The sequence below is a fragment of the Anas acuta genome, chromosome Z (genome assembly GCF_963932015.1).
Source record: "Anas acuta chromosome Z, bAnaAcu1.1, whole genome shotgun sequence".
NCBI lineage: Eukaryota > Metazoa > Chordata > Aves > Anseriformes > Anatidae > Anas > Anas acuta.
This window is the reverse complement of record NC_089017.1, coordinates 58,671,763-58,743,851: the sequence shown is the minus strand read 5'-3', so window position 1 is coordinate 58,743,851 and position 72,089 is coordinate 58,671,763. Positions and strand designations below refer to the sequence as shown.

General features: G+C 36.4%; 1 long non-coding RNA gene across 1 annotated transcript; it reads left to right on the top strand.

Moving 5' to 3' along the window:
* The first annotated feature begins 36,539 nt into the window (after positions 1–36,539).
* Positions 36,540–60,827, top strand: LOC137848071 (uncharacterized). Its single transcript, XR_011091168.1, has 3 exons — positions 36,540–36,624; positions 37,816–37,938; positions 54,951–60,827. It is a non-coding gene; the product is annotated as an uncharacterized lncRNA (long non-coding RNA).
* Positions 60,828–72,089: the final 11,262 nt, after the last annotated feature.

Genomic DNA, 72,089 nt, shown 5'->3' with positions numbered 1-72,089 from the left:
AATCCCACAGAGATTTAGTGTTCGGGCCATAGAGCAACTCAGAAACTTCTGTAAATTAAATTTACAGAGAGGCAGTAGCCCTCTCTGGTAATAGTTTTGACACAGAACCACTCAGAAGTATAAAAAGAATAAGTCAAAGTGAAAAAAGTGATTGGGATCTCCAGTCACTGCTGCAAGAAAGCTTGTTCACTATACATAAGAAAAGCGTACAACTAAAATCCTGTATAAAACTGTTCCAAAATCCTTTAATTTTATCAGTGTGCTTGGGTGGTCATGATCAGTGTTACTTATTCTAGCCAATAAGCCAAAACAGTCAAAAATGTTGGTTCTGAATCAGTCAATTTAATCTATGAAAACCAAGAAGGAACAAAAGTCATGTCTTCACATGGTAGCAGCATGTGAATGCATGTGAACTGCCCTTTTGTAGCTGTCTCCATCAGTATACTGCCTTCAATGGGAAATGCGTAAAGAAGAGTACAAGAAGAGCATACATTACTATTACCTAGATTACTTTCCCACCCTTCAACAGTTTGTAGCTTAGGCACCTTCTGAATCACAGAAACATAAAAAATAATAAATAATAGTATTAAGTAATATTTGTTATGAATTATTCAGCACATAATATATATATAAACAGTCTTTCTCTCATGCATACACAAGCACACAAACATCTATAAAGGCGAATCTAAGTTGTGATGTTTAAACGCTTTCACAATCAGCAAAAGAAGGATCTATGCTCCCCTATGTGTGAAAGAAAATGAAAAATCAGACAGAAAAAAATATGTTATTTGTAGTATTTTGTAAAGTCTAAATTTGGAAAGCTGTTTCTGTAAGACAGGAACTTGATATATCTCTGATGTAAATCTTGTCATTTGCAGACAAGATTTAGTCTTGCTTCCTCTAACATATGAGGAATCTAATAAGATGTGGCCTCACTCAGCCAACATCCTGTCCAAAAGGTATCTCCTTCTGGACTTTTGCTTTTGGGACGTCTGTCACCATTTATTATGATTTCCTCATCTTTCTTTCTGTCCCCAAGACCAGTAGAAAAATGCAGCTTCACCACTTGGAGCTCTCTTCATTTATTTGCTTTATCAGTCTCCAGGACCCTTGGACCATTCCTTGTGATTCCATTTTTGCTCACAATACTGTTGTTTTTCAGCTACCCGAATACAGAAAAGGATTTAGCCATCTTAAGTAATTGTTATTTGACTGTTGTTTTCAAAAATGTTACTTCATCTCTAACAGTGCTGTGTCTTGATCACATTGCATGTCTGAAACTTCTTTCTTTAAGAGAAAAATTGAAAATGTAAAAACCATGGAAAAAATTAGAAATCTCTAATTTATATCATTGATTTTGAGCCACGTACAAAACATTAAATAAATATGGAAAAAATGAGTGTTTCTTTAGCTGTTACTTTATTTGCTAAGTTAAATGCTGCATGGCAGAAAGCATTAAGGTAGCAAAGAGAAGACACTATCAGTACAAATGTTGTGATTACTTTTTCAGAATTTTTTTTTTTTTTTTTTTTTTTCTTTAGAGGAATTAATTATAAACTGAGGTGAATAGTTCTTGTCTGAGCTGTGCATCTGGAGGTAATCCTGTTAAGGGCATAGTTTCCTGTAGATCTTACATAGTATCATTAGTAAAACAATTGTGACCGTTTCCTTCTGGTGGTCTCCACCGGCTCAGTAGGTTTCTCAGGCATACCATTTGCTTAGCTCTGTCAATGACAAAACACAGAAGAAATGTCAAGAAGAAATATAGTGATATGGAGGCTTTCCAAGTATAGTGCCTTGCATGTTTGTGCTTTGTGCAGACAATGAAATAAATAATGATCAAATGAGCATCAGGACTGCAGTTTAGGTGAGAACTATTGATCTGTGTAATTTATCTCCTTGATAATTGCCATGAATTTGAGACAAATTCAGCTGTGTGAGTCTATTCAGCTCAGCCACATGTGTACATTTTAACACATGAATAAAGCTAACACATGAGTAGTCCTATAAAGTTCTGTCTCTCCCTTAAGTATCTTGCCAAAGCAGGATCCTATTCCCATAGAAAAGATATTTACTAATATCTTAATTTAAATATGCCTGTGTGATAGACTTCATTATATTTATTGAAGCCCTTGCTTTGATTAATTTAGATAATGAGTAGAAATAACAGTAGAAGAAAACTTTCTGCACCTTGTTTGACTCATGTTGAAGAAACACCTTTTTATGTTGAAGATATACTTTCTTTGCCACAGTCTTGATTGCAATGCCTGTTCCCAGGTCCTTAGTAACCAGCAGCAAACTCTGGGGTGGGAGATGTTACCAGCAGCAGAGGAGAACTGCATTAGGGACTGCATAACTTATTCAAACGTAGGTTCACAACCTAGAAGGATATGTCTAAGGATGTTGGAATTGCTGAGCTTGTTTTCTGTGAAAGGTTGTAGAGATTGGGAGAGGAGCTTGGTGACTAGAAGGCAACAGTTTGTCATATCTTCAAAAGAGGTATGAAGATGGATCTGGAAGTATGATCTGGTCAGTCTCACTTCAATCTCTGGTCAGAGTGAACATAAAATTCATGACAGTTAGTGGGAAAAGAAGATGCACCAAAAAAAAAAAAAAAAATGGCTGGGCTGGGTTGACTAAATAGTAGTCAGCGGTCTGAAGTCAGGCATCCAGCTCTGAGTGGCATACTTTGGGGTCAAAACTATCACAGAAAATGTTTAACTTCTTTATCAACAACCCAGCCAGTGGGGTGAAATGGACCTTCAGCAAGCCTGAACAACACCAAGCTGAAGGAAGGGTGAGCAGCTGATACACTGGAGGACAAGACTGCCATGCAGGGCGATCTGGGCAGGCAGGAAAACAGGCCCAGCAGGTGCTCTTACAGGCAGGCTGCCTGCCTAACCTAACAGCCTACTAAAAAGGCTCAAAGGGTCCCACTAAACAATCTGAGCAAGTTGAACAGAACTGTCATCTCACATGCAAGTATGTGAGTCTGAAATGTTTTCATTGATTTCAGTGGTTATTCTAAATGACCTCAGTAAAGTTGCTATATATATATTATATCAGCATAACTGACATCAAAAGAGAGCAGTATTTCCTTTTCTTGTGAAAATTGCTATGATTGATTAGGGCCTTTTAAGATTCCCTCTGCATATCAGTAACAGCTATGTCAGTTCTCACCTCTAACCATCACACATAGACACACACATAAACCAACGTGAAGATTATTTTTAACACTGAAAAAATAAGTCAGAGTGTTCAAATGGTTTAGTCAGGCTAAATTAAAACTGCTAATGCAAAAAAAATGTATATATATATATATATATACATTTTTTTTGCATCTATATATATATATATATATATATGTATATAATCCTACAGGCTATTTTTGAAAATTGTGTTCTGTTTCCTTCACAACAAACTAGGACCTGAGATTCTCAAATATTCAAAACTCTGAAGATGTATGGTATTCCAAAATGCTCTGCTTCACTTAAACTTAGATGGAAAGTGAGCACTTCGGAAATCATGTACAAAAAAGACAAAAATGAAACAAAGAAGAATTATGACTGACCAGCACAGCAGAACTGATAAAATAATTATCATATGTACAAATGCAATTAACCTTAACTTCACCCTGCGCTACTGTTACTGTCCTGTTTACTCTTTAATTGCTTGCCTCTTACTTAGATCATCTGTAAAGATGAGGAAAAAAGAAGGCTGGGCAGGAACACAAAGATCTTATCAACATAATATTTTGTCACAAATATGCAATTAATTGTGTATTAAGGAAAAATAAGTGAATTTATGGCTTCGTGGCTTTCTTTAAATTGACACTGCAGAAAATAACTATATATCTAAGACACAGATGAACCTTTTCAGTTACTTATTTAAAAACAAAGCATACAAACAAAAAGCATTCAAATTTATTGCAAACAAGGGCAGCCTAGCTGTCTGTGGATACCAATTTCAGCATTAATTCTAGTGGTTTGCCATCTAATAGGTAAGCAAGTTGTGTTTCTTACATGTTCCTCCGTTTAGTTTCCTTTTGTTTTCACTCACAACTAGCAAAGTCTTTATTTAGACTACTGTGCACAGCAAACTGTTCCTTTTGCCTTCTATAGAACTGAAGATCTTTACATCTTTGTTTTGCATTTACATTGTTTCATTCAGAAGGGTGAATTGAGTGTTAACTGACTTGTACTTCTCCTGTCCCCAGGCTATTGTGACTTTACATTTCCCATCCATGTGTGATTAATCATATTAAAAATTTCCAAGAAGCAACTTTGATCCCGTGTCAAATAAGACAAATGATATCTTTACAAAAATACCAACCTTGTAAAATGGAATATATTTGCCTTTTTTTTTTTTTTTTAAGTTTAGTAACCTATTCCTCTCTATCCCATAACAACCAGAATTTACACTTAGTTTTAAAAGTATTTTTCAGAGGTTTAACACAACTAGTAGGACACAGCAGAGCAGTCTTGCTGAACTGAAACAGCCTCAAAGAAGTACAAAAATAAAAAGATAGCCAAATTCTTTACACATGACAATATTTTGTGAGATCATCACAGCTGGGAGACCAACTAACAGAGATTTGCCAGTGTTTGGCATCACAATATGTTGCCTTCCTCATCTTTGTGCCAAATTTAATTTGTACTGGAGAAAGGGACCAAGCAAGAGAGTGCTGGGTTTAAAGCGCATGTTAAAAATTCCACTGAGAGACTTTATCCTTCTTGAATATTTAATCTCCTTCACAGATGCCATCTGCATGTCACAATACCCTAACAGATAGGTGTGGATTTTTTAAACATCACTTTAATTGCAAAGATGTCCTGAAAAAAAAAAAATGTTTAACTTTTTTTGTCTGTTTTTATTTAGTACAGTATGAAAACTTAAGATAAAATTACATAAAACACAGCAAGAGCAGGACAGGAATTCTGTGCATCCTAGCTCACATTTCACTGACATCTTGAATACCTTTTTGTGCATGTGTGTGTGTGTGTGTTTTGAGGTTTTTCTTTTTCTTTTTATTTAGTGTTGTATCTGACTATAAAGCCAACATTTTTTAAGCACTGATAGGCATCTTACTTTGTATTGTGATATCCTTTGCCCTGTCACACTGGAGAAGCTTGCAGCTGTCTAAAGCTTAATTATGCATGAATGCAAAGCCCAGATGCTTGGCCAATAGTGCCGCAGCAGAGTACAGTTTCTCACTTGTTTTTGTTTGAATTATAATTGGGTAGATTTATATTTCCCAAACCATTTTGCCCCTTGTGCATGTTCTTCCTTGCTTCTGTTTCCTTTGTTTGAACCTGCTTCTGAACAAGCCTTTTTGAATGTTGAAGTGTCTATTAGATCTAAGATAGGTCGTTAATGGATTTGACAAATCCTTTCACCTTTAAGACAGTTAAAAAAGGTACAGAAACGAGTCGCCTCCCCTATCAGTTCTACTCCAGATGGTTGTGTGTGTTTTTTTTTTCTTTCCTTTTTTTCTCCTTCCCCCCCCCCTTTTTTTTTTTTTAATGAATAGTTAAATAGAGGCTGGCATCTGGGTTGAAACAAAGGAGGCTTGGAGCCAGACTTCTAAAAGGGAGAGTAGTATCAAGCAATAGTGTTACACCTGCTGAAGGAAAGGTAATAGAGGCACTGAAAGCACATTTGTAGCCACAATCACCCTGTATAGAAAGGCTTTTGTCAATTGCAGACATAGGTGGTCATTCTACAAAGTCAACAAATAATGTTGTTGAGGTGTTAAAATATATAGCTCTATCATTTTATATGAATAGCACAAATCAGTGACAGCAATAGCACCTATTTTCTGAGAGCCCTGCATATTTATTCAAACTTGTTCTCAGCAAGGTTTCTGTTCTGCCTTTGGTTAGATTTATGGTGTCAACTCCTGCACATTGCAAAATACACTTGAAGTCAACATCTGCATACACATCCATTAGAGTAGATAGCCTTTAACATGGCAAGATTCAAAGGGAACCCAGAGGCAGGTGACTGAATCCTTCTGCTGGCTGTGCCAATTCTAGGAAAACAAATCCCATTTGGGATGTGAAGAACTACTGCTAGCAGAATGCAAGCCTAGAAGAAAGCACTTCTCCAGTGAAATAGCACTTACCCCAGTGCCACTTTAAGGGCAAAGAGGCTGGTTATTTCCCCACCAATGTCTCTTCAGACTGGAATGCTCCACAGAGGATTATTGCCGTTCAGCTGCTGTGAAAATACAGTTATGTAGCTCCTTTCTATCATGATCCCAGTACAGTTACCAGTGAGATACTCCAAAGCAGAGCTGCCTTACACCCCATACCATTTTGTACAGCAGTCCTGAAGCCACCAGTGGATATTGGCTGAAATTATACACATCTCTGTCTCCCTGACACCACCTTTCTCAGAAATCATCCTGCTGTGCTGCCCACCTGCCTCTCTTCCCTTGCCCACTCAGACAGCCCATTTCTGGGAGGAGGGCAGGGGCTATGAAATGCATGTCCTTTGCCAGTCCCAGTCCTGCCTCCTGCTCCTGTTCAGAGCAGTGAAGTGCTTGGGTATGGTTTAGGAGCCCTAGCCCTCGTTAAAGGTTCAGCACAGGGGAAATCTGACTTGCTGCTAATAAATGGCCACTGTGCCAAATGGCTCTGTGTTTTGACATTTGATTCTCCGTGGATTTAGCGTTGCTTTAACATTGTTTTAATGTGATTTTAACACTGACCTCAATGTGAACAGGATCAGGAGTTTCTTTTATGTCTCTTTCCTAGATTCTAGCACATCACGTCAAGCAGGCTTCTGGCAAGTGCTTCTTATACCTGCAGGTGTTTCTAAATATGTATTTTAATGGAGTATAAAGGAATCCATTTTTTTTGTTCATAATGTATTATCCCCTGCTGGCCCTGACACATACCATTCAACATATGTCTTACAAGGTACTGCAGGGTAACAAAGAAAAATAATATCCACAATAGATAAGGGCTGTTTTCCCCAGTGGATGATGGGAAAATGATTGGGTGTGTAGAGGGCAATTCCTCGCCCTCTTGAAATTTGAGGCCCAGAAAGATGGAGCTTTTGTGTGTCTGTTTAAAAGGACTGAAATCCATTTACACATCAATGTCAGCTCCTGCTAAAGAAAGCCAACATTGTTGATGTTATGCTTGTCAAATACAAACAATTTGTTTTCAAGGAAAGACAAGCACAAAGCTTCTTGTCCACTAAACAGAGCACATTAAATATGACCCTTTCTCTGGGCACATGTACGTTAGCACAAGAAAGCACAGAAGATATATAATTAATATTAGCTAACACACAGTAAGGTTAATTGTTGCTTCTCTGAACACTTAATCTGCAAGCAGTTGATAAATCCCACAATGAATAAAAGCAGCTCGTATTTAGGTCACACAAAGTCATTGCTGTTTTTTAATTTAAACTGTGCACTAGATTAAAACACAAGAGTATTTCAGGAGGACAATTCAGTAGCAGTAGCAATAGGCTGTCATTTGGCGTAAAAAGTTTCCCCAGCACACCCCAGGGACATGTTAATCAAAGCTTTTTAATGGATTCAGTCTGATCTGTGACAGGCTTTGTTCCAGAGATGGCATTTGCAGGATAGAGCTGCAAGTTATCAATAAGACACAGTAATTGCTGGGAGTGATTGAGCCTTGTTCCTTAGGCTTCATACCACTCACTCCTTTTTATTATCAGTCAAGGCCAGAGATGTCTTGCAATAGGCAGTCAAGTGATGACTTGTTTCTTTCTTTAATCCTAAACCATATAATGAAAGAAAATGAAACAACATGGAAAATTTGCATTAATTAAAAATCATGTACATCTCATTCTTGTTTTTCCCTTGTTATGTTTATACATATATATTTTTTTTTCAAGGATTTAATGGTAATTATTCAACCTCTATCTTGTACTGATAAATCCTTTTTAAGCAGTGAAAAGCTTTCACTGCTTAGTTAAAGGCTTCAGTTCTTCCATTGACAGTTCTTTATTAAGTTATTCATTATCTTTTGGAAATCAAAGTGTTGGTACAATCAGTAATGACTGGGGATAACACTTATCAACTACATGGATAGTTAGCCCTACATCCATTTAGAAAAGATAACTCCCAACACTGCAATGAAAATGCTTCAGTTCTATTCAGGAAGGTAATGGAAACCTAACATTTTTATATAGTGAAAGGTCATAATCCTTCCTTTGTAACATCATGGTCATTCCCATAGCAACAGATTATACCTAAGGCCGCTAGGGATTATGACCTCTCAGTGTGAACAAACAGGAGGAAAAGTTGTTTAACAAAGAAGGAATCCCTTTGATTAGTAAAAGGCAACACCAGCCAGCATTCTGTGTATGCACTCATAACACAGACGCGTACATAGCAGCCAAATTGATTTTAGTTTAAAGCACAAATGGACAATGGAAAGATTGTTAAAACTAGCTTTGCTATTTCTAATCACAGTTTGTTTTCTGCAGCAACCAAATAAACTGTAACAAATTCTGCTTGCTGCATTTTTTTTCTTTTACTTTGTGTTGGAAATCAAGTCAAGGTTAAATTTTTCTGGTAACTTTATCCTTAACAATGTTTAGCCATGTTAGCTACATGGCTGTGGATGTTAGGTAAAAGCTACAGCCTGGAGAAGAGCAGAGATGGAGAAAGTCCAATCTTTGTGCTTTTACTGTCCAGTAAATAATTGTCCAGTGTAATAAATAAAAATAATTATAGAATATTTATTGAAGCACCTCTGATTCTGTTGTATGAAAAACTGCTTTTATTGAAACTTTTAAAGTGTCACTTTCAAATAAAGTTTAGGAACAAGGAGATGAATCATTCCATAGCTTTCAGATGGGTAATGCTCGTGATAAAATCCTTTTTTTACTTCTAACTTACATACCTTCTTATTTTAAACACTGAAACTTGGACAAGATTATTTCCCTTTTATTGAAACAAATAATAAGATATCATAGTATGAGTAATTTTTATTTTTCTTTCTTGATTATAAAAAAGTATTTGTATAGGAGAGGGAAGGGGGGAAGGGAGAAGAGGGAAGTGTCACAGAATTTCCCATGAAAAAGCAAGTGTGGTAGCCATCCTGCCTATTAATTATGGCTTCACCTCATAAGGCCTTGTGTATATTTTTGAAATATTCTAAGATTATTGGCTTGAAAACACTAGAAGTACTGTTTTCATGTTCTAGTAGGTGTCAGGCATATCTATGCTGAAATTTTAAAAGTTACTTGAAATGTTTGGAGATCTAAACATTCATAAGTGCTAATCATATGTGAAATTATAAAATTTCCTCTTTTTATCATCTTTAAAAGCTGCTCAGTTTTCTTGTTTTGCTAATTTATTGCCTTTATTTTTTTTCAGTGAAAAGCAAAGCAAGACATCTTGTCTTAGACACAGGAGCAGCCTGTGTTGTATTCTGTCATATCACAATCTACACATGTTCATGGTTTTTGTCTTAAAGACATGAGTTTTACATGAACTAATCTACATTTAGCATGCAAAAACTGAGGCACTTCCTCTCAGGACCAGAATGTTCCTGATGATATGTAGTACATCATTATTTTCTGCTCTCTCTTTAAGCCATTTATACAGAGGCATCTGGACAAGAGCATGATACATGAGCTATATTGTACTGGGACACTGGGGACATAACACACAATCAGGCTGTGCACCTTCCTCTTGCATGTGTGAGTTAAGAACATAAGGTAAAGCACAATACCGTACTTCAATCTTTACTCTCAGAAATGTAGTTTACTCCTTAGATTGATCATTAAAGTAAGATTGGGGGTATCTAAATGCTTAGATTTATTTTTAGTAGAGAGTTTTTCGTTAACCTACATCAAATCTTGATATTTTAGAAGAAGGTCATGTGGTATTTCACTGACACTTGTACAGAAAGCTGGACAGTTAAGCAGTAATTTTCTTGACTTCACAATTTGTTTATACAATGTAATAAGCATTTGTTGCCTAAGCAAAGCAAGATAAGTATTTTCATAACCAACTTCCAAGCAAAGCCATTGTTAATTTGCCTTTGACATCGTTCAGTTTTTCAGTTGTAACAAAAGATGAAGATTTTGTCCCATAAATGTCAATCTAGGAGGATTGTGATCACTACAGTACAGATCCAAAAGTGAAGTTTCTCTTGTTCTTAATATCCGTATTAACTCTGTGTGATTGTTGCATATTCATCTGACACGACTGCCTCAAATTTGTATTTTTAATGTGAAATATTTATTGGAATGGATACTGAATATAGTTCAATACCTGGTCACAGAAATGGGCCCTTCTTACTTGCCCTGAAAACTGAGAAGATGGGAAAAAAAAAGAAAAAAAAAAGAAATAAAGAAAAATAAAAAAGGACCATTAAGATCAAAGTTGAAATATCTTATGCAGAAAACTTTTTGTAAAAGTTTATTTGGTCTTGTTTCCAAAACAAGTTGTTAGATCCTATATCTTAGAAGAAAACAGGTGATCATTTCATTTATTGATTTATTTGAACAGGAGAGGAATGATAGGGGAGTATTTTCTACTTGATTTAGAGTGCAAAGCTGTTTCTCTGAATCGTTAACTCTAAGGATGCTTGGAAAAAAAAATGAAGTATTTAAAATTGCTTATAGTTTTCACTTTTCTAAGAATAAGTGGATTTGGGAATATTATGATGATAATGCTTCCTTTACCTCAATAAAGTTTAAGGTGACTAATTCTACATGAAATTGTCACTTGTGAAAGAACATGCTTTCACAAGATGAGGGTCAGGGGGGCCAGTTTCTGATCTTACTGCAGTCTAATTCCAAAATAAACTAGATCCTTTTGGTGGACTTTACTTCAGATTTCTATGGCTGTAACTGATTCAACCTTAGCCCAAGTATTTTATTGAAAAGAAATTAAATAAAATGCTTAAGCAACACATGCAAATATTCAAGGGGAGCTAACATGAGTCTGGGAGGGAGAAGTTAAAATAAGCTGCCAAACCACAAGGTGATTTTTCTCCAGTGACACAATACACATGTTCGGTTTCCTTTCTCTCCACTCCTAGTACATTTATATTTGCTTTATTGTTTCTTGTTCTGCCTGCCTTTAGTACCAAGCTCTGTACCTCTGTAGAAAGACATTTATTTCACTGAACTACTGAAGAGGTGCAGACTGGCAAACTTGTGAATTTTCCCACAGGACAGAGAATTATAACTTTAATATTGTCAACCAAAACCTCCCTAACTCTGCTGGTAGTCATCAGTCATGACTTTAAAAATTATTTTTAACTGGTTCTGGGACAGGCCAACACTTTTTACTGCTCTTTTCTATTCCCTGAGACATTTCCTATGGAGATCACCAGCAGATCTTTTTCAAATGGTCTGTTAGCCATTCAGTTTTCTGTAGAAGACTAATAGAATAAAAGAAATAATAATAGCAATAATAATAATAGTAATAATAATGCTATGTAAAATAAAAGTGAGAAGAAATTAGGACTAAAAGACTTCTGACCATAAAAATGAAAGTGTTACATAAATATGTATTATATATGTATATATATATATATGTATATATATGTGTATATGTATATGTATGTATGTATATATTATATATATAATACTTTAAAAGGCCTGGCCTTGCTGAGGATTGAACTTCTCATATCCCAGTAATTTCAGTAAGAGATGAGTCTACTCTGTGCTAGAGAAGAATTCAACACCTTTTGGTGAGATGGTGAGATATCTGTACTGGGTTGGAAAAACTATGGAGGGGAAATGCTCTGTGTGCTTGGGGAATGCAGACTCATAAAAGAGGTATGAAGTGTGATGCCTCAGGAATTCAGGAGAAACCACTGGAGAAAGGAAGCATGGCTTGATGTTATGTAAACTTTTGAATGAAACACAGCCTTGGAGTCTGCCAAAAATAGAGGGATTTATTGCCCTGTTTCTCCAATAAAATCTTGACTTTATATTGACTCTTCCATGTAGCATTTGAGCACTTTATGTATTTACAAATGTGTTATCAGTACTTCTGGCTCTCACAGTAAGACAGAAAAGCTTGTAGTAATCCTTTTTTACTAATAAGTAGTTGAAGAATGAAGAACCCAATACAGCTGATTTTCAAAATAGCTCTGTACTTGCATGTTTTCTACCACCAGTAATGTGGCCCTAAATCCCTTATGTTCAATGCTGTCCAGTTCTAAAAATCAGCTCCTGTAAGATATGTCAAATAACTCCAACTGCTTTACCTGGAATCAGATAAAGTAACTGAGCCAGGAAAATAAAGTAGCCCACTAAAACTGACTGCAGAAAGTCATCAAGAACAGATATTTACCATACAGATATACTAAGGATACAGTCTCCTACTCCTGTGTTACAACTGAGCAGGGGCTGTTTGCCTTCACAGTCAATTAAGCAGTGGCTGCATCTGTCTCAATGGAAAACAAAAGAGAACATCTATAGGAAAAAAAAAAAAAAAAAAGTATCTCCAGAAATTCAGAATAATTCCATATAAAATACCAATGCTGAACTAAGGCAGATATATGGTTTGTCTTCAATGGAGATGAGAAGAAAGGAGATTTAGTTCAGGAATAGTACACACTAACAAAAGCAAAACATCAGCAAACCTAGAAGTTTAAATATAAATATAGGCATATATTTTAAATGGGTCCTTGAATAAAACTAGTAAAGGCTTTTTTTTTTTTTTTAGCTGCGTTAACACTCAGAAAAAAGATGACTGTTAGAGAAGACAGTATTATCACTGCCATGCTACATAAGTAACAGCTTGCAGTACAGATTTTTACCTTCACAAGTCTACCAAATTCTACTAATTTTTCCAGTACTAGAAAATAATTATTTGATGTCAAAAGTGATTTTATGAGATATAATAGTCAGATATAGTTGTATGGTTCTGTTTTAGAAAGGAACCAATTACAAGTATAGATGGATATTAAGTTTCTGAGATATCCTATCCTAGAGTCTCATTTGATGTGGTCTTAGATCTGAAACTTTAATGATCCAAGCACAAGGTTTAACTGCAGTAAGACTTGAAATAAAATCCCTCTAGAGTGGGAATATTGTTTTAAAGGTCAAAAGCATAAGACGAAGAAAGTTTTATAAAGAATAGTGAGATAGAGTAAAAAATTAAAGTAATGGTAAAATAATAATCTTTGCTATCATTCCATATTTGGTTAAATTTGCTTCATACAAATATTTACCAAGCACTTTCTCATTCCAGGACATTTTTTTTCCATCAACTTAAGGAAAGAAATGTAACAAAAAAAAGTGATCACTCCTGAGATTTTCTCATGCACCGTAGTAGGGTAAATGCTGGCATATTTGGCTTTCTGGAATATCATCAAGGAAAGCAAGTAATATGTCTTTTATGATATTTATTTAAAATGTAAATGATGATAGCAAGTATGTACTTTAAACTCACTTGGGAGAACAAAACAATAAGTATTAACAAATGCAGCCAATATGTTTCCTCCAAAAATTACTCTGCTTTACTGAGTTGTTTGAGAAGAAAATAAAAGCCCCTGCAAGAAAAGTAGTACATCCTTAGCTAAAATAAAAATCAGTGTGTGCCGGAAGATGAAAAACTCTTCCTTCTTATTTCAGGCATTAAAACACATTTTGGTGGTTAATGCAGCATTACGGTGAGATTTCTACACTCAAATATCATTCATATCAATGTTTTGCAAATCTTCTTAAGGCTTTGGGTTTTACTATGGTGATGAAGAAGAAAGTTATTGGATCCGAATAAACTTTATTTTTTAATTTATTTTTTTTTTTTTGCTATCCTGAAGTGTTAAAAGATAAGACACCCATCATGAACAGCATTTTCTGTCTCATTCCATTTTGTTTAAATTCTTAGGGAGGTGAAGTTGATCTCTTCTTGTGCATCACGCTGGTGAAAACATCTTCAGAGCACTAGGGTCCAGATTTTTAATTCCTCCAGTTTCCTATTTTCTCTGTTGCCTGTCACTCACTTCCTTGCATTTCATTTTAAATATATATATATATATTTTCTTATTTTTAGACTCTATTCCACTGGAATGAGGTCTCCCTGAGCCTTCTCTTCTCCAGGCTGAACATCTCTAGCTCTTTCAGTCTTTTCTGTCAGGAGAGGTGTTCCAGCCTTCAAATCATCTTCACTACCCTCCTCTGGACCTGCTCTAACAGCCCCACATCCTTTCAGGGCTGGGGGCCCCAGACCTGGACACAACACTACAGGTGGGGCCTCACAAGGGCAGAGAAGAGGGAGACAATCCTCTTCCTTGATCTGCTGGTCCCTTCTCTGTTGATGCAGCCTAGGATGCAGTTGGCTTCCTGGGCATCAAAAGCATACCTTCCCTATGATTTATCAACTGCATCAGTCAGCTTGGTGATTATCAACAACTTGTGATTTATCAACAGTGTCAGTCATTCTCTGCAAACTTACTGAGGATGCACTCAATCCCACTGTCTATGTCATTGATAAAGATATTAAACATCACCAGTTCCAAGAGAGATCCCCAAAGGACACCACTAGTCACTGACCTCCACCAGGATGTAGAGCCATTGACTCTCTGGATGCAAACTTCAAGTCAATTCCTTATCCACTGAATGGTCCACAATTCCAATTCATCTCTCTCCATTTTGGATATCAGGATGTCTTGTGGTACTGTGTTAAATGCCTTGCAGAAGTTCAGGTAAATGATGACATTGATAGGTCTTCCCCTGTCAACCAATGCAATCACACCACCACAGAAGCCCACCAGATTGGTGAGGCACAATTTGCCTTTGGTGAAGTCATGCTGGCTGTCCCGGATCACCTCTTTGTCCTGCATATGCTTTGACAATGCTTTCTAGAGGATCTGTTCCATTTTATTCCCAGGCACAGAGGTGAGGCTCACTGGTCTGTAGTCACCCGTGTTCTCCTTTCTACCCTTTTTAAAAATGGGAGTGATATTTCCCTTTTTCCAGTCACCAGGGACTTCATCTGACTGCCAGAACTTTTCAAATATGATGGAAAGAGGCTTGGCAACTCCATCAGCCAGTTCCTTCAGGCCCCTGGGATGCATGGCCTCAGGCATCATAAACTTGTACCTGTTTGGTTTCATCAGGTGGTCTCAAACCTGCTCTTCATATACAGTGTGAGGGAGTTTGTTCCCCCTGCACCTGCCTAGAGGTTCAGGGACCCAAGAGGCACGGGAGGCTTGACTGGCAAAGTAGTTTGCCTCAACCTTCTCCATGTCTGTTGTTACCAGTTCACCCTTCTCATCCATCAGAGGGGGAACACTCTCCTTGACTTTTCTTTTCTGGCCAATGTATCCCTAGAATCTCTTCTTGTTATTCTTTGCATCCCTTGCCAAAAGCTCAGTTCTATGGCTTTCCTCATCACATCCCTGCACATCTGGACAGCATCCCCCTACTCTTCACAGGCCACATGTCCCTGCTTCCACTGCCTGTGCCTTTCCTTTCTGTACCTCAGTTTGACCAGCAGGTCCTTGCTCAGCCATGCTTCCCTGCCAGATTTTTAACACATGGTGTTGGAGAGCTCTTGCGCTCTAAGAAAAGTATCCTTGAAGAGTTGCCAGCTCTGATCAGTTCCTCTGTTCCTATGGACAGTGTTTCAGGGGATCTCTTACACCAGGTCTTTAAACAGCTGGAAGCTCAGTTTTTGAAAGTTCAGGGTGCTGACTTGGTCTTTTTGCCAGGCCCGTATTCCTTGAGATCAGGAACTCAATCAGGGTATGGTTGGTGCAGCCCAGACTGCCTTTGATCTTGACCTCTTTAATGAGTTCATCCACACTGCAGAGTACCAGCTCCAGTAATGCTTCTCCTCTAGTTGGTTTGTCTAATACCTGGACCAGGAAATTATCCTCCATATATTCCAGGAATATCCTGGATTGCTTACAGCCTGCAGTGTAGCTTTTCCAACAGACATCTGAGTGGTTAAAGTCCCCCATCAAGATAAGAGCCTACGAGTGTGATGGCTCTTGTAGCTGAAGCAAGAAGGCCTCATCGACATGTTCTCTTTAGTCAGGGGGCCTGTAGTAGACTCCAAACACAAGGTTCTCTTTATCGGTCTGGTCCTTAACTTTTACCCACAATCTGATCTATCGCTGATTCTCAGCGGCATCTCTTTGCAACCTATCAATTTCTTTACATAAAGATCAACACCCTCACCATTTGCACAGAAAGACAGTAGTTGTAGAATTTATCTACACTGACTTCTGATATATCCTGAAGACTGGTTCAAGCACAGGTCCTGAAATTGCACTGAGTATGAGCTGGTCCCTCTTACCCTTACAGAGAAAAAAACGTTCTTGCATGTCACATCTACTTTCACCATTGCTGACACCTTCTGACAGTACTTATTCAGGAGAATCTGAGATGCCTTAGAATAAAAATAAGCAGTAGGGTTTGAGATCATCTAGCAACTCAGTGCTGTTAATGGAGGAGTGCTTGCTTCCTCTCTCAGTCATGGGCTCCAACCCACTCACCACTGCCATCTCAAGAGTCCTTAACTTATCTTATGCTGATTCAGCAGAAAATTAACTGAAGAAAAAGGTAAAATATTTCTGCAGTTTGTTCTGTAATAGGTTTAAAATATATGTCTAATACAAAATCATAGTTCATAAGAAAGGAGTGTACACGTGAAGAAAGACGTCGAAAAGCATCTTGAAAAGATGTCTAAAATATTTCTTCTCTCCTTAACAAGGGTACTGCTTAACATTTTTCTCTTAATTATTTCCATCTGTGCATACATCATTTGAAACTTTAATAGCTGCCATACAAAACTCTATAAGTAAGCTTAAATTCAACTTTAAACAGTCCCCTGTTCCTAAATCCCACTTATGTGCTTATTACTGGTTTATCCAGCAGGATCTTATTAATGCCAAAACAGGAAGAACAAGAACTCTTGTATTAGAAAGGGGTTTGAAATTTTGAAATCCTCACTTCAACATTGATGTCCTAAGGTGAAAAATATAAAATGTACTGATGTCTTGCAGTCCTTGTAAGAACTGAGAATGTGCTTTTTTTTTTTTTTTTTTTTTTTTTCTGGTAGAGACTTCTTAGCTACTGACAGGAAACTCTCTTCCTCAGTTAAAAATTTAATGGAGTAGAATCTGTGGAGTTGATAGAGGACATAGAAGGGTACACACAAAGCTTTCTCCATTTCCGGAAAAAAAAAATTAAAACAAAAATAAATCTACTTCAGTCCTAAGTGAAGATGCTGCTAAGGTTATACTAATTATTTGTCCTGTTATTCCTGAGGTATCCTTCATGTGATGACTCCATGTTCAAAATGCTAATTCTGAATTATTGGGCTAGTCGTTGTGATGGTTAATATCCAGATGGACATAACTACTTTATGTGAACTATATTACATATTTTCCTCCAAGGCACTGCAATCTGTAAGACTGCCAAGTCTTTGCACAAGGTTTCCACAAATCATCAGAGATACATTTGCAATCTCTATAAAGTTTCAAGAAATCAGATGGTGATAAAATTACCATCCAGTATACACATGCACAAACCACATAAGTCTAGCTTGACTTATAGATACCCTTAAACTAAAAATAAATTTAGCTGTGCTTTTGCCTGAAGAAAACAGGAACTTCTCACAGATGGTGTGCATTATTTTCCAGGCTACACCATGTCTATATACCCAGCATCTTTAACCAAAGAGAATAAAAAATGAGAGTCATCCTTTTCATCTGAGAATAACTCACAATACTTCATGTTTTGTAAATATGGACATAAATTTGAATTTCAAAAATTTTAACAGTATATCTCCTACAGTGCAATATTCAGGATATATGAAGATAAAAACTCAAGATTTTTTACTATATAAAAGTAACCTTTAAAAAAAAAATAAAAACAACTTTTTTTTTTTTTTTTTTCAGTTGACTGTTATAAAAAGAGATGTTATAGCACCTAGAATTTCGTGAAGCCTTGAATTGCTCTCAGCATGTTGGTTGCAGCCCAAGAACAAGCATTTACATGCAAGTGAGCAGAAGTACAATTTTGTATAAAACAATCACCATTTTTGCAAGTGTCCAGGTGAAGACAGGACTAAAAGTGACTGGAATGTATGTTGCATTCACACTGTGAATGCATATGCATGAAAGAAATATTGAGTCTTTTTTTTTTCCATTTGTTATTCTGTAGCTCTGCAGAGCTTGCTTGTTCCTACCCTATGTGCACAAAGCCCCCATGAACAGAGACAGACTTGTCTGAATGCAACATGCCATACGTCCTTTACTGTAAACACCAGTAACTTTATTATAGGTAATCAGAATTGACAATGCCAAGTATTTAGTCACAGACTGACTTCATTCTATGCTTATTTATTTCATGTACTTGCCTGAAACATTTACTTGAGAAATGTTTGGAGAATATTCACCTTCTTTGTTAGACTAATTTTAGGATTAGACTTTTCAGGATCTCCATATGACTGCCTAAAAAAGTCACTGTCCATGTGAGACTAATATGGAGCAAGAACTACATTTAGCTTCTCTGAACTATACTCAGAAGGAACTCATCTTTTGACTTTGAAGACAAGGAAATACAACTAGACTTAATTACAGAAACTGGAAGAATTTACATGATATTCTTTGTTTCTCACTTGCAAAATTCAAGTGATAATATGCCTCACAGAGCGGGTAATCACTATGATTAATTATTTTATTTTTGTTTTGAAACAATTTAAGAATGTCAAGTGCAATGTGCTAAAGATTATGTGTATTGGTATTATTCATCATTATATGATTCTTAAATTAGTATCTGTAACTAGTGGCAGAGGTGTAAATGCCAACCACGTAATCATTTATTTTATGTACTATTTCTCAGTTTCCTCTTAATCTCTCCCCTCCTCTTCTCTTGATCACCTATCACTTAGGTTGCAGATAAAATGGCTAGTTACCTGGCTTAGAAATGTACTTCCTCTGATTTTTTTTCCCTTACAAAGTTTCTCTAAAATCTTGTCTTATCTTTGCAGAGCTGCTCATTCCAAAAGCACAAGGAGAATGATCAGCTGTGATGTGGCTAGACTGTGTGAAGAATGAAGAAGGGTATGAAACTTTTCCTAGATGAAAAATAGGTCTCCAACATGAAACAGGGACAAATATGGCCACAAGATTTGAAAATTGTAGAGATTTATTAAATTATGTGTGGCATATAAAAAGTGATTAGTTTCTGTTTCTAGTAATATGTTCTTCTAATACTATGGGCATTAAAGGAAAAAATTAGATTCAAAACAAATGAAAAGTGTTCCTTCACACAGTACAAAATTATATTGTAGAATTGCTCTTTTCTGTATCTCAAAACCAGTTGATCAAATTGATATTCCAAGGAAAGTTTTATTAAGTCATCAAATGGTTTAATTTTTTTTTTCAAAGCTGTTAACACCTTAAGGTAAAAAGTAAATCTCAAATGTTTATATAAAGTAGCAAGAAAGGTAGAGCTGGACAAAAAAAATATACCAAAACACCACCAAAGATTTAATCATACACTTCTGACCTCCCAGTTTTTTATGAAAAAAGAGTTATGGCAAAACTTGATTGGGCGCACTTGGTTGTCAATATCTGGAAGTAGTAGGGAAAGTGAAATTCAGAGCTACTGGCCTCCTGCTTTAACCAATTTCCTATACCATGTATCAAGAATTCAAGTCCTCATTCTGAGCACTATAGAGTCTTTCTAACCAACTTCCAAGTCTTTCTAACCAACTGTCAGCATCACACCACCTTCTTAAGACAGTTAATATTTGTAAAAGCACTTGATACCTAACTTGAAATCTGTGTAGCCTGTGCTGTCTGAGCCTATGCAGTGGTATGTGTTCCTTACTACTAGTACAGTCTGCAGAGGCTGATGGGACAGGTCCTAGACAGCAACCATGACTATCCAGTAGGAGATAAGAAAGGAATTCTATGCCTCCAATAGATCCCTGAGTACCTGAGAGTTTTAGGGGCAGTAATTTCTGTTTGCAGATGTTTCAACAAAAAAGTGATAGCAGAAATTTGTGGATTTATGGATGAATGGGACAGAAAACATCCTCGGAATTAACTAATTCAGAACCTAGTAGAGTTTCCCTGCCATTTCTTCCTTGTTTATCCTTTGTTTGGAGGTAATTTCTTCTTTGGGTTATCAGTTACTCTAGTTTTTTCACTAGACTTAAAGTTTTTCAAGCAGTTGTCTTGTCTTGTGAAAGTGAGAGCAATAATGAAGTTAAAAATGTCCAGACACAAGCAGAAAACTCAAACAGATGTTTGTTTCACTACATAACCCTTTCCAGTTCCTCAACCAACTTTCTGAAACACTTTCTGAGAGGAACTGTGGGAGATAGCCAAACTGTTTTAACTTAAAATGCATAAATAGGAAGAGGTCTTTGAGGACAGCTGGACACAGATGTTGTTTATCTTGAGAAGAAACAGAGAAAACATTCTCAGGCCTCTGCATGTCATTACTAGATTCTTAGGACTTTATTGTTGTCAGTAATCCAGAACTGAGTATTGGTAGTGATATGGTATCGAATATAATCTCTTAAATATTTCTTGCCACTCCCAATACCGTACAGGAAAGTATCTGAAGCTAATGGACAAGTGCCAAGAAATTCAGTCATGAATACTCTTTAGCTATCTTACTGGTTTTTAATCCATCTAGGATCTCGCATGTGCATTAGGTCCATGCAATTCCTTTTCTCTGATTTGTTTTTGACTTCCTTTTTACTTTGATCCCATTATCCTTATTGTACTCCGATGGAAAAGAGAGAATCTGGCTCACACTAAATGAAATCTGCATTCCTTACATGACTCTTCAGCTGTACTTTGCATTAACAATATATGTTCCAGTCACTAGAGTTGCTCCAAGAATTTTGTGTATTTCTGATGGAGAAAGAGGGGAGAGATCTCATAAACAAAGTATCAACATTTTCCTGGATTTTTTTTTTTTTTTTTTTTTAGTCTTTAACAAAAAGAAAATCAAAATTGTCTTTCTGCTTTTGATCATTCACTTCTTGGTCTGTCTGCTTTTCCAGTTGTGTAACAAAGGCAGTGAGAGACAGAAAAAGATGAGAAAACCTGAATACTCAAATATTTGAGGTATTATTTCTAACAACTCTGACTATTAGGTTGGTATTAAACTTTTTAACCTTAAGGTCAAAAGCTTATCTTTCAGAAGTTAAAAATCTATTTTTGATTAGGAAAAAAGCGTGTGGGCAGAAATATTCACGGCAATTTCTAACAATTAAATACACTTAGGAAAAGTGAGTTCTGTTTTAATTTAAGTGAATAACTGATCCAGAAGGGAAAAAAAAAAAAAAAAAGCCACTGAATTCTGTCAAAGCACAAAGGTGGAAGGGAAACTTCATGCCAGCTAACTTTATAGTTAATGCAGAAAAATAGGTCCTTCTAGGGTACTATTCATCTTAACCTAAAATAGACATCTAAAATAACTGCTTTTAGGATGCAATGTATCTAACCTGTTTCTCTCAATTGACAGTGAGGGGGCATAGAGTGACTTAGATAAATGAATATTGTAGGTCTCTGCAGGTAAGAATCCCACCCAAAGGAACTAATGCAAATCCCATTACAGAATGAAATGTATCAGCAGTGGTGTATACCTTGGAAGTCAGCATAGACTCTGTGCTTGAATAAATAAATAAATACTTTAATAAGACAGAATCACTTCAAAGTGTTCATAGTGTTTTAAAGCCTTTAGTTTCTAAAACCAGTATTTTCTGAATATGAGCCAAAGAAAAAAAAAAGTGTCTGCATCTACCAACACAAGACAAAAAAAATGTAGACACTAAGGTGTTTACTGATGGGGAAGGGGAGGGGGAGAGGCATGGGATGTTTGTTTTGATAAAATTATCCATATGACAATTGTGAATACCATAGAGTTGAGGTGCCTGGCAGTCCACTTACAGATCCAGGACCCTTCTTTGTTTTGTGGACTTCTAACTAGCTCTGTTACAAGGTGCACTATATTATATAGTACTAAGATTTTTTTTTGTAATATGTGTTTCTACATAGCCTAGCACAATAAAGCCCTGATTTTGATCTATGCATGGCCACACTATTGGAATAATAATAATTAATCTTATTATTATAATGCAGCTTATGAAGCTTATGCAGTTTCATATATATTATGCAATCAAGTTTATATGGAAGTTAATTTTAAGAGAAAGACATTTGTTCAACATTCATCATACCAAAAAGTTTTGAATGACATAGATATTGAATTGTCATGAGTACATAAAACATTATGAACATTGCTATACTTAGATAACCACATTTGAAACAAGCTATCCATAAAATAATGAATTAGCAGCATGGAAAGTCATCATGATACCAGCTGTAAAGCCCAAACATAATTAATTATTTCAGCCTTAAAATGGTCCTGCCAAATAATTTTTAATGAGACATTATATTGAAAAACACCCCTGCTTCTCTTCTGCTTCTGCATGCAACCTGTGACATAGCAGTCATTCTATTTTCAGATACTGTCTGTATTAGTGGATACCAATTTGAACATAAACTAAAATGAAACTAATCTTACATTTTCAATGTTTTCTTGCTGTTTTGTGATTGTTGTGGAAAATGGAGGCAGATTCTTTTGTTGCTGACATCAGAAGTGGGGGTCACTCTGGGCCTGCTAAATACATTCTAAGCTCAAGCAAAAATTGATTTCCTTTTTTTTAAAGCAGCTGGCATTACAATGAATAGCTTTCTTTCGATTTTTCTTTTCTACTGAAGCATTCAGTGAATGTAGCAGGCATAATAGGCTGAAGTAAACAGTGTCAGGTTCTGTTATATCAAGAGCTCTTTTAAACTAAGCAGACAAGCTATCATCAGTGCCTGAAACCCTGTAAATGGCAGTAGAGACTGAAAATGAGTTTGTTTCCTGACAAGTGTTTTGACGACATTTTGAAGAATGGAAGGAGATGCTTTGCTAATTACTGTGGCTGCCACACGTTCAGTCATGATACTGTTTCATTAATGAGCAAATACAAACAGCCTGTGTAAGGCAGTAATAGAATTAGAGATTAAATGAAATATATGCCAGCAACTCAGACTGTCATAAACAAGAAAAATATAAGCAGAACCCTTCAGCTTGCCCATGTTCACCTTTATTCACTGAAATAATCTCTCTCTCTCAAATGTTTTTGTAAACTAAGACATCTCTCTGGTAGGGCGAGCTAAAAGCAAGTATAAAAAGGTATTTTTATTTATTTATTTGTTTGTTTGTTTGCTTATTTATTTATTTATTTTTGGTAAACTCACTAGTATGGGGGACTATCATTTGACTGGAGTGTAAATTAAAAGCAAGAGGAGTACTTATGGCAATAGGTGAAGTCTCTGAATGTGGTCTAACTTCAGCCTCAATGAGAAATTGTATTAGAAGACATACAAAGCCATAGGTAATTAGGATTGGATACATTCAGTAGTAGCAACAAGGCAAAGACTGAATAAGTCATGACAACTGGAAAACAGTTTTGCAGTTGACATTTACGGTATTAGGTTTCAACAAGGGAATTTCAGTTTTGTCTGAATTCAGAGTTGGCCCCAGTAGGACAGAATTTTTTTACTCATTAAGAAAAAGACTTTGAAAAATCTTTTGTAACTCTTCAAGAAGTAAAGCCTGGTTAAAATATATAAATAAATAACAAATATATATATATAAAATAAAAACTTATATTTAGCTTTAAGCTATCAAGAACTTTTTACTTGAGAAGTTCTAGGCAAGTCTTTTGGGTTGCCAAGAACTACCTGTCAGTATTGTCTAAGGTGGACACTGCCTTTCCCCACTGTAGGATGCAGACTAATAGTGTTACTGAACTCTGGAAATCTGAAAAGAAAATGTATTTTGGTGCATATATCTGTCCTCTTACGACACCTGTACAAATGGGCATGTTGGATTCTACCTTTTTCAAGATGATATTAGGGAAAGGAGGCATATGCTTTGTGCAATTTCTGGATTTTATTTATGTAAACTCTCTTGCAGTATTTAAGAATAGTTTATATCCAAAGGCTACATAGTGAAGAACGTTTCTTGCAGCTTCTCTGGTAACTTGCAACTTCCAGTTCCAGCCTTCCACCCTCTATTCTCTTCTTCATTTTATTCCAAAGTATATGTGATATGTGACAAGATCGATCAATTCTTATTAAAATAAATAAATAAAACAATCAATAATATTAATTAAAATAATTAAAAGCTCCTACATATTTTGCTTGCAGAAAGGCATGTGAATATTGATGCTTTCAAAATGTTTCTATTAACATGACCAGCAGTAGGAAGTGTAACATGAATGACTGATAATCAAAAATAGCTCACGAGAAGAGCTATTGAAGTTGAATATTACAGAAAGAGTTAAGAATTTGAATAGAAAAATAATGAAGGGAAAAAGTAGTGGGGGAAAAAAAATAAAGTAGAAAGTTAATGGTGAAGATGTTAAGATATTAAGGTGAAAATGTCAAAGTGATAAAATGGTTGGTAAAGCAAACAGACTTTCAGAGCACTCAAACTCTGCTAGTCACATCAAACTGAGCACTAAATGTAAAAATAAGTGTAGTCTGTGATGGAAATATATTGAAGTTGTATGTATCAAAGGCCAAATCTGAGTGTCTGAATTAATTTTTTTCTGATATTGCTTTCGAGCCTTGTCCTCCAACACATTGTTAAATTGCTCTGTTTGTTACTATATAAAATCAGCAAAAAGCATAACTGATTATAGCTGTTATGTTGTATAACCATGTGGATAGCAGTGTAAGCTGACATGAACGTCAATGAAAAATAAATATTGCAAGTGTAACTGTAAACTGCGTGGAGAGATTCAGCTTTTTTTTTTTTTTTTTTTTAATTGAAATTATAGGTGGGGCAAGAGACAGAAAAGGACCTCTTGACAGAGGATAACTTTCTTTTGGCTTGCTGTGAGATGTGGCCGCTGCTTTTTCATTCTGTGCATAGACAAGGACAGACCCCCTCCTTGATTGCTAAGTAGCTAATATGTTACTTAGTAAATTTGTTATGTAGATTTATGACACAGATGTTAGAGCTGGAATCTAGCCTTAGGACCACTGCATTGCTGGAAACTCTAGAGAGCCTTTGGACAACCAGTTTAAAAGACAGATTCTCTTTTGATGTTAATGCTGGGCTACAGGGCATTTCCTCACTGCCAGGGCATACAAGAAGACAGGTCGGCATTTTCAAACAGAACATCAAGGGTTTCCATAATTTTTATGAATTTTCTCATGTTTTTACCACAAGCTATAGGAAATCAGATATTAATTATTTGTATAGAGGATTTTAATTTTTATTTATTTATTTTTAATAGAAGTGGGCCATCTGAGAAATCACACAATTTTTTATTGTTTGTAGTGGGTTTTCATACAGGTTGAACTATAGCATTTGTACTAAAATGCTCTATTTTTCAAATATATTTGTTCAAATAATAGTCACTATAACTAGTGGGCAATATTGAGAATTTGTTCTTCCTCAAGCAGAAATTTTTAAACATCCATGAAAATGTATTCTTTTGTTGTTGGTGGTGGTTAGTTTTTTTGGGTTTGTTTGTTTGGCTTTTGTTGTTGTTGTTTTTTGTTTGCTTGCTTTCTCCCTTTTACTAAAACTGTACTCACATAGTGTGTTAGGTGTGTGCTTACGCTGAAAATTACATCTGAGACTCAACGTTGTGATCCACATCTTGTGCATCCAGCTAAATAGAAATTTAAACAGCACAAGAGACATAACATACATGTAATTACATTCCCTTTCAGTTCTGTCAAGGTAAAAATGAACTTGTACAGGAAAAATCAGAAGGCCATTTGAGTCCTTCCAGGATGACCTTCCAGTTGTGAGGATGTCACTGACAGCTGCTGAGAACAGTTCTGTCTGGACATATTGCAGTAAAGAAAACCACTCAATTTATGTGGTCTGGACAGCATGGGTATACAGTCTAGGATCCTTAAAAGGGACAACAAGAGATCTTGTTCTATTCTCTGCAATTCTGCTGTGGCTATGATGATCTTTTTGCCATTCCTTGGGGAAGCCATACCAAGCGGGTGTTTTTGAATGCTTGCACTTCTAAACAGAATGCAATTATTGAGGAAATTAACTTCACAGCTAAAGATTGCAGTGTCATGATAATTTAGAGGAGTGGGAAGGATGTTTTCTGAGCAATCACTAATCTTTTTTCCTCTTTCTTTTTGGTTATCACTTAATAGCATTCATTAAAACCGATAACAGGAATTGTCTCTCTTTAAATTTCCTACTGAGTCTCAGTTTATTTGAGTTAAACTTTTCTTGGAACAATATATTACTGTCATGCTCAATTGACTTTCTTTATAAAAGTAATAAATCTTTTCTACAGGTTTATTCTTAGCAGCACTAGAAACTGCAAAAAAATACACATGCTGCTGGTGTCTTGTTAAAATAATTGTGAGTGCCAACTATAGTTGTCAGGCTCAACCTTTCTACCTTGATGAGTAGCAGCTTATTGAGGTTCTTTCTTGCAGGAAAGCAGTCATTGCCTTTGGAATACAGGAGGTTAGCAGACAGAAAAGATGTAAGTTCCCATTGTTACCCAGTCCTCATCTTCTAATTTTTTTCTCCTTTTCCCATTTCAGCTTGCAGGCAGAAAACATGCTGACTTCCAGGGCAATTGTTTTTCCTCTGTTTGAGTGCAGTGTTATTATTCTGGTATTAGTCATACCAGAACAAATACTTCAGTGATCATTCAGGCAAAACCCCACTCTTTGGGTTAATCCATAATAAGAAAAGGAAATTCTGTGAATTTCAATTTATAGTGTATTTTTTGTAGTTCTGCCTCTTTAAGATGGCATGAAGGGAGCTCTTTTTCAAGACTCACTACCATTTTGGAAAGTAAGAGAATGAAGTGTGTAATAGAGGAAAGCCTTAAACTGTTTAGACTCTATTGCCCTAACTAAACTATTAAAAATACAGCAATATTTTACTTACTCAAGATGTAAAAGTAGTAAGCACCATCACCAGTTATACCTGGTATGTGCACAAATAAAACCAAAAAAGCACAAGTAGAGATGATCTGCTATTTCCTTATCATGGGCTTGCAAAATACTGGGTAGTCTATAAAAAAAAAAAAAAAAATTGCTTTCCCAGAACAATGTCTTCTAAAACAATCATAGAAGAGGAAGAAATCTAAAAATATACCACTGTTTACTCCACCAAGCTTTTACCCATTTTGCTGAAAGAACATTTAATCAAGAGCAAAGCCTCTGTCAGTTGCAAGAAATGGCATAAAAATAATTTTGCAGAAAAGAAAGATATGCTCAATATGTATCATGTGAACAATTTCATTCACCCAAATAGCATTATATGAATACACGAGAATAAAATGAATGCAGCATTTTACATTATAAGTTCATTTTTATTGAAGCAGTAAAGAGTCACATGATGTAGCATCTAGCCCTTAGGATAGCAATAGAACTCGTTGTGACAGCCAGGCTGAAAAATATTGCAGTTTCACAGAAGAGGAAGAATGTTAAACTGATCCAGTCCTTGACTAGCGGTGATGAAAATAGTACATGGGTGATGGCCACTACAATTTAAATTTAATATGCAGAAGTTTTTATTTCAACTGTCTTACCAAAATGGAGGTTGGAAGTCAGAACAAAATGCTATTCATCTGTCTCTGGCTATTAACTGATTGGCTATGTGGACAACTCACTGGGCTGCATTCACAATGTGAGACAAATATTTTAGGACTTTCTACAGCAGTAATTTCCAGAGGTCTAAAAGAATAGGTCTGTGCAGATATAGGAAGTAGATATACTTGTAACAGAAGGCTAGGTGCCTATAGGAAACAGCAAATGTAGTCATTGCTTTCATAATGCACAGTCTGAGTTGCAGGTTGGAATGTGCAGAAAACTGAATGCCAGATAACTGTTGCAGTCATAATTGGTATTGAATAAGAGCCAGCATGGCCAGCAGTTAAATTCCTGAACTAATGTGACACAGAAGACTTTTAGTAGCAACTTTCCATCAAATTCTTCATTATACTGATATGTATTTCTGAAGTTGGTGTAAATGTGTTATAAATTTTGAACTGTAGTAACTAGAGTATTAATAGTGCTTTTGCAGAGAAGAGATTGTGACTTACCTGGTCTTTTTCCATAACTTTGAAATTGGAAAAAAATGTAGGTGACACAAGAAACAAAACATATCAGAAAGTATACCCTAGATTGGTCACATTCTCACTAATCTCAAACAAATTGCTTATTTCACATCCTCACACATACATCCCAATGCAATTTTAAGGATGCTAAACATTCACATAGCAATTATACACACTTAAACACTTTTTAATATATTCCAGTTGTACAAAATACCCAGGAGACAGCCCTGAAGTGTGAAGCCCTTTATTTATTTCTCTCTGCCTACATTTATACATAAGAAATGTAAAGTATGGGCAAAAATCCAACCACTACAACTTTGATATGTAGAAGGATTATCTGCTGAAGTGAAGTGATAAATTTTCTGCTAAATCCTTTAAATCCTGAAGCCAACAAGGGCACTATTCATGATCCTGGGTGGCACAAACTGATGCTACCTGTAAATCTAACTTAAATTTTTGTATCATAGACCCTTTGTGAATGAAAGATACTTCCTTCTGGATAGTGAAGCTGATGAAAACATCTTGCAATAGTTTGAGTAGTGAAACTGGAGAAATCGCTTCTCTTCAAATTAATGCATTATTATTACTAAGTTCAAATCATTTGTCTGATAGCATTTAAAAGTGTTCCTTTATTATTATTTTTTAAAGTGAAATAGAAATAGAAATAGAAATAGAAATAGAAATAATAGAAATAGAAATAGAAATAGAACGCTCTAGTATAAACTATCTTTAGTGTCTGTGGTTTTACTTAAAGTCTAAAATATGACCTACAACTTAGACTTGAAAAAGAACTCTGGTTTTCTTCCTTAGAATTTGTACTATGACAGTCTTCTGAGAAATTTCTTCCTGTGCTTTACAGTCAGATCTCTAGAGTAAAAAAACAGTATTTATGTATTATTATTATTATTAATAATAGTATTAATATTAATATTTCAGTTGGTGATTGTTAATAGTGGTCAACTTCAGCATGCTTGTGTTTTTTCCCTTTTTATTTTGTCATATTCTACATTGTTTCCATTAATTAAACGTTAGTTGCAACAAAATAATATGGATTCTATTATGCTGTACATTATTTCACTGTTTCCAGTGGAAAATGTTTATTCTTTAAAACAAACATTAAAAATTAAGAAAAGATAACATGAAGTTATCAGTTGTGAAGTTCAGATAATGGTTCCTGTTGTCTAAAGGTGCTACTTGTACAATGCTTCACTTTTAGTTAATATACTCACTCAAAACTGTATAAAACTCGTGTGTCAGTCAGGTGAAAGGTAAATACCTGAAGACCAGAATGAATTATTTTGTTACAACTTCTGGGAATTAAAATAATCATTTCTAATTCATTCTGTGTTTTTCATAAAATAATCAAGGACCTGAAGATTTGGATATGGGTCTAAATTGGTTAATGATGATATTCAATATCTTCTAAAGTCTTAACTTCTTTTACTGTACATACTCTAGTTGCAGTATATTGCATCTAAGAGAAGTGGATCAATGCTTTGTTTTACATCAGTAAAAGACAAGAAAGCTTTGCTGCTATCAGTGTAGCTCCCAAGTAGACAGGAAACCGGTTTTGCAGAAGGGTAATGAACCTTGCAGATAAGCAACACGACATTTTCCTTCTTATGTGGATGGCTAATATAGCAGATCACAGATCCTGTGTATTGATGATTTATGGCTTGCATCTCCTGTACCCCTCCTGTGATACACTTGGATGAATAATATCCTACAATTGATGCTGAAAGCCAACCATTTCCAGGGATACAGAACTTATTTTTTTCTTTTTCTTTTTCATCATTCCAAATGATTGTCTTTCTCCATTGCTTTTCTTGGTGGTGTGACAATTTTATAGCCTAATCCTATCCTTAATGCTTGTCATGCAAATTTCATAGGACTTTTGAAAACACAGTCTTTTCATTTTCTTGTTCTTTTCATATCTCTTCTTTGTTACCTTTACAGCCTTTTCCAATACCTGAAAGTTACAAGCTTCCCTAGGGATATGTTTTATATGCTTGTTCAGATGATGTCAATATCATTATACTGAATTAGCAGAAGATTATGAAATTTGACTTTAAGAAATGTTGTTAAAATTTACTTTAAATATTGGTGCTTTCATTAAGGTTTGTGCCAAGTGCTCATTACCTAAAACATTACAGGTGAACTATTGAGTAAAAAGTGTGAAAAAAAGTCTCTTTTTGTTATTTTTGGCTAAGCCTGATTATTAATAAATAAGAGAAAACAGGAAAGTGTAGTTAAGTATGGCAACCCTAGGTCTGATACTACTTGGTGTAACAGCAAAATGAGGATTGTAAAGCGTTCTACCAGTGCTGAGTTAATATGACCAAATAAAGCCTTAGATATGTGAATGCCAGGAACTTTATGGTGGCAAAGCTGGACTCAGCTCTGCATGTCTGCGCAAGTTCTCCCAAGAGAGTGGACAGAACCAAAACATTAGTTTCAGACCATCAAGAAACTGTAGAAGTTATAGAAATCTCTGGTTCAAATGAAACCAGCTCAGAGTTCTAACTATTAACTTTTAAAGTGTTAATACTGAAATAAAGCTGGGCACTTCTAATCACACACTACATACCTCAATGTGTCATAAGACCACAGCTTGTAGCCTTATGTAGAAAAAGTGAAGTTTTCAAACCATTTTAGTCACTATATTTAAGTGCAGAAGTTTTAGCCTAAACAAAAATTCTGAACCTGAACACCTCTAAATTTATAGATATCATTGTTTCATATCATGTATGGATGTATAATTTAATTTAATACATAACCACCCATATTGAAGAATATTTCCTTGGATAGAATCCTGCAGTGTAGATAGGGCATTGAAATGTACAGTAAGTAGAGAAAACTGATTATCACTAATATTGGTTTTGAATGCAAGTATGAGAGAATCTTTTTTAAATTGCAGTGCACAAAAACAAAATAAAATTGATAAAAGGGAAGCATCCCTATAATCCGGGAAAATGATGTTTTTGCACTGATTTGAAATCGTATAAAATTGTAACTGAGTTTTTCTAGTAGAAAGTAGAACCAGAGAATAGCTCAGGTTCAAAGGGAACTTGAAAGATCAACAGGTCCAATCTTTTGTGGGAAAAGGGAGCCTGGATGAGATTATCTAACACCCTGCTCGGTCACGTCTTAAAAACCACCAGTGATGAATCCACAACATCCCTGAGGACTTTGTTCCAGTGATGGATTGTTCTCACTGTAAATAATTTCTTTCTTATATCAAGACAAAACCTCTCTTGGTGCAACTCATACTCAGTGCCCTTTGTCTTCTCGCTGTGAATCCTTGTGAAGAGAAAGCCTCTGTCCTCTTTGAAGCCGACCTTTAAGTACTGGAATAAAGTGATGAGCTTCCCCCACACCTCTTCTTCTCCAGGGTGAAAAGACCTAACTCCTTCAGTCTTTTTTCTACAGAGCAGGTTCTGTGGTACTTTGATCATGTCTCTCCTTTGGATCCTCCCCAGTCTGTGTGTGTCTGTTGAATTGTGGGGACCAGAGCTGGACGCAGTAGTCATCTGCCTGACAAGCTCTGAGCAGAGTGGGATGATCACATATCTTTCTCTACCAGTAACACCTCTGCTGGTGCAGCCCAGCATCCAATTTGCCTTTGTTGCTGCAGCAGCGTGGTGCTGACTCATGTTCATCTTCCTGCCCACCACCATCCCCAGGTCCCTTTCATCAAGGCCACACAGCTCCTAGCCCGTACTAGGACCTTTGGTTGTGTCATTCCAGGTAAAGGAGGACCTTGCAGTTCTCTTTGTTAAGCTTCAGGCAGTTCTTGGTTGCCCACTCTTCCATCCTGTCCTCCTGTCCATGTCTCTTTATAAGTTGTCCCTCCATTGTGACATGTACCGACCAGTTTATTATCATTGGCAGACTTGGTGAGGGTGCTTTTAGTCCCCTCATCCAGATCATTTATAAAAATATTGAACAGCACAGGGCCCAGTATCAGACCCTGGGTTACCCTACTTATGACAGGCTGCCAACTGGAGTAAAAAACATTGAGCACCACCCTCCAAGTAGAACCTGCTAGTCAATTTCCTACCCATCTGGCAAACTACATATCCAGTCTATGTCCTGTCAGTTTGTTTAGGATGATGCTGTGAGAAAGTGTCAAATGCTTTGCTGAAGTCCAGATAAACAATATGTACTGCTTTCTACATGTTGACAGAAAACTGTTGTAGAAGGTGATCTGATTAGGCAGGCATGATTTGCCTATGATAAATCTGTGTTCGCTTTTCCCAATCACCTGTTTCATTTAGTTTGTAACAGTTTCTAGGAGGACTCATTCCACTATTTTGCCAGGATTTGAAGACTAATGATTCTTCAGCTTTCTGGGTAGATTTGGGGGCCCTTATTATAGATGGGTATGACATTTGTTCTCTTCTAGTCATGACTATTCTCCATGACTTTTCAAAGATTATAGGCAGGGGCCTTGCAATGATGTCAGCCACTTTTCTTAACATGCTGTGGTGGATTCCATCTAGACCCACAGGTTGATGTGGGTTGAGTCCTAGAAAAATGCAGCAGACCAGACCTTTCTTTGGTTCTGGTGGGTCAACATATGTATTATCATAGCTACTTGATCCTGTGATCTGGTGCCTACCTACACTGCCAAAGACAGAGGTGAAGAAGGAATTGAGAAACTCTGCCTTGTCAGCATTATAAGTAACTGGTGTCCTTGTCCTATTTGTCAATGAGCCTTTGTCTTTCCCATGCTTTTGATTAGTGCTCAGATACCTGAAGACCCTTTTCTTGTTAGTCTTGACATTTTGAGCCAAATTTACTTCTAACTGAGCTTTAGCCATCTTTACTGCATCTCTATATGCTCTAGAAAAGTTCTTATAGTCCTTAATAGGTCTTCGGCTGGTCTATAGATGGTATGCTTCTTTTCAGCTTTTAAGTACATCCAAAAGCCCACTGTTAAGCCAGGATGATCTTTTGTTCTGAATTCTTCCTTTCTCTTGTTGGGAATGGACTGTTCTTGTGTTTCCAGAATGCTGTTTTTGAGTAAGTACAAAAATGTACAAGCTTCTTTGCCCTCCATGAATGGTTCCCATGAAACATCTTGCCACTGGTCTCTGACCATATATTCTTACAAAACCCAGGGTCTTTGTCTTACAAATGGTATTCTGTGTACTCAAAAGGATAATACAGTCCATAATGTTATGCTCCACAAGGTGCTGCATGCAGGAAGGTGCATTTGAAGTGCTTCTACACAAACACACACGGTATAAGGAATAAAATGGATGAGCTAGAAGTCTGGGCCCAGTCCCACAGCTACAATATCATGAGCATAAGCGAAACCTGGTGGGATGAGTCCTGTGGCTGGTGTGTCACAATAGATGGTTACAGGCTCTTCAGGAGGGACAGGCAGGGTAGGGATGTGGAGGGGTGGCAACGTACATGAAGCAGGGGCTGGACTGTGTGGAATTTCAAGTTGGCAATGGCAAAGTTGAGAGTCTCTGTGTAAGGATTAAGACACAAACAAATAAAGGGGATGTCATTGTGGGAGTCTACTACAGACCACCTGACCAGGACAACAATACCAATGAATTATTCTTTACAAAACTAAGAGACACCTCGAGATCAACTCCCCTTATCCCTATGGGAGACTTCAACTTGCCAGATGTCAGCTGGGATCACCACACGGCTGACACAAGCAAATCCAGGAGGTTCATAAAGCACCTAGATGATAACTTCTTGGTGCAGGTGCTGAGGGAGCCAACTAGGAAAAGTGCCCTCCTAGATCTGTTGCTGGAGAACAGAGAGGGTCTTCTGGGGGATGTGGCAATTGGTGGCTGTCTCAGCAATAGTGACCATGAAGTGGTTGAGTTTAAAATTTTTGGTGACAGAAGGAAAACTGCCACCAAAACTTCAGCCCTGGGTATGGAGAAAGTAGGCTTCAGGCTGCTCAGGAAGCTAGTCAGCAAGGTCCTCTGGGAAACTGCTTTTGAAGGCATTGGTGTCTATCAGTGCTGATCAGTCTTTAAGCACTGCCTCCTAAAAGCACAAGATCAGGCAATTCCAAAATATCGGAAGTCAAGCAGGCAGGGCAGAAGGCTGGCTTGGCTGACCAGGGATCTTATCTGGAGCTTATGTGAAAAAAAGAAAATGTACAGCTCCTTGAGGCTCCATTTTAGGGCCAGAGCTCTTCAGTGTTTTTATAAACTATTTGGATGGAGGACTAGAAGGTGTTTTGAGCAAATTTGCTGATGACACCAAACTTGAAGGAGTTGTAGATTCGGCTGAGGGTGGAAAGGCCTTGCATAGAGATCTGGACAGATTGGAGACCTGGGCGATCACCAACTGCATGAAGTTAAACAAGAGCAAGTGCTGAGTCCTGCACCTGGGACAGGGCAACCCTGGCAGTGTGCCATGGCAGCCAGGAGGGCCAGCCGTAACCTGGAGTGCATCAAGCACAGCATCGCTAGTCGGTCGAGGGAGGTGATTGTCCCACTCTGCTCTGCACTGATCTGGCCTCACCTTGAGTACTGTGTGCAGTTCTGGGCACCACAGTACAAAAATGACATGAAACTGTTGGAGTGTCCAGAGGAGGGCGACAAAGATGGTGAAGGGCCTAGAGGGGTAGACATATGGGGAGTGGCTGAGGTCACTTGGCCTGTTCAGCCTGGAGAAGGGGAGGCTGAGGGGAGACCTCATTACAGTCTACAGTTTCCTCGCGAGGGGAAGTGGAGGGGCAGGCAACCGACCTATTCTCCTTATCACCAGTGATAGGACCGCGGGAATGGTGTCAAGCTGAGGTAGGGGAAGTTTAGGCTAGACATTAGGAAGAGGTTCTTCACTGAGCGGGTGGTCGCACACTGAAACAGGCTTCCCACGGAAGTCGTCACTGCACCAAGCATGTCTGAATTTAAGATGTGTTTGGACTGTGTGTTTAGTCACATGGTCTAAACTTTTGGGTAGACCTGTGTGGTGCCAGGAGTTGGACTTGATACTTATGGGTCCCTTCCAACTCGGGATATTCTATGATTCTATGATTCTATGATTCTATGATTCTATGATTCTATGATTCTATGATTCTATGATTCTGTGATTATGATTTCTGTATCCAACACTCTGTTTGATTGTCAAGTACATCATATTGGTTTGTAAGCAGTAAATCTAGCAATGCACTATTCGTTGTTGGCATTCCCATCATCTGTAGGATATAATTCATAATTCATTCTAGGAACCTTATGGATGACTGCACTGCTGTGTTTTTCTCAAGAACTATCCAGGTAATTGAAGTCACATATAAGGATCGGGTTCCATTGGCCCAAGACTTCCCTGAGAAGTTTGTGAAAAATTTCCTGCAATATGATTGACAATCTCTGCCAATAAGTAATCTAGATTTGGGCTGAAATGTATGCAGAATTTAATTTTCAATACAAAATTCTGTCCTGCCCACCCCCACTATACAACTGCTCTGAACAAGATGATGTATTTCATAATTTCAGTCACCACTTTTTTATATTTTACTGTTTTGTGTTTTTGTTTGTTTGTTTTTGGTTTTGTTTTTTTTTCCAGCTTCCACCATGCTGTAGTATAAACTTCCAGAATAACATGGGAAGAAATACAATCATAAATGGCATCAACTATTAGCAGATGAAATGGATGATTGATAACATAACAAAATGAACATGCTAGAATTATGAGTAATTCCTCCTTATTCATATTGCCTGAGTTGTGTCTAGAGAAAGCTCTACTCTGGGATCCAGTCTGGGTTCCCTCACTTCCTACAATGAAACAGTTCTGTTCAGAGGGGAACAACCCTGAGTTTTGCCTCCATGGTTGAAAAGCCTTGAATCAGCATTGGAATTCTGTGAAGGCTCACTAACAGTCTTGGGAAATACATGGTCTCTCATTCCACTTCCTGTAAAAATCTCTTTCTGAATGCTAGTTGTTGATAAATGCATGACTACCAGACATACACAAAATGAATTGGATGAAATCCAACATCTACTAGTGTAGGAGGTCTTAACATTTCCAGAAATTCTAAAGTCTGCAAAAACATGTTGAATTTTGTGCTGGTTGACAGGCAGACCATAATCCAGAAAGACTGATCTTACTTTCTTAGAATAAAGAAATCCAAGTTCTGTCAAAATGTTAACTGTGAACGTGCTCAAGTGATGAAAGCGAGCAAATTGGGACATGTCATTTGGACTTCAGACTGGGCTTTAATTTAAACTATCAGCAGTTCATGTTCTAGAACAAAAATATGCTTCTGAGTATTTTGTTCAGGATGAAAGCTTGGTATTTCAGTTTATTTATTTTTAGCTCTTACTGCATGAAAATGACTAGTAAGTACGTGTTGTATTTACACCATTCATTTTCAGGAAAACTAGATTGCTTCAATTTTACACAAGAATTTTGATGGTTGGTTACTGAACTAGTTTTATAATTTTCTATAGCTATTTACTTCATACTTTCTAAAACATCTGGAAACAGAAGCTGAGTGAGAGGAGGACAGTGAAAGCTCAAGGATATACACTAAGGTAATAAAGTATAAAGAAATTTGCATTGAGTCATGCTTTGTGTATTTTGTGGAGACTTTTTTTTTCTGTATATCAGTTCATAATCTTTGTACATAGACTGCTACCCACAGAAGAAACATTATATATTACTGATCCAGGAATAGAAACAAAGACATTTCAACAAACAGGTCTCTTATTTAAGGTAATTTTGGAATATCTATTTACATCTGGAGCTTAGTAATGCACTGGATATTTCCGGAAACAGGCCCTAGTGTCTTTCAGTTGGTATGTCAGGCTAACCACTGTATGTGTCCACTTTGGGAGCTAACTAGTTAGAAAAGTGTGTTTTCTGTGCTTTATGTGAATGAAAACATATATGGGAGGAATAAACAGAAGCAAAGAGAAGTCACCTCATTCATTAGTATAAGCCTGACCTCTGAACACTTGGCATTTTAACTGGCCTAAACATTGGAGCATGTGTAGCTTGGTCATGTTCTAAACAATAGTTTTGTTCTATAAAATATCACAGTCATTACTGGGATCCTGGTTTCTCCCTTTCAGTTTACTTGTCTTACAGTGAGAAAATGCTTGAAAACACCCTATCTTGTCAATATTCAACAGCTTTCTGAAGAACACAGTTATACGTGTAATTAACAAGAAAAAAAGTTTTGTGAAAAACTGCCTCAAACACCATTAAAAATGGTGACATTCATGCTTTGGTTTTCTGACTGATTAACTTCTGTATGCAAGGGAAAAAAAATGTAATAATTTGTTTTAATCAGAAAACCCTCCCTGCACATAATTTAGGGAATGTAACTGTCAGATGAATGGAAAATTAGCTAGAGTATAAGGACTGAGCATGGGCATGTAGTGACAACATAATGACATGGAAGTTTTATTCATTATTGACTTGTTTTTAAAAGGTTATTTCCCATGGGAACTTTGGTTTTTGCCATTTAAGGGACTGAGGATTGGTAAGTAAATGAAATGGCTGAAGCTTAAACCTCACAAAGATAGCAGCAGCATTCATACCCTTTATGTATCTTCTTGCACTTCTCTTCCACCTCTGGAATTTATACATTCAATGCAAAATTGAAGGCAGCCTGTGGGATTGCATTTTCAGGGTGACAAATCAGACTAGTTCTTGTATTGGGAGTGCAATGCTTTTTCCTCTTTCTTTCCCATGCTGCAAGTTTATTTGCTTCTTCTCAGAGGTGCATGTCACTTGGCTGGAGCCTTGGAGGATTCAGCTGATGGTGCTGGTACTTGCTGGCTGGCTGGTCATCTCACTGGGCCCTCAAGAGAAACATGATGCTACTTTTCTGGCAACTGAAGGTAACACAGAAGGGATAGCTTTCCAAAGCTCTTGGTTACATCCACATCATAAACAGCATAACATAAGTGCATTTGGGAAATGGGAAGACCCATTTTTCCACAATAATGTATTGTGGAATTGTATAATTGTATTGTTGCCATCACCATCAGAATTGACTGGGGTCAAGTTTTCCCAGGGGGCCCTTTATCAGAGCAAGTATTTATTTTGGATCTGTCTCTTTATTTCAGTGAGTTTTTGTTTTTTTTTTTTTTTCTTTATAGAACAGTTCTTGATGGACATATGAGCATTTCTCAAATTATTCTTTGTTAAATACATGTATATCTACTAGCCAAGTAGCAGAAGAATGTATTATCCTGGAACTGAAAGACCAGGTACATATTGCCTCTATCCAAAAGTTGTTTCTGCCATACAGTGTATGGAGAATATGGATCATATGTGGGTTTGCACTCAAGTTTATGCTTTAATGACTAGTTATATTTTCTCTTGTGAAAGGAGTAGGGTTGTTGTTGTTCTTTTGTTTTGTACTTTCCTAGCTATTTGCTTGTTGGAAAAATATCTTTGGTAACAAATTATAATTCTGTTGGATAAAATAGGGAGCAAAAGAGATTTAAAATACCAACTGTTTCTTTTTTTCTTTCTTAAAAAAATCACTGCTTTTTGTCACTTTTCAGTTGTCAATAATCATTGATTGTGTTTACCTTTATACATTCACAAGAACCACAGTAGTTACCCTATTATGACCTCTTTTCTCCAGGCTCAGTTGAGCCGGGAAAACATATGCCCATAGTTACTCCATGTTACTCCTATGTTAAATATGTTATTAAAAAAAAAAAAAAAGAGAGAGAGAAATTGAGAGAGAGAGAGAGAGAGAGAGGTAAAGTCTCTTTGTGTGATTTTCTTGGGTTTAATACCTGAAGCTTCTCACATGAGACCTTTGGTACACTAGTGTTGTCACTCAGAGATTCCAGTATCAATGGGAAAGTAGCCAAAATGTTGCTCTTCTTCCTTTTCCTATGAAAGTTAACCTAGTATTTCCTTCAAAAGATATTTCTAAAGAACTTACAGGAACAAGCTCTGGTTCAATTCCCAGCACGTGCTGTGCACCTTATCCTCTCCTGCTGCAATATTTGGTTCTATCACTGTATTTCCTTCTCTTTTGTAATTGTAGCTCATGACTGACCATTTATAAAGCAACCTGGGGTTTGACAGTTTCCTAATGAGATGTTACAAGCCCTCATTACGGCTACTTTCAAACGGCTGAATGCGGTGTCTTTTTTTTTTTTTTTTTTTTTTTTGTCATGGTTTTCACTTCAGTGAGAAGGTTTAGCAAGCAGGAATTCTTTTATTTCATTTGTAGCCCCTTATTTTCAGTTCTCTAGAGAAGATGATTAACAGAGCAGCCCTAGAGAGATTTAAGTTTTGAATGTTGAACTCCACTTAAAGTAGTCAGTTCCTTTTCCCAATTTAGCCTAAGTTTTGGCAACTTAGAGATACATTTTCATTCTCAGGTACTCTGAACAATATCTTCTCTCTACCCCAATCTAATCGTTGGAGATAGTCTGATGCCTTTCTCATGTTGTTTGGCGGACACATGAGAAGACTGTTAATCATCCTCTACATCCTACTTAGCCAGCTGTATCAGAAGATCCTATTTTCTAGGCAGATTTATCTGCTATACTGTAACCTACTTTGAGATTTCAGCCCTCATTCCACTGGAAATAAACAATGTAGTGATGAGAAGAAATCAGCTCCTTTCCAGATTGTAAGGTTGTTACCAAGTCATTATTCTCTGAAATGTTGCAGGACTCCTTAACTTTCTAAGAAAACAGGCTACGGAATTTTGAAGTTGGACACACAAAAAAGCTTACATACCTCAGAATTTGGCCTTCATGTCTCTGTGGTATCAGGCTTCATTTGAAAAATGTGTATCTATCTTTCCATAGATCATATTTCTGGCAATAGATCTTCCAGTATGATACTTATATTGTATACATGAAATTAACAGGAAAATATGTATGGTAAGTGACTTTATTTTTTATGTTCAAACTGATATACTTTGTAAGATGTATTTTTTATAAAGCAAATATGTGGTTCTCTAAAGATATTCCAAGAAAATCACTGATTTATTCTTAAAGATAAATGTGATGTACAGACAATTTTTCATTTATATATTTGTCTAAGAGTGGAATGGCACCAAATACATCTATATATTCAGTCTCATACAGACATTCTCAGAAAGAAAGAGGGGAGTATTAATTTTTCCTTTTTTGTGTGGAAAAAAAAAATACATTATTTTTAATTCAAATATAATCAATTAACATTTGCAGTGCCTGTTATATCTCCTGCTACTTTCAGTTTTCATTATATATTTCATTAGCTTGAACATACTATTGTGTCACTTGTGCAATAGCAGTCCTCTACATGAAACAATTGTCTATTAAACTACTCTCTACCTTCTGTAACATTTAGAAGCTACATAGTGAATGAGGCAAGGAACAGTAAAAGGAGATTATTTCTTCACCTAGCTAGCTAAAAGTCAAAAGAATTTCTCCTTGTCATCGAGTCTCCTTGTGATGAGATACTATCTATTTAGGACAATTTTTTACCTGAAGTCTGTTAGGTTTCTCATTTTTTAAACCTCCAGCTTGAGATGCTGCTGATGCGGTTTGCATATTTTGCATATTTTGCTGTCTCTGACATCAAGGAGGTTTATGTTTGCATTTACCAGGTGATGTAAAAATCTTCAATAATCTTAGAGAACAAGAGGAATATGTCCCATATTGATACCCCAAAAGGTATCAATATCTCAGGATTACCTCAGGATTCAACCTTAAAGTATCTGTGATAACAGTCTCCATCTATAGAATGGGTGATGCTGAAAGGTGTTCCATATAAACATAGCAGTATATGTTACAGAAGAGTTCTTCAGAAAATCTGAATTACATATCAACAGGAAGATTTAACAGTGTGACCTAGAGAATGTTTTTTTGTTTGTTTGTTTGTTTGTTTGTTTTTTGTTGTTGTTTTTTTTCAGTGAGCATTTTTCATATATGGCAAGGAGTGACCTGTGGAAAATAATATCTAATTTAATATTGTGTAAATCCACTTATTTTTCCCAATGATTACATTTGTTACTTCATTATGAAATTGTATTATTCCGATTATATTTTATAATATTATGATTATATTACTATTTAGTAAGCATTTGCCTGGCAAAGTCCAGATAACTTTGGAAACTAAAACAAAAAATGTTGATCTGTTCGAGGGGAGGGGTCCGCAGAGGAATCTGGATAGACTGGGCCAAAGGGCCAAGGCCAACTGTATGAGGTTCAACAATGCGAAGCACCAGGTGATGAGGGCAAATGGCCTCAGTTTGCACCAGAGAATGTTTATGTTGGATATCAGAAGAAACTTCTTTACTGAAAGGGTTGTACAGTGCTGGAATATGCTGCTCAGGGAAGTGGTTGGTTCACCATCCCTGGAGGTCTTCAAGAAACATGTAGATTTAGAATTTAGTAGTGTGGCTTAGTGGTGGACTTTAGTACTAGGCTAAAGGTCAGATTAGTTGATCCTAGAGGTCTTTTCCAACTTGAATGATTCTATGATTCAATTATTATGTTAAGCATCACTCTTACTCAGCTGTGGTAATCCCTGTGTAACATGGATTCTTACAAAGAAAATAAATGAGGAATAAAAAGAAAAAAATATATATTTTTTCTTTACATTGTGTGTCTGCAACTTAGGAAATAATGTAATATATATCAGCAAAAAACTTCTTTACCTTTCTGCTACCTACAATGAAACAGAGTGTCTGATAAAAATGACCCTTCTGCACCACCCCCAACTTGTCTCCTGTGTGTCCTTTGTGGTTTGAAGAAAACTCATTTTACTACACCTTTCCTGATGGAAGGCATAAGACAGATGTGGATTATTCCTTTTGCCATCTGTCTTGATGTACATTCTCACAGACTTGAAGGATCAGAACAGTTGTTTAAGTTGACCTCTATTACACTTTTGGAGCATTTGCTTAAAGCATCTATAATTAAAGTTCTTTGTAAATTTCCGTGTAGATGTAAGATCTTGACCTTGGGTTCTCCTATCATTTTGGTGTTTGATCCCATCTAAACCTACTATGTTATGAATCTACCAAATTTACCCATTACATGCTGTTTCTTAATTAGCAGAGATATCACTATCAGAGCTGAAATTTGGGACTGATGCATTTTACTAGAAATCTTTAACTGAGAGCACATCTTTGCTATCAAACTTCCACAAAGTGCTACAGGGCATTTTTTTCAATTATCACATACAATAGTGTAAGCCATTAATTTGTAATAGCAAATGCAAATACCTAGAGTATTTCTGAGACATTATTCCTTCTCTATTAGACCTATGATGCCAGACTGAAGGAAAAAGAAGAATGATTTAAAACACAATGAATTTCAAAGATATTGCTTGTAACAATACATTCATTTTTCTTCACCTCTTATTTCAGTGTTGTATCTCAGGTTCTGGTATTGTCAGCGTTTTCTATAACTCTGTTACTTATTAGGTGTACCTTTCTTTTTCTTTAGGCAGTGTAAGTCTACAGACTGAATATCAGTCAAACAACTAGACTGAATAAGAGACTTCAAACTACTAGAGATTAAGAGACCCTCACAAGTAATTTTACTATGAAGAATTTTTGTTGTTGTTGATGTTGTTTTTTTTTCCACTTCTTTGGTAGCTTTTTTTTTTTTTTTTTTAAGGGAATATTGATTTGCATGATTGCTATTTACACACTTTTTTACATCTCTTTAATATGTGCAAGATTATAATAAGCATTTTTTTGTATGCAAAAATGATACTATTTTGATACAATGATACTATTTTATGTGCACAAGCCAAGTACATATTTTGGAAGGTATCTTCCGGGATGATTCAAAGTAATCCCTTATTTTATTTTACTCTGTTGTCTGGCCTCTGTAAAACAGCTATTTTTCTTCTGCAGCTGATATAAAGTAAATGGAGAGGATTCTAATTTTACTTTGCTGCTGTATAAATGTGTCATTTCATACAACTAGCTGTTTTTCTTTGTAGCAACTTCTTTCTCTCTGTTTTAGCCTGCGGCTCCCCTTTTTATTTGATCAGTATAGTTTATATCATATTGCAGGCATCACTTCTTCCCAGGAGAAAAACAGGATTTCAAATTGCTACTCATGATTCCTAAGGCGAACTGAGAGCACACTGACTGAATTAATGTTTCCTTTAGTGTTTTCAGGGCTTATTGGTTTCATTTCCATTAGCTCATGGATTCATTGTTTTTTCAACCACTAATAAAATTATTTTTTCCAATGACTGACAATTATTTTTTTCCAGTTGTTTACAGTTCACCCGAATACAATTTCTGTTAACTAGAAAATTAATCAATCTGATTATTACAGGACAAAATAATTAAAAACTCACTAAGCCTAGAGTACCTTTTTTCTATCTATGCCTTCAAAAGGAAATCCACGTAGCCTGACATTCAGGTTATATTCAGACTTAATGTCTCTAGGAACAGCTCTTCCAGAATTGGAACTGTTGCTATGAATTTCCTAATATACTTAATCCATAAAATGATTTATATTTGCTTGCTAAAGTGGCTTCCTGAAACATACTGAAACAACTCTAATTAATAACACTTTTAAAGAGAGTTTTCCTCTAACAGTAATTCAATTTCCACTGAGAAATTCCCATCCCTTACAGTATAATTTCAGTAGCCACAGTTCATACATTGCCGTTATGGTTTGATAGAATTTATCTTGCTTAATTTTATCCCTCAAAATCATTGTATTCTCTTTATTGCAAACTTGATATTACAGCTTTGAAACCATTAGCAAATCTGCCCTTGACGTTGATGAAGCAAACCTGGACTTTAAAATACCATTTCCACTCCATATTTGTATGCAACAATGTAGATATAGATTCCTTATTCCCCATAGAGATAACATAAGAAGCTTCAAATGGGACATACAGTGTAGCTGAACTTAACATGGAAAACTCATCTTCCTCATCAAATACTCAGTTTACAAGAAGATCAGCTCACAGAAAATGAGTAGTAGCTTTTGTACTTGCATTTAGTAGAAAAATAATTTTATATTTAGAAAGTAACGTACTGATCCTTTTAACATCCATTTTCTATCTGAAATCCAACTACATATCATACTAAACTCCTGGAATTAAAAAGAAAAGGTATCTTAGAGGGGTAGTATGACTGCCACCAAAGGTAATAGTTACACCACCTGACACCAAATCTTATACTGAGAGGACAGGGTATTTGATGCACACCACCGTCTTCCAGATCACACAACAAGATGATTCAACACAGACCTGGACCAAAAATTTTGACCATCTGTCTCACCAAGGAGATTGACACCTTTATTGATGTCAAGCTCACAGAGATTTATTGATGTCTAATTTTTCATTTCTGTTCTGGCAGCTCTCCCTCAAACACATTTCTTTTTGGATTTGGCCTGGAAATATTTTTGAAGTAAACTCTAACCCTTAATAGGTACCAGTGGGAAAAATCAACAAAAATAGTGGGAGAAAAAGAACTCCAGTCACCAATGAGGTGAAAAATAAGACCTATGCGTAATTTCACAATGCAGTGCAATGTTTGTTTATTTGTTTGATTTTCATGCTAGTAAAGATATTGCTTATGGATAGATCAGGAAAAAGCTATTTTCTGAAAGCAATATGTTAGCATGTTTCACAAAGGTGTTCTTTAACATTTTCAGTAGCCATTATTCATACCCATTTCAAAAAGCCTAAAGAGAAGATATGTAAAGTTGTGGATCAATTTTAAATGCCATTTGGCACTCAGCATTTTAAAAATGCTGCTAAGCTAAATGTCTGATGTTTTCCCTCCTGCCCCTAGCCTCCATCACTCACTGGAGACAGGGACACTTCCAGTGGTGGGCTGAATCTGGACCTGAATGTCTATTTTTTATTTATTTTATCATGCAGACTTAAAAGTTGACAAGACAATGATGTGGTTTACCTTTCTTTAACTATATGACTATATTTGTGAGAAGTGGATAAGATCAATTCATTGGGTCTTTGGCTTCCTGTGGGAAGAATATGGAGTTGGAGTGGCTGGGACAAGAAGATTAAGCAGTTACTATGAAGTTCTGAATCTTTTGTTTTCCCATTTGACATAACCTTTAACTGAAAAGTCAAAGCTTTAAAACATCTGTTATTAAAATATTGTAAGCCAGGGTTAAGCTTGCAACTAATTTTTTCATCACATTCACACAAATTAATTGTGTATAGCATAGTCAAATTTGTCTGCTTTATTTTTAATTGAATCTATATCAAGGCTCCAGCCAGGGGTTTGGTCTGTCCCTGCTGTGAGGAGCATGTTTGTGTTTGTCTTCGTCATCCTATTAAACTGTGTCAGCATCCTGGTTGTAGCTTTTGGGAACATAGTCTTTGTCTTTGATGCTGGGTACTACTTTCTAGCAGTACATTGTATACCTACCGCATAAGCTCTTTTTAACCATCTAGAGATCACTGAAAGCTATTGATATTCCCTAACCTAATATTGTATGAGATTTTGTGGGACTCTATCAACAGATACACATAACTCTGCTGTTGTTGTCAGGGGAAAAAAAATACAGTAAGGATGATGTCTGTTTAGGCACTTACCCTTATGTCTGTAAGAACTTCCACAAGCTCCTGATCAAGAGCTGATCAGGACACACAGCATCCTCTTAGCTGAGTTAAGTGGCATCCAAAGTAAAAAATTTGATTTACAGGAGCAATGTTTCTTTGCACTAGTCTATCTTTTGATGGTCATGTGATATTTTATGAGATAATTGCCATTGGATGCATTAAAGGGGTTGGGTTGTCTCTCAGAAAAAGTGTAGCAGACATTCCACTCTGCTTCCTATGTCTGATTTGGAACAGGAGTGGAACATCCATTTTGGTGTATTTGCTGAGTGGTTTGACTTCATTTGTCATAGTCTTTATTGGTCATTAGCAGTAACAAGAAGAAAAATTTGCAAAGTGCAAAAATTTTTTTGCTTTCTCTCTGCCAGGCAAAACAAAACAAAACAAAACAAGAGAAAGTCCAATTCCTTGTTTTTTACCACTTAACATCACCTGCCCTGTTTCAAAGACACATTAATCTCCCCACTTTTTCCTGCCTTCTACCCCTCCATTCCAGCCCATAAGAAGTCTTTCTGTTTAAGATTATTTGGACAAAGTACTGAACCCATAGGTTCTGGTGATGTCAGATATCAGATATCAGAAGTGTTTTTTTGTTGTTGTTTGTTTTGTTTTTCTAGGCAATCACAAGTTAGACATGAGTAGGGAGCTATATACTCAATTTCTGTGAACTTCAATATCAAAAATATTTGCCATATGAAACTGCCTGTGAATGGTGAATAAAGCAATGCCTACCTGTATAGCAAATTTCAAAAATGACTTTGGGGTTATTATTTAGAATAACAGGACACAAGCAGTAGTAAAAATCTACCTATATAACTCTTTCATCATCAAGTTTACTTTTTAAATGCTTGAAAATTACTGCTAGGTCTTTGGAGGCAGTGAATTACATAACTGCTTTGTCCAGGACAGAGGTCATTGTCTCTGCTTTTTCTCCTTGGCTTCACAATATGACAACAGTGAGAGCAGCCAGCAGTCCATGGTCTCCTTATACTAATTTTATCAGATATCAATTGACAACACTGCAAAATGCTGACATTTTTCTCACTGATATTACATTATGTAAAATTTTACCTTGGGATGGACTGCGATGCTAAGAAAAAATGCTGGTGCAGCCAAAATACTGCTGTATAATGCTGTTGTGGCAATAAGGGACCTATTGTTTTGTATTATACTTGGCTGAACAGAAGCACCTTATAATAGCAAAATAACATTTACTTTATGAACACATTTCAAATCACATTTAAAAGCACACCATTGATTTTTCTGCACTGTATATTGTTAGAGGTAGTTGCATTGCGTGATAGTGTTCTTCAACTCTATCATGTTTTTCCAGAAAAAGAATCCCCAAAGGACTAGGGAGTCTTTCCCTTTTCAGTGAAATCTTCCCTTCTCAGGCACTACTGGTAGCAGGGTTACTTTCAGAAGCAGCCTCCACATCAAATCCTGACCATTTGAACCCCATGGGAAGCATGGGTATGATGCTTCCAACAATTTTCCCAGGCCCTCAGACAGCCTGTCTGATGCATCACTGTACATTCCTGCATTATGGACAGAGCTATCATGTAGCTTCCTGATAAAGGAACTCAGTAAGAAAGAAAAGCAATCAAAGCCAAAGTAGTCAAATTAGCAGTCCTGGTAAAGTTATGCAATAATGTGAAACTTGACTTCAGCAAGGCTTTTGACACTGTTTCTCACAGCATTCTCCTCAAGAAACTCTGCTCGTGGCTCGGACTGGCGTACACTTTGTTGGGTTAAAAACTGGCTGGATAGCCGGGCCCAAAGAGTTGTGGTGAATGGAGTCAAATCCAGTTGGAGGCCTGTCACTAGTGGTGTTCGCCAGGACTCGGTACTGGGGCCGGTCCTCTTTAATATCTTCATCAATGATCTGGATGAGGGCATTGAGTGCACCCTCAGTAAGTTCGCAGATGACACCAAGTTAGGTGCGTGTGTCAACCTGCTCGAGGGTAGGAAGGCTCTGCAGGAGGATCTGGATAGGCTGGATTGATGGGCTGAGGTCAACAGTATGAAGGTCAACAAGGCCAAGTGCCGGGTCCTGCACCTGGGGTGCAATAACCCCAAGCAGAGCTACAGGCTGGGAGATGAGTGGTTGGAGAGCTGCCAGGCAGAGAAGGACCTGGGAGTGATGGTGGACAGTCAGCTGAATATGAGCCAGCAGTGTGCTCAGGTGGCCAAGAAGGCCAACAGCATCCTGGCTTGTAGAAGAAGCAGTGTGGCCAGCAGGGCTAGGGAAGTGATTGTCCCCCTGTACTCAGCTCTGGTGAGGCCGCACCTCGAGTACTGTGTTCAGTTTTGGGCCCCTTGCTACAAAAAGGACATCGAGGTGCTTGAGCGGGTCCAGAGAAGGGCAACGAAGCTGGTGACGATTCTGTGATTCTGTGATTCTGGAATAAGGTGCACTGGGCTGCAGGACAGACAAATTAAACAGTCCTAACTTTTAAATAATGTTTTACTGCTTGCCTTACTACATGGCCTTGCACACATCACTCAAACACTCTTTCATCTGTGTCACAGGGAATCCAATGCTTGTTTACCTGCTTAATGGGTATCTTGTGAGAATTAAGGAATCGATGTTCAGTAACACATTTAACTAATGTAACCAAATGAAACTAATTACATGTTTAAGCATTGTTGTTAAGCAGCTGATCCAAAGTCATTCTTGAAGGCAGATTGGAACCATAAAATTTGAAGTGAGGCATCTGATTTTGTTTCAGTTCATTATGGTCTCTGATTGTAAAATTTTCATGTGAACTGGGCAAGTAGATTTCAAATCAATTCTGTGATGTTAGAAGTTCCCCAAATCCCAAGTTCAGATGAGTTTTCTGTAAGCACCTTGGAAGTCAAAGAGCCTTGCTAGTTTACTTTGTGCTGGGGAATCAGCTTATCGGACATCCGACCATATCAACAGCTCCAATCTTTTTTATATAGATTATCATTATTCTGTCTACAGAAAAGTGTAGGCTGATTAGTCTGCCGCTTCTGACTGGAAAGTCAAAATACTCCAACTCTAACTAGTGTTTCCCCTCGAGACTAGAAAAATTTAGTCAAGATGTGTTACAGCTGTACAAGTTGCTCCATATCTTCATGCCAAGAAACATGATTCCTAACTATGTTACTGAGCAATTAGCACTTGGACACTTCCAAAACAGTAACTGAATACCTGAAGAAAACGTTCCCCTCAAAAATATTATCATAAGACCCCCAGAGGAGACTTCACCATTATGCTGGCAGAAGACACCAGTCAGCAACAGGAGAGCTATCTCTGCAAATGTTATTTGAATATAGCGATGCTAATTTTGGAGCTTTCAGGTTTCCAGGATCTCTTTTCAGGACACCACAGTTACTGTGTTAATCTGCCGCAGGAGCATTTCCTGTCTAAAACTATGTGTCCTTAAATACTGAAGTAATGCTATGATCAAGAGCAGAATTATTTTGACGTGACCCGCCTTTCAGATGAAAAATTGTGTTACAGGATAAGATACTTAGGAATTGCCAAACTGTAACAGATGGAAGGTGCACAAAATTTTCCTATGTCTGAAAAAGACTCACAGCACGCTATTTAGAAAAAGAAATAGGTCATATATTTTCCCCATGGAAATATATTGGTATCCTGTGCTAGAGATTGTACATGGATGTGTACACTCAGCAGCCTACAGAAAATCTATCTTTAGGTTGCTTTTTAAATATATAAATTGAGACTCCAGTGGGAATACTTCTATAGTCTTCTGTTTTACGTATCCCATGAAAAAAATATTTCCTTTTGTTTTAAGCTTGCAACCGTCTCTTTCTTTTGAGAAGCCATAAATAATCTCACCACCATTCATCCCTTTACAGGATGTTTCATTCAAGGATATTTCTCTCATCTAGGATATTTCTCATAGACATGCAACCCACTTCACACATCTGATCACACAAGTGGCCCTTCTTGGTGGTATTTCTGTAACTTTTATGAGATAAGTGACAAGAGCTTAAGTATACTATTTAAGAAATAAAATAAGCTTTTGATAATGAACAAAATGGTGATTTCGATCTACTTTTCAACTGCTTTTCAATGAAGCCCAGATACTATCCTTGCATTTCAGATTGACACTGACCATTAAACTGATGTCCACAGGGAGTTTTTTCAAGTGATTCCAAGTCACACACTTGTTTTCAAAAGCAAACATAACCAATACATATAGTTTACTGTGATTTATGTCTGCTGGAAAGATGTTATTTACATTTCTGTTATTCACAAGCCATCTTAAAATAAAGCATACTTATACAGATGTCTTGATTGCAAATTATAAAAATTAAAAGAATGTCAAATGTCATTTGAGTGTGTGTTTTATTGCCATAGTAACCCAAAGGTAACTGAATAGGTTAAGCTACAAATTACATACTCAGCTATTTAAAGACCTCAATGAAATAAAGTCACTTAATCAAGCTTATCATTGCTGGTACTATGTAATCAAGACAACCCTATTAAAGCCAAAGTCAAAATGCTTCATGTTTCTGTGTTGTCTCTGTTCAAACAGCATTCTGTATGCTCCAGCATATCAAACACAGACAATCAATGAACGTTACTTGTTGTTACAAGCTATGTTTTGCTACCGTGTTAAATAGACATTAGTTTTCTTTTGCAAATTCTCCACATTGTCACTTTTCTGGCATCATTTGTAATTAAAGCTTAATTTTTTTCAAACTTATCCTTTCATATGCTAGATGTTCTCCAGTTGCACACACATCTTAAGCAACAACAAAAACAGATGCTCTGAAAAGTGCACTCCTGGGTTTTCTACTTCTAACTCAAAATGATATGCTTGGAATACAATTTTAAGCTGTGTCTGTTGCCAAGCAAAATTGCATTATAATCAAAAGCACACAGAACAAGGGTAGGAAAGGGAAACAAAAAAAATCCCACCTCTTAGATTCAGACATTGTGCCAGAATAATAAAAAAATCTTTATTTGGAAAAATCACTACACCTATTTTCTGCAATTTATTATTCCTAGTAAAGCAATAGAAATTTAGATTGGTTGATATGTCAGTAATAACTTACATATGCATTGCACTGTGGTACTTTTCACACTTTCCATCATGAAATATGGAAAGTTGTTCTGTAAACTGTAATACAAATAACTGCTTACTCCACAGATACATGTACCTTCAGCATGTGTCCAGAGTTTTATGGTCCCATGAAATCAAGTGCAGCATTTGTTATTTATCCTCATCTAGAACTACACCAGGAAGTGAAAATAAAGTAAAATAATAAAGTAAAATAAAATAAAATAAATAAAATAAAATAAAATAAAATAAAATAAAATAAAATAAAATAAAATAAAATAAAATAAAATAAAATAAAATAAAATAAAATAAAAACCTGTTTGTCCAAATGAAAATGCAAGAATTTTCAGAGGCCTGACCAAGCTATAGTGCAGTGTTCAGGAAGAAGATTGTAAAAACCCAGAGAGGAAATCATCACTTGAATTTAACTCTGAACATATTCATGGAAACATTTTCTTCCTGTATGACAATGTTATAGACTTGACACTTACATTACCTTTTTCTGGCATGAAAAATCCACACCATCATTACAATAACTAATTAATGTAATAATTTCCAAATAACAAGGTGGCTACTCAAGGGTTGCTACTTATCCTACCTTTAAAAAGCATGTTATGGGAACACAAATGATTACTGTATACAGTTGGAGACTCCTTTTTCATCCTCTCCTAGTGGACTTCTCCTGCAGTGGACATCTTCCCAAGGATTCAAATAGCAATCCAGAAAATCACTTCAGCATTTAAATTTAAGCATGTGAATAAACCTCTTCACTTCATGGGAAACATGCTTAAACTTAAGCATAAATTTAAACTGACTGACAAGAGCATATGGTGTACTATAAAGAAATGTGCCACCTACCATTTCATCAACATTATGTCCTACAGCACCTGAGTTTTCTTTGGAAATTGTCCATCTTGTTAAAAAACAGGCCTAAACTTGATTAGCTTATAAAATGTTGGATGGCTTGCAGTCTGAAGTAGCTCAGCTGCACATGAGTGGGCAAAATAAGTTTTGTGCCAGGAAAATAGACTCCCTCATTTTTCAAAATGAACTAATTTTTCCACTGCCTTTTCCTTCATATTAAGATAAATCATTAGAAGGAAATCACAGTTTATTCACCTCATGAAACATTTACCATCTTGTCACTATTTTAATCATATTGATTTGGACCTCAATCCTGTTCTGGATGAGTTCAAAGGAAACGAGATCAAGCCTATAGAAAATAAAAAATAGCTTTCAGCAACATAATTCTGCTAAAATCATTAACAAAAAATAAAATTATTATTTTATTTATACAGCGATGATTTTTCTTTTTCACATTCTTATGTGCTTGAGGTTTGACTCCAGTAAACCAAATACAGAAAACCCCAATCGTTTGGGGGTTTCAGTTCAGCTGGCTGAACTTCTCAGCCAGCTCAGACAAGCTTCATGTGTCTGGAAGCACTAGCATTGACTAACCACTCTCTCCAGAGCAGCTCACTGTATCTCCCATGGTGAAAAAAATCTTAATTTCATACAGTGATGGTCAATAATGCATTAAGGTGTAGATCTACAGCAAGACAGGAAGAAAAACTTTTGAGGTAATCCAGAATAGTACTCGAACATCTAGAAAAGATTTATCCTTGCTGTTTCTCAAGTATTAGGTTATGCAGAGAACCAGTTTTGTGTACACATGTATATCTATGGTTAACAACTCAATTTTAACATTGGTGGAATTTTCTACTGCATTTGTTACTCTGGGGCTTGCTTTAAAGTGTTCACGACTCCATTATTTCACAATCAACTCTTATACAACCTAGCGAAATATGTACTGTTCAGTGGGGACTAGTTACACGCTGAGTTTCATATATCAAAGTTTTGTCATTTCTGAGTTATGCTAAGGAGAAAAAATCCAGTTGCAACAACTTTTCTCTTTTCTTATTAAAAAGAATAGTGTAGTGTTTTCACTCAGGAAGAAAAAAATGAGAAACAGATGAACATATTTTACTCCAACTGCAAAAGGGGGCAAAAATCACTCTTGTGCAGAGACCATCCATATATAATTGTAAAGCAGAAAGGTGAGAATTTTGGAACAATGAATATCTGCAGACAGGTACTTTCAGCAACAAATGTTTTCAATCTTAATCACATCTACATCTCTTTCCCCATCCTCCCCAGTGCTTTTCTGATCTTTTTCTCTCCCTTTGCTTCTCCTTCTTAGCAAGACAGGAAGAAAATCTTTTGAGGTAACCCAGAATAGCACTTGAACATCTAGAAAAGATTTACCCTTGCTGTTGCTCAAGTATTAGGTTATGCAGAGAACCAGTACATGTGCACGTTGGTTAACCATAAGCCTATGGTTAACAGCTTAATTTAAACAGCAGTGGAATTTTCTAGCATTTACTCTGATACTTGTTAACATGTTGTAGGTAGTTACTAAACTGTCTTTGCCCCTTTTCTAAGTTAGTAACCATCGTTCATCCCTCATCACATAGCCCACTTTTTGTTGTTTTTGTGTCTATCTGTTGACACCTGGAAACCAATAAACTCACTAATAATTACACAGCTTGAAAAATGTTGGTAGCAACATAAGTTTAGCATGAGTAAAACAAATATTTGGATTTCAGTGAACTAGAAGCACTGGAGGGCTTCTAGCATGGGCCTAATGCCCACAAACCCAGCTTTTTGAATACTTATGCCAAGCCAGCCTGTCAGCAGTTAGTGATAAAGTTGAGGAAGGCAATAACAAATCTAAGGAATGGGGAAAGGGAACATGACAGAAAGGTAGGCAGCAAATTCCAGCTACACCCTGAAAAACTGTGATTCATGGACATGATTATATTATTGCCATGAATTGCACTTTTTCAGAAATTCTTATCTGTAATTAATTTACCAATTACACACCATTAATTTGTTGTGAAACTCTATTTTCCCCCTCTTTTCCCATGTAACCCCCTCCAGTGAACTAACCAGTTGAATCCTTGGTAATGAACTGACAGACACGAATGATCTTAATAGCCATAGGCCATCCTCATTTTTCTATTTTGTCAGACATATGGTATTTCAGAAGAGGTATTTACAGTGTGCTGGTAATCCTTGTGAACAGAAATGGTGCTCGAGCTTCACAATTTCACTTTATAGATAGCTTTTTCTGTAACTAGCCCTGGAACATAAAATGGCCCACTTTGGTGGACCCAATCAAGTTTCTCTTAAGCTAATCAGTGAGCTCTCTGACAGAGCCTTAAAAATGTTTCAGTGCTGATCAAAACCAGATGGCTGTCATTAGGAGTTTTTAATCTGACTATGTCATGTTGATGTACATTAAGTTCAGTTCTCTATGCATCCTTTTATATGCCAATGACCTCTTAACGACTTTAAATCTGAAGTCCCCTCTAAAGCTGAATACACCACATTGCTGATATACACAAAAATGAAGTGTGTATGTTTACAAAACAACTGCTCCAAATACTTGTCCCTCCCCAGTGACAGCCTCTCAGCTTAATGGTGTGCACGGCATTTTGTTTCATAATGAATTTGTCCTTCTCTGGCTATACCATTATTCTTTCCATTTCTGTAAACAAAACTAAAGTACAACCAAATCCAAAAACATTATGTATATGCAACTGAATCTGTGCGGAAAGCTATCAATCCTCTAACATACAAACACATGAAAGATAGTATGTGACACCTCATTCACCTTAATTAGAGCTTATTAGAACCTGCTTTGATTCTTACAATGGTGAATCCAAAGCTCTTATCTGACAGGTTAATGAGGATCTGAAATGAATAGTGTTACAAATGAGGATCTGCTGAAATTAATCATCTGTTATTATTAACAACACCAAAAGCTACATTTCTAAAGATTAGATTATGTAAGATAATGTACAAAAAGGAAGCAGCCAAAGTAAAATGTTATCAAGTAGTGGGTTGTTTCCAAGCCAAAATCAGAACATCAGCTGATTTTTTTTTTTGTTTTGTTTTTGTCTGAGAGAGAAAAAATGAAGCTATTTATTTCTAAGAAAAACTGTTTTGATACTTTCAGAGGTTTTCTTTAAAATCATTTTTTTTAACATAGGGAAGGAGAAATTCTTCTATAGGAAAACTTAGTTGAATAATGAAACACCTTTGTCATAGTGGATGGGGGAACTACAGTATAAAAATTTAGTTATACAAGACTTGAAGTTGAGAAAACTGAAGCCCCTAAACCAAGAAAATGTCAAGTGTATTAGCAATAAATTTCTAATTTAAGAACTGTTTCTCTTTTTCCTTCTCCTTAGCTTTCCTGGTAGGCTGGTCCCTATCTTTTGGAAAGGCAGCTTCAAAGCTGTGAAGTTGGCTTGTGTTGTCATTCAAGATTTCATTCTCTACAAAGCAAAGAAATGGGGGAAAACATCTTAACAGAGGCTGTTCCTTTGAATACTCTGTCTTCAGATCTTTAACAGAGTTGTTTCTACTGATATGACTGCAATACTGGAAAGAGGACACATGATAGAAAAAGAAAGCATATGTTAGTTTGATAATACTCTCCTGAATTGCTCAGTACATAATTTTTTATCCTTTTCCTTCTTCTGTCTGACCATATGGTGGTTTTAAATCAGGTGGGTTAAGCAATCCTAGAAGGAAAAATAACTCTTAGCTATTAATCTGAAGTTAGAACTAATCATCTGTTGTATATCTGATTATTTTATTTGTTTATTCATTTATTTATTTAGTTATGGAAAAGTAGAATTGCCAGATGGCTTTTTGCATTACTTCTGTGGTGTGACTCCATTTTGTCCTCCCTTATCCTTTACTTCCAAAGATAAACAATTCATATTAAATACCTGCACAATAAGCATTTTCTGTGTCGTAATAATTTTCATTGCCCTTTCCTACACCTTTTTATTTTTCTCTTGATAGATGGTATTTTATCATCTGAGATAGGTTGTCCAGAACTGAAATTTTAACCAAAGCATTCTGTGTATTAAAATAACATTAGACCACTATCAGTGTTTCTTTTTGTACTCTTCCTAAGACAACCTAACATCTGCTGTTTTTTCCTCTCATTATTTATGCTGCAGAATTTATTATTGTTACTTATTTTTAACAGTATGCATGATAGTGTGTACATTTTTCTTGGTATAACTTTTTTTTTTTGGTTAGAATTACAGAATCAAAGAAGACCTTCAAGATCATCAAATCCAATTGTCAACCTGGCCTATTAAATCCCACCACCAAACCATGTCTCTTAGTGCCACATCCACATGTCTCTTAAACACCTTCAGCTAAGGGGACACCACCACTTTCCTGGGCAGCCCATGTCAATACTTAAAAATCGTTGTGGGATGCTTTTGCAAGTTTGCTGGATGGTTTCTTTCTACTTACTATACTTCACATTGTGTTTCAGTTGCATTTCCCTGTAGAGTCTTGTGCGAGGATCCTTGAGATTTATTTATTTATTTATTTATTTTCATTTTCTGCACTGATCATGCCTAGCTAACTAATTTTTACTCATTTGTAAGAGTGATAACATTTTTCCTGGTATATGTGCCCAGCAGCAGACTTCCTCAGCAGAAACATTGTATGCAGCTGTCATCAATGAATATATCTGCTATGACCTTGTCTAAAATGATTCTTGTTTTCAATCCTCCAGTATTCTGTGCCAGAGAATTCCACCCACTAACCATTCGCTGTGTGAAAAAATTGTTAAACATACTGCTTGATAAATTCATTTAGTGCTCATTCCTGTACTGTGAGACACTGAACAAATATTCCCTGCCTCTCTCCTTGATCCACTGATGACTTCATGGGCCATTCTTTTCCCCTTTGCCCTTCTTTCATCTCTTTTCTAAGCTGAATTTTTTTATTGCATTGTCTCTTTGGAAAGAAATTATTTATAAATTCTGAAAATTATTTTTTGGCTGTTTGTTTTCTCATAAGTATTATACTAGTTTGATTCCATCCTTTCTGAGATGGAAAAGGTACTTTCTGTAGTGTTCAAGAATAGCCTATAGCATGGATTTATACATTTTATTTTCATAACATTTCCTGATAAAACTTACATTTATGCTTGCCTTTCTTAACTGCCATTGAACTGACTGTTTTCAGAACTACTCAGAATGATGATAAGCCCTCTTAACAACCTATAGCTGTGCATGTATAATTAGGTTTGTTGTTGTTGTTTTTTTTTTTACTTTATTTTTTTCTGCATGTGCTTTACTTAGCGTTTATAGACACGGTATTTCATATGCTGTTACCCACTCCCAAAGTTTTGTAAAACTACTCTTCAGCACTTTACAGATAAAAGTAAATATCATTTTAGATTGAGAAAATAAATTAAAAACTAGTATATTTGTCTTTGTCCAGACAAATAAAGATAATAGCATGCATTGTGGGTGAAACACATGGTCATATCTCATCTGTACAGGTCCTGTCTGTCCAGTTGCTCTCTCTTAGAGACCACCATCCCTTACTCGTCCCACTGAAAGGTCTGAAAAAATCCCACTGACTTTACTCTGGCCAGGATTTCACTCATAGTGATTCAGGAAGAAGGAAGTGGCTGGAACAGGAATTCATAGAAGTTTGAAATCAGCTTGCTTCCAAGAAATTGGAGCAGCCTCACTTGTTAAATACCCTGAAATATTTTCTTAACCACAAAGAAAGACCCCATAGGAATGCTAACATAGTGTTCTCTCTCCCTCTCTCTCTTTCGTCTGATATTTTGTCACACTTTAGCTATCTCTAATTACCATATTTTTGCAAACTGGTGAAACAGGCAGCATTTTCAACTTCCTTCTGAACATTTTGTGAGGCAAAACACAGAAGTAACACCTACATGTTGAGGGTTCTGGTGCTGGCCTTCTTCCAAGCATCTTTTGAGACTAGCTGTAAGAAATCTAAAAGAATTAGACAAGTTGGACCCTACACACCCATATGGAACTAAAAATCTAATGACAACACAGGAAACTGTCAGCTGGTTCTTGAAGAGTCACACAAGAAAGAAAAGCATTACCAGAAACCTGGTTTATTGAACCTAACTGACATGAACAACAACAAACCAAAATTAGTAAAAGCATGTGCCTAGGGCAACCTACTGCTGTTTATTTATTTTAAGTTTCCTAAAGCTGCTTATTCTTTCAGTTTCTTTGTTGGATTTTGTGATGCAGCAGTCTCGCAATGGCAAAATGTTATATTATGATGGACAAAGATAATGACAATCAAAGGCAACATACATTTCTGAATAAATAAAATAAAAAATCCATTGCTTATTAGTTTTCCCATTGTGACCTTTTACTTTGTCTAGTATAAAGAAAGAAAAAAAAAATAATAATGGGCTTCTCAAAGTGCTGTCTTGTCTTATAGGTAAGGTTGAGAAGGTCTGAATACTCCCAGTTCTCTTCAAGTATCACATCTCATTGCCAGAACTCACTGTCCTACTTCATTCTTAAGTATAAATGGATCAGAAGACAAAACCATTGTTTAGTCTGCTGAGTTCAAGCTGGAAGTAGTTTGCTGTTGATTCATCATCTGCCTCAGATGTCCGACCGTCAGACTTTAGATGGCAGCTAATACATTCTTCTTCATAGTTCTGCATGGTTCTTATTTTCCTCTAAAATATTGCCATCTCATTCCCTATTTATTTAACAAATAGATACTCAAGGAAGGTTTAATCATGCCAGACTCTGTCGGGCACCAAATCCAGCATCTGAATGTCACTGGCACACAGTCCCATGCTGGCATCCTGAAGCCATCTAAGCTTTGAGGAGCAGTCCTCCAGGTGTTCAGCTCCTACTTGTTCCCAAGTTCAGATGTGTTCCCTTTCTCAGGCCTTGTCCCCATTAGACATGTTCTAAACAAGCTCTAACCAACCCCACAGAAGAGGCAGATAGATGAGGCTCAACCAGTAGATGTAGCACAGAGACCACTGCATTCATGTGGGAATAAGGCACACATTGTTTCCGAACTCTTCTCTGTTTGTGAAGCTTTGAACAACTGTCTCACATCTTTTTGGTATGTTTAGCTGCCGGCTGGGTTAAACCACGACAACACTTTAGTAACTTTTAGCCTCAGGAAGTTGTTTCAAAATCTGAACACATCCACCAGATTTAGGAAAACAGAGTTAATGAGAACAGGGAAATGTTACTTCTGGAAAAGCCTGAGATAATGGACAACAGCTTCACACTGCCCCCTGAACTTGCCAAGCTTTTTTTAAGGAAACACATCTCATGTGGTACAGCAGCATTTCAGCTTGGGAGCATGGCTTCAACCTGAAAGATGCTGGATTTGTAGAGTTTTGCAACCAAAGTTCCCAGTCTCATATCTTCCTCTGTAAATCCGTTTGCTGTCTCTGTGGGATTTTCCAATCACCTAATTCTGCCTCAGACATATCCTTCCAGGCTCTGCTCAACTTTTCTATATTTGCTATAAGAGCAACATTTTTCATACATCAGAGAAGCAAATAAGATGTATGGGCCCAGACTGGATCTTGGTGACACCAGGTTCACTCCCTTTATTTCATTGTCTTTACTTTCATTGCATATGGGTACAAACAGGAGAATTTGGCCCACAACATAAAAATGACATGTATTCACAACATAAACCAATGATTATATTACCACACAGTACGGCAAATTGTTTTTTAGGCAATAAAAAGTCATTATCATCTCCAAAGGAGCAATTACACTGCACACTGTGAGTGCATATTAAGAATATTACACAGAACTCCTCTCAGTCTAAATTAGTCTACTGACGTGATGACAGATCTGAAGACAGAAGAGTGCAGAAGACCTGGGCATTCTGTGTACTTAAAGAAATTTACATTAGGGTGACTAAACTGGCATGAATATATCAACAAAGACATTGGAGGCAGATCCTTCTCCAATGTAAAATATTTATTTCAGTAAATCTAGGTTTGTGTAAAACAACTGCTCTTTACACTTTGAGAGAGATAAAGGAAACTGGCACAAAAGAGTGTGGGGGTAGTGCTTTATTTACCTAATCAAATAGGGTTGCCAGATCAGATTCCGTGTTGCACCAGTACAGCACATCTGCCTTGTATTAGCAACTCTTCAGTACTCATTCTGCAAATGCACAGGGCCTTTCTTACAGGTCTGACCCTGCCTTCTGTGCATGTCCTCTGAGCCATGGGAGTGCTGTGAGTGTAAATGAGATTAGCGTCTGAACCAAATCACTGTCTTGACTGGACAGATGGACCCTGGTCTGTTCTGCTGCTTGGGTGAAGGTGCCACACGCAAGCACTTCTGTTGCTATTGGTTGTCTTTCCCTCTTAGAAATGATCTTAAAAGGATGAGAGGCTGGGAGGAAGATTGCTGGGGAAGATTTAACATGACTAAACCCTGAAGAGAATGTTTGTAAATCCTTTGATTCCACTTAGTTTGTTTCATTCAAAAATCATTATTTCTCATATAATCTGCAAGCCAATTACTGGCCTTGTACAGCTGCTTTTAGATTCTGCTGTATTTATTGCTCTAGTTAAAGCACAGACATGCAAGACACTAACTATGATATGTGAAATCAGATTCATTCACTGCTGCACTGCAAATCTCATTGGAAGCAATGAATTTCCTTTATTTAGACCTATTCTGCCTCAATCAGTGGGGAAATATAGATTTTTTTTTCATTTGTATGAACAAGAAAGTCTTGTTAGTGATTTACCTCTGATGTTTATGGATTTCCCTTTAGCACATATAGTACATGGCAAATTGTTTCAGGCAATAAACATTAATTGTATTTTAGGACTCAGAGGTGTCACTGCCTTATTATATTCAGAACCTTGGTAAATTTTTCAGTTCTACTTTTCTTCTGCAGACAGAAATGCATAAGCTAAATAATGTTTCTTGACTGCTAAGCTACAATTTCTTCTTCTCCATTTCTCACCAAATTTTCAGATTAACGATATTTTTAAAATGTATTAAATATTAAAAAAAAAAAAAATGTAAATGAATGTTTGTAATTATAGTGCCTGGTACCCTTCAAGGACTCAGAAAAGAAAAACTTTTAATCTAAAGCAACTTCACAAGCCACCAGAGCTAAAAGTTAATTGGAAATTAATTCCATATTCTGTGTAAATTATTTGTGTTAAATCATGTGTTACTTTATAAATAATATGTATTTAAGCAGGCTTTTGTAAGTACAAGATAATTAACAATAAACAGGAAGCATTATTCTGCAAAAGAATGCTTTGGCCAAGTTTGTTTGTTTGTTTGTTTGTTTGTTTTTGTTTTTGTTTTTGTTTTGTTTTTCTCATCTATAGCAGTAAAAGAACATCTTACATTTGTACTTTATATGCAAGTCACAACAGTTCTGTTCATAATCACACTGTCTCTCTTTCATATATTCCAGTCACTTGCAAAACGTCTATGGTCTGCACAACAAAAAATACATATTACTATTGGTTTAGGGGCTTGGGTTTTTAACCCACATCGTTACACCAGCTTTTATTACAAAAACAAATGAAGGTCTAAACTGAGAATAATTGCAGAGCAAATTCTCATCTCGTTTGAGATTCTAAGATTTCAGACCATCTGTACAGAAAGTATATGTCAATAGTAACTCTTAAATTTTAGACTTTATTCTTTTTTTTTTGCATCAGTCTACTGACATATACATAATGTTCTATGCCCAGCCTGTGTTAAATACAATCGAATCAATGCAGATACCTGAAAACTTTTATATGGACCATTAATTGAATTTTTAATTCATGTCTGGCAGTAACAAATACTGAGCAGCTTTTGCTTTGTTAGTGTAGGTGTTGTTAATGCACGTTCCACAACCATTTAAATGCAAATCTTCATGCAAATAATCATGTGAAGAGAGGAAAAAAAAAAAAAAAAGAGTATATTCAGCTGAAGACAAAGCTGGAAGGATAATAAAAAGCATGAGCACAGTATTAGTGGAGGGCTTTGCAATAAAAAAGCCTTTTTGAAATGCCAATGCAAACACATTAACTACTGCATAGAAAAATTCTCAAAAGAATATTATAATAGAGTATTATGCAAGCACGATTTCCAGAAAGTGAAATGAAATGAATTAATTTAAAATATATGTATGTTGAATACACGTTTGTGAACATGTAGTATTGTATATGCTCTCATGTCAGATTAATAAACAGAGCCTCAAGTATTGCCTACACACAAATATTTGTTATTTTGAATGTAAAACTGGAGAGGAATCATTAAACAGACTACTGTATAACCAAATAATGCTTTGGGGTGGCATTTGTACAGGAAAACAGGAAATGAACTGGGACTTAATAAACATAATTAAACTAGAGAACAGCAATTTTGGACCTGTTTACACTGGGGAAGCATGATCTTGGAAAAAGTTGCAGTTTATACATTTCTCAAGGCCACTTAAGTGGCTAAAAACCACAAACCCCTAGACTGTGCTAGAACACAGAAATAAGCTTCCTGCCCACTAGTACCCTTTCAATATCTCCAACATCTCTCAGGCTGAGTGAGTTAGCCTGTGTGACATGCAATACATTACCATGGTTAGACAGAGCACTACAGTCTTAATGCACTGCAAGCTTCGTGGCTTACCACGGACTCGTTTGACACCAGTATAATGACAATAAAGCTTGTAAAGACTGCTCAGGCCATACGCTGAAAGAGGCAGCAGTCATTAGGCTGTCTGGAGTCAGATGCTGTCCAGGGCAGGATAGACACCTTCTTTTTTGGAGAGTAATTTCCACAAGTCCCTGCCCAATACAGTTAATCATCGAGTTTTGAGAGAGTTTGTCTAAAGTTTGCTGTAGAGGTCTTACACAGCAAACCATACTGGATTGGCCCTGTGCCCCATTCACCATGATGGGAAATGTGTGTGCTGACAGGGGTGTACATTTCTGTCCCAGTAGTCATACACTTTCTGGGGCTCAGGAGCTGTGATGTGCCATGGTGATTTTTAACCTGCCAAATGCCATCTGGCTGAATTTCTTGGATCTTTGAAGCTGTGTATGTCTGATCCATTGGGCAGCGTGGTATAAATATGCATAGACAACCAGATGCAACTGGGAGTGGGTGGTTGCAGAGAAGGAAGATGTGCACAGTGGGGAAAATTTAGGAAGTGGAAGATCCATCAGGGAGTGGGAGAGGCAGAAGAGGGGTAAGAATAACATAATTGTTTGAATAGGATTTAGAATGAGACCAAAACAGAGGTTTACTCCCATGCATGGTGGACAGAGGAGGATGTGAGAATGAAAAAGAAACTTTCTGAGAGCAGGAAGCCCAAATACGCTTAACATGCTGGATGTGTTTGAGTAAAGTGTATTAAGTTGTTTTCACAAGCAGGATACAATAAAACAGGCAAGACACAATATATATATGTATCTGTCTGACAGCTGAAGCACAACTCTCTTTCAGGTGTTCTACCTCCATTAGTTAACTCTGTGCTGGTTCTTTTCTCTGAGAAGGATGAAGCGAAAAAACACCTTGATTAAGGAAAGCTTGGAATACAACTGTCAAATATGACCCTACACATTGAGATTATTTTTCACAGCTGGTCATAACAAAAACATTTGCTTAGAGGGAGTTGGTGACCTCCTTTTGTAAGGAGGGCACAAGAATCATGTCCTGGCCTTCAGGTGATGGACACGTATGTTAATCAAATATGTAGCAATGGTATTCTTTTTACTTAACTTCTTTGTATAATTCTTTGTCTTTTTGCTGTTCTCTTACAAGATCAGATAAGTAATAAAAAACATAATTAGAATTAAGCGAATAATTTGCAATGAATAACTTAGCAGATAAATTTAACCTCTTTTCCTTCCTATGGAATATTGGTGAGCAGATCATGATCCCCTTTAACATATTCATTATTCTAATTTATTCTAAAAATGTGCTTCATCTAATCTTCTGAATACTTGGCACTCATCATTTCCTCTGTGTGTTGCCTGGCTATGATTGATCACAAAAGTCACATGGTGTTTATATTGTTGCCTTGATAAACACTTGAATGCTATATATTATATGAGTATGTATTAATTTATGCTTAATTTGATTACTACTTCAAAGTTCATTTTCTGTTAAAAATCCAGAACAGAAAGATATTGTTTTGTGTCATATTCAATAGATAATAGGATTTTTATCTCTGAATGTAGCCTGTCTCACCAAACTCACATTTCTGCAAGAGCAGAAAATTCTGTAAAGTCTGAAAAACCCTTCTCTTTCTATAATATCCTCAATGAAATGATTCCTAACAGTGTGATAAAATAGTTGTATTTGTATAATGGTTTTGACACATCCCTTTTCCATCTTGTAAGATGGAAGTATACAATACAAGTAAGATCTTGCATACTCTGATGGTATTATTTGCACTGAGGAATAGCTGTAGAGTGAATTGATACAAGTACTGATAAACTGTGTAAGAGGCATTCAAAAACAAAGCAAAAGAATTATAAACATAAAATGAAAAATCTTGGATGCAATCAGTTAAGATGACCATGCCTATAACTGGTTACAAAATCATGAAGGATGTTACTAAAAGCCATTTCAATCAGATGGTTTGAAACAAACGCTTAAATGCACCCCAAAACCTACCCGAGTCTAGACAGACCAATTTAGAAAATAAAAAAATTAATTAATAGATAAAAAAACGAAAGTTGTGAGCAAAACTATTTTTTGAGAATTTGGCATTTTCTATAGACTTGTTATAAAGCTCAGAGCTCTATATAGACAAAATGGAAATCAGGATCAGAACCTTCCTTGAGGGGGTTCTCTCAAAATCCCCAAAAACATACTCTTAAACGCACTTCCTACCGAAAAGACCAATACACAGGATCCATGGACATACTCCAAATTACACGACAACAGAGTGGTAGAATTACCACTGCTGGCTATTACACAATAATGGTTGTAGCTGAAGCAAGACCTACATATATGTCATTTGTAGGAGACGAGACACAGTTTTCTATTATAGAAAAGAAAAGATCTGACCCATCCCTGAATACCCAAATTATCCTGAACTGATTTTATAGCACACTAGATATGCTAAGTAACTCAGTATCAGTGAAGAATTTTCCGATGAAACAGTATTTGTCATGTGCCAAATGATAACTAATGTAAAGTGACATTACTTCCACATTTATGAAACAACCCACCAGAGAACCTTTGTGTTTCTCAGATCTTCCAGGTGATCTGCTGCCTTCTGTGACGAAGCCAGAAGCCTACTTCCCATGGCAATCTTGCTATGGGTCTAGGAGGCTTGGAAACACGCTATCTAGTGCCAAAGGTTTAAGACAGACAATGACAGGAAAGTTTCTGCCCTGTAGTTTTCTCACAGATCTGCCAAAAATTGGGATCCTTGAACTCGAGCTTCCAGGGCTATTTTCTGTTTGAAACGCTATTGACTATTTTTAAAGTACTATTTTTTCTCTTCTATGGGAAAGTCTCAGTTGTGCCCTTTGTGTTTCAGTGTGGAACAATTCCCTCCCCTCTTCTACTCTCTCCCTAAATCCAGAATTTCCTGTGAAATAAAAAAGGTCAGGTTTTGACCTTGTCACTTATAGACAGCTGACCTCTGTGCTACACACGAGAAATGCAGCCAGTCCCTCCACATGCAAACAACTCAGACTATTGTATGGGCTTGACCCCATGTTCTTACTCCACTTTCTGTAACAACCCATACAGTGATCTCATGAGCAATCACATTGTGTTTTTTTTCAGATTTCAGACTTAAGGAAGTTTGCAGAAACATCCTAGATGTTACATGTCAAAGGGTATACCACAAAGATCATAAGAAAATAAGAAAAATGCTTATTTCAGCAACTGGGTTTTCTCATATTTTGTGAAGCATAATTTTGAAGTGTCAAAGGTGTGACACACTGTTCTGACACAAAGACATCGACTTCATGTGCTGTACCCTTCTGAAACTGTCAGTATAGCAATATGATTTACTCCATACAAATTATTGGAACAAGTTCACCAATCCCTTTATCCCCTACTCCCACCTAGTTTTCATTGAACAATTGCTGGAAAATGCAAGAGTAACTCACACAAATTCTGCATTACGCTGTGTCCTCATTCACAGAAAACTGCTCAGTTCCATCAATGAGGCTTGATAATGAGGCAATTAGCTTGGATTTTTGATAACTTAACCAAGTATGGCATTATCCAGCTCCAAAAAGCCAAGCCACCACAGCATTGAGTGGACTCTGTACATTCTCTGTAAGCAATCTCTTCTGGCTGCCCAAAATGTGAAATAAGAAAACCTAAGATTCCTTTTATATAGAAAAATATTGTTTTTAATCTTTCAACATAATTTATATTACTATTCAATGGAGCTGGTCAAACAAACAATGACAGTAGAGGCATCTGACTTTGTACCAGCCATCACAAGTAGTCTACTGCAATTCTAATGATTTGTCAGCAATGTGAAATATTATTTAGTATCAAACTTCAATCCTACATATTGCTAATATATTCACTGTGAAAGCTTACACCTGTAGCACATTGCTGCCACTGAGGCAAAAGAGTTTTGCTATTTGCCTCTGAGAGAAAGAGAGGGAAAATATATCCTTGTTCTTCCTGAGCTGAGCAAGTAGGTGAGAATGTACATGATCACACTGGTTTTGCTAAGGAAGGCTTAATTATGTACAGCTCAGACCTGTGGCATTTTAAAACTGATCAACTTTCTTTTAAGTGTATCTATTAGGAGGTTGTTTGCTAGCACAATTTCTGCCTTTTAGCAGTGATGTCAGTCATATAATCTAAAGATCATATGCTCTAACTGAAAGTCTGTGTTGGAGTTAGTATCTCTTACTTAATAGCAGTCTTTTTTGTTTGTTTGTTTGATTGTTTTTTGTTGTTTTTTTGTTTGTTTGTTTGTTTGTTTGTTTTTGGGGGGGTATTGTAATTAAATCTCTTCTGTTAAAATACAGTCAAAGAACAACAAAAAATGACGTTGCAGTTGAATTTGTTCTCAGTGGCAAACACATACACTTCCCTCATCAGAGCTCAGTCAGTGATGCCAATACATTTTCACAATCCTAACTGCTCTGATTATCAAATTGCATTTCACACTGTTACAGTTTCACTTTAATACTCCTCTTTTTTTATTATTATTATTATTTTTTTTTCTTTACGGATCTAGGGATAGTGCTAACATGCATCAAAAGGGATTTATTCCTCCCCGCATTGAACAGATGGCAACTAGAGGACTGTGAGTAAAAGAGAATATAGCTGTGGGGTGTGTGATTGCTGACATTGGCTGGGCTAACAGTTTTCAAACTCCATTATATGTCCATGTGCTTGGGAGTGTTGGTTTAAGAGGATCCGGCAGTTCAACAACTCATTGAGGTAAAAACACATGAAACAAATTCCTCTCTGTCAAATGGATGCTAAAATTAAAAAGCAGCTGTTCTAGTTCAAACAAAACTTTGCTGTCATTTTGGGCTCACCTGTACTTTGAAGGTTAACACAGGAAAGTCACACATGCATACTTACATATGCAAAGATTTCAAAAAGTCTTTCTTGAAGGTTTTTTTTTTGTTTGTTTTTAGCCACTAACTTCTCTTCCATGCTCCAGACATCTGGTGGCTTCCTCTCTGCTAATATGGGTCACAAACACCATAGGGAAGCCTATAGATTACATCACACTTGAGATGTTCTCCCTTATGCTATAGTACTTGCTCTAATTGTGTCTTCATTAAAGTTTGAGGAAAATGTTTCAAACACCATTGTAAACAAATTTACAAAAGTTTTAATGCATGAAAAAGGACAGAAAACACACAATTATGTTAGACAAGCATTGGACTATACAGTCTTAGCTTACTCCTTGCCTTAATGTTACAATACTGCTTTGTGATCAGAACTTTAGAAGGGGCTCCGAGACTACAGAAATATCTGAACACAAAGACTCCCTTCAAAAACGTACAATTGTTATATAATTCATGAACACTGAAAATTTATTAAAACATGTTTATTGTCTGCAGGAATATGATAAGTTAGTGATTCAGTTATCAGGTAATTATGTAGCTAAATTGTCTTACATGGTCATGTAATTACTATACATTATTTTACATTAGCACATTGCATCATTTTATTTATTTATTTTACAAGGAAAAGCATCATAACTCTGTGGCCCTGAGCAAGCTTCAGGCTGTGGAGAGTTTACTCTTCTTATGTTCTGTAAGTGCAAACAAATAGCATTTCATTTCCACTACTTGTTTTCCGTGCAGTATCTGACACAGTCAAGATAGCAGTGCAGGTTTACAAAGTTCTTGCAAAATATGAAGAAAACAACAACAAGGCAATAGTGACAACTTCAGTTCTTGAGTCTCCAATTCAGCCAGCATGGTTAGACTTTACATGAGTATGGAGCCCTTTAGATGAGGTTGATATTTGTATGGAGCAGAAAGGGTCCATACTGGCATGCCTGCAACATGTAGGTGCATCCATTAGATTTTTGACAAAATTTCCTCTGCTTCTTGAATCCAAATACACAATTGCATCCTTCCATCAAGTAACTTGTTTCACACTCTTCTGCTTGGAATTTGCTTTAACTTGCATGAGATTGCCTCCTGTACACTACAGGCAAGACACAAAAGAGAAAATCTTTTGTTTGTCTTCATTGTGTAAAGTTGTACAGTTCAATGCAAATCACTGAAATAAAATTCCACTGTAGCAGGGCAGCATTCTAATTTACTGTTTTCATTGCATCTGGATTAACTGTATGCATTATACTATGCAGGAGGTTTATATTTCAAGGTAAACAACCTTTGTAATACCCAAATTTGAATTCTTTGCATGTTGATGTACTCCTCTGTCAGTACTTGACCAGCTCTTACACGTCCTTAGTTCTGTAAAGTTCATTAAATTTGATCTCTCTGCAAAATGTACAACAGGAGATAAATTATTTTAATCAGTCATTTTTGCTTGTTCTTTCAGCTGCACAGTGACATGCCTGACAGATCTTCTGGCATCATTCTTACATGTATCTGAGATATTTTCTCCCCTCTTTCTTTGGCAACTACAGAGAGAAGGGTTATTAAATTCTGACAAACCTTCACAGTTGTCATCTATCCTATCCATTGATTGTTCTTTCTAAATAATTTGAGTTCAGGTATGCTTGATATGCATATAAGCTTATATACTTATGCATATAAGACTTCTAACATACCACATGGTAGCAATAATCCCTTGATTTCTAACTTTTGTTTCAGCATAATAATTTTATTTATTTATTTATTTATTTATTTTCACAGATCAGTCTATGTGAGCAGTGACGTGGAAATGACATTTTATTATTTATTTATGTATTTATTTATTTATTTTCACTTGATTTCATGACTGTCACATGTCACTCTCAAATGGTTTGTACAGGTTGTCTGCAAGGTAAGCAACGGCCATTTCAAAATCAATACAATTTATTTATTTATTTATTTATTGACAAAGGACTTGAAAGTGTACAGTACATTCAGTTAAGCTATAATGTAACTTAAAATATACACTTACTGGAATTACAAGATATAATTTTAAAGTCTGGGGACTGATATCCTTTCTTTTTTTAAAAAGCTATATTTTTAGTTAGTAATGATTTGAATATAACAATTTTTTGAAAATGTGATGTGTATTGTGAGACAAACAAAGAATGAACACTATCATTATTGTACTGTATTTGAGCACATTTACTTTGATAAGACCTAAAAGTTTAGTCAGGTTGGTGCATCATTGTGCAAGAAACTGCAAATATAACAAAAGGTAAGACACACTGTGATTTTTCTATGGTAAAAATTACCTGAGAAAACAGCATTCAAGATCAAACGCATATCTTCCCTAAAATAAGTTTGTTAGATGTCTTTTTATTTTCAGTTTGTGTGAGTCAGGGATCATTCATTTTCAGCTCATTGTTCTTTTGGACTTGAAAGCCTAAACAGATAATACAAAAACATTCCGTTACAAAAGAAAGATGCAGATGTTTTTGTGTTTTAATACCTGTTGTGGAACAAAATGCTTATATGAGAACTGAAAGAACCTCAGAAGACTGTTGACAGTGTAAAAACCGGTTTCTAGGAGATGGTACAAAAATAAACTACACTGAAAAGTCATACATTCAATGCATCTTGTATGTTTTGCCAGAAATGTATAAAACTTTCTGACCTTATTACAACACTTGTAGTTGTAGGTGTTAACAGACTTTAGTCAGTTTGTACAATTCTCTGAATTCTCTGCTTCATTTTAAAAAGTCTTTTTATACCATGTCTGAGGAATTAATATGGAAGAGTTCTTTGTTTGTAAGAATACAATAGTGCTGTCAGGCTCTTTTCCACTCTGTTTTCCATTACTGATTGTGACCAGTTACATTTTCTAAAGGAAAGAGTATGAGAAGCAAAGCTACTCTTCTTCCCCTTATTTTGCTGTCAGCTGGCCAATGCAGAGACAAGGACTATCATGTATAACTACTGATTATGCATGTGTATCCTGGTGAATGCCTTTTCTAGGAATTAATCTACTTGTTTTATATTCATATTGCATACATCATTACTTTTGTCATTTAAAATAAGTGGCACTGGTAAAATCCACTCTTCTTCACTCCTTTTGCCAGCTTCAAGCCTTCTACCTGACAGTTTTCACTGGGTGGTAGCTAGTTCTTACACTGTGTTAAACATGAATCATCACTTCATACCCACTTTCTCCATGTCATTCAGCATTGCAGAAGCATCTGTCACATTTCCCAGTCAGTCACCTCTTTGTGATGACAAATTCTAATTCTTTTCAGTCTACTCTGGGTGTTTTCATACAGGAGTTGTTCCCACTTCTGATTATCTCCTCTATACTTTTGATAGCATCCAGTCATGTAGCCCAATATTTCACATTTTAGACTGATTGAAATGTTTACTTTTACAGCTATTCAAACTTGTCTAATTTCTTGTAATCAGTTTACCTGACAAATAGATTAATTATGAAACATAAAGCAGTGGGGAAAAAGGTGGAGAAAAAAATAAAGTTCTGAGTTTATTTTGTAAAAGTGGCTTACATACTGTGTGTAATACCACAGTGCATGTGTCTGACATTAATGAGACAGCATAGGTACAACTTTTTATAACACTAACCTGCTAATAATTTTATGTCTAAAAAAGTCTCTTTATTAATCTTTTTATCTGTAAAAATGTTATGAAACTTGGCCTAACAAAGCTTTGTTAGAAGATGGAAAGTTTGTAATGGTATTATATATCGTTTGCATTTCACAGAATCACACAGAATCACAGAATCACAGAATTTCTAGGTTGGAAGAGACCTCAAGATCATCGAGTCCAACCTCTGACCTAATGCTAACAGTCCCCACTAAACCATATCCCTAAGCTCTACATCTAAACATCTTTTGAAGACTTCCAGGGATGGTGACTCCACCACCTCCCTGGGCAGCCTGTTCCAATGCCTCACAACCCTTTCAGTAAAGAAGCTCTTCCTAACATCTAACCTAAAACTCCCCTGGCGCAACTTTAGCCCGTTCCCCCTCGTCCTGTCACCAGGCACGTGGGAGAACAGGCCAACCCCCACCTCTCTACAGCCTCCTTTAAGGTATCTGTAGAGAGCGATAAGGTCGACCCTGAACTTTACCATTTATTTCTTAAATGGTAAAGTTATACATCAAATTGTTCATTCAGAAAGCTTAATTTTCCTGTCTAAGTTCTATGTTTGCAACCTATATAACACCTATCTCTCTCTTCACTGTCTCCCAAATATTAACATAGATGTCTGCACTAATGCCTCTAGCATTTAAAATCATCATCCTCCATATTTTGTAAACAGCTGTTGTGGGACATCGATGAAGATATCTGCAAAAAATATTCAAATATTCAGGCATCTAATTACTGCATATATTAAACCATTAAGTATTCAGTATATATTTTCATAATTTAAAAGAAAAAAGAAAAAAACATTAATCACCTAAGAACATCAGTGGGTTCAGGCTATGTGGTTTACTCAGGTTCAGGCTGTGACTAGAAAGAAAATCAATAGTCTCCACCAAAAGGATAAAGCTAGGTCACTCTTCCTTCCTCAACATGGTTTTCTACTGGAAAAAAAAAAAAAAAAAGTCTCAATCATTGAACATTTTCTTAAATTTTTTCATTTTCCAGCTCACTTCTAGAGTTTCCAAATGTAGCTGTCCTGTTTTTCCAAACTTAGTCTCGAGTCTGTCTTTGAAGAAGCCTTGCTTGTTCTTTCTGTATTGTGCATCAGGTTGCTAGATGGTGAAAAAAAATAAATAAATTGCTTGTCAAGGAAAGCAAAGATAAGCAAAGATTTAAACAGGAGCTTAAGTACAGCCATATACCACCAAAATTTAAGTGTGTGTTCAACTGTAAGTGCTGCTTATTTGTCACTGAATTAATGGGATTTTGGCAGGCAATTTAATATACACTTGTACTTTTTTGAAGTCAGTGGGATGTTAATCAATGGGACCTACCACAAAGGTAG